We start from the raw sequence: 50,729 nt of genomic DNA on the forward strand, positions 1-50,729 counted from the left end.
AAAAAAAAAGAGGTGGAGTCTTCTGCCTCAGGATCGCAATCGGGGATTGTAAAACGGAGCACCAATGAGCAACAAGGACTACCTGGAGTCCCTGCACCCACACACTAGCACCCCACACACAGATACTGGTCACACATACACACACACTCACTGATCACGCACACAAAGGTAGGAGCATAACGAGGGCACTCGATCGTGTCGCAGTTCGAGTCAAACAGCTGTTTCGTGAATGAAATCCAGGTGGGTGTGAGTTTGTACCTTTAAGAAAGAGAAAGAGCCACAGCGAGTGGGGCGACCAGGGGGAGCAACAGAGAGCACACATCTCTCTACCTGGTAATATGAATGAAAGTACACTCTCTCTCGCTCTCCCCAGGCCGGGTAAGAGAAGTCGCAGGCTAAGAGCGGCGGAGCACCTGCCGTCTATCTTGCTCTTTTGCACTCGCAGCGACTGTCGAAGAGCAACTGAAAATCTGTGGAGCTGAGAGACACCAACAGACACCAATACACCATCAACTGAGACTGCTCGGGTAATGTCTGTGTGAAAAGCCGAAGCGACTTCGGCCCCCGGGGGCTACCTGGCCGTAGTATTTAATACTACCAACTCTACCAACCCAAATCATAAGATCGACAACGTTCGACGAGTTCAGATCATCAGATCATCAGCCAAAGCAAACAGAAGCGATCTCGCCAGCTCTATAATTCACAAGCAAACAAATTATAAAACAGTCGAAAAGTCCGCTGATTTTTCACGTGGAAAACCCTGAACGCGCCCGCTTCGGTTTCATAAGTTATTAAAAATCCAAATAATCAACAAACTGTTTAACAAAAAGCCTTTAATGGATTTTAAGTGTCAGTGACTCTTATATATAAAAACAACAAAAACCCAAAACACAGACAAACGTGGCCGTATAATCAGCCAAGAAACCCGACAACAACAACAGCAACTGGTGGTGATAATAAAAGAACTTACAACAACACCGCCGAGAACCAGTATAAAGTTCAATATAAAGTCGATTCCAAATTAAACAAAGGAGAATCGTCGGCAGAAGCAACAAAAACAAGACTTGGTTTTGTCATTCACGTATTTTTGGTAAATACACGGCATTCGAAATGGCAGCCTACTTGGATCCCACTGGCCAGTACTGAAGGAGTGACTGAAGCTCATCCACCAAGAACTCTTAGAAAATCTCTAAAGACAAGTAACTCATCAAGGACTTTCACAATGGCCGCCTACTTGGATCCCACTGGTCAATATTAAGGAAGAAAGAAACCGAGCTCACAAGTATACTCTTTCAAGAAGCAAGTTTAAAGTAAATCTCATCAGCATCATGTCTCTGGCTCTGGATCCCACTGGCACCTACTAAGCCAATCTCTGCGAAATACCAATTTGGCCACACCAAAGGGCTGAAAACAGAAACTCAATATTAAAATCAACCAAACCCCTCAAATCACACACCTCCACTGCAAAATGCTGGACCCCACAGGAACCTACAGGCGCCCCCGCGACTCGCAGGACACACGCCAGAAGCGGCGCCAGGACTGCCTGGACCCAACCGGGCAGTACTGAGCCAATTCAGTGACAACAACAGCCCCATTCAGCCTTTGCCTTATTCACAAATATTTTTTGGGCATGATTGGGGGAGCGCGCTGGTTGCGCGTTCGCGGCCGCGAGGAGACTTCCAGCTGCCGGCGAAGAAGAAAGCTGGGGGATTCCCCTCACCGATCGCTGCTAAATTTTGTATTTATGTAGTTTTTTTGTGTAGACCTTACCAGACCTATTATATTAATTATTTATTATTATCATATGATTTAAATTAAATATTTGTTCATTACTGTTCACAAAAAACCACAGAAGCACACACATATCCTATATTATCACACCATATATGTTATATATATTATATATTCATGTAATTGTTTCTCGAAGATGAAAGAAATTATGCAAAGAGTATTACATTTAGTGTCATATTTCCCGAGCAAATCTTCATTTGTTTAAATTATAATTTTTATTTATTTGCCAACTATTTGTGAAATGTTCATTTTAGCTACGTTTTCTCTTTGACTATTTTGTTGTATGTACATTTCGCCTGAGAAAATGCCGAGCTGAGAAAATCATTCGGAGCAAGAAGAAAATTTGTTTAGATTTTAAGCATATTAAGCTATTTATATGTCTACACACCTTCGACAAACATCCAGACACCCATACAAAAGCCAACTCACACCCATAAAAATATAATATTAAACGAAAACCATATTTAAAACTGAAAACTTTTGAGTGCATTTTTCCTTTTTCCACTGGACATCTTCTATTCGGACCAGCGCCCAAGCCACAGGCGCACAAAATTGTCGCATTAAATTACAAGATTTTCCAGATACACAGATACTCCGACACACACACTCCGGCACTTGGCGACAGATACAGATACAGGCATCTGATCTCTGGGGGCTCTGCCGCAGACAAATTGCTGCCGGGGGGAGCATAAAATATGATTTTCCAAACGGCCAGCGCATATTTGATGAATCTGTGGGCATTAATTAATGTCACTGGGCGGTCGCCGCCGGCCAAGCTGCTGGAAAATGATCAATAAAAATTGAAAAGCCCCCGGATGGGGTAGGAGCCAAAAAAACAAAAAAAAAACTTCAGATATCAAACGCCAAAGAGCGCAATATCGCAAACAATGCTAATGCGGAAGTAAAAGTTCAATGTTCGTTTGTGCTCCACAAGTGATTAGGTCAATAATAGCAAAACAACAACAACCTCTCAGAACGCCGATTGCAATTGCATTCTGAGAGCGGTTAGGCTAAGAGAGAGCTGAGCTTTTGGCCTCGTGTCGACTTTTCCGACCAGGTGGTGGTGCGGTAAGAGAGAAAAACTCGAAGAGCACGAGAAAAACAGAGAGGCAGAGATCGTGCAATCGATGCGGATATGCGGAGCGAAAAGCGTGCGCTATTAATAGATACTCGCATATTAGCTTTTCAGTATGAAGTTCAGGGAAATCCACTTGCGGCAACGCGGCAGCGCGACAGCTGATCGCCAAGGTCCGGTGACGTCGCCTAACGGAAAGCTTTCCCACGCCCCCACCCCCACCCACTGATCGGTCCCAGCCACCGTTCAGATCCACCTCCTCGTCCCAGACAGCCAGTGATTGCATTGAAAATGCAATTAAGCGATCATCCGTTCAGTTCCGAGTGCAATCAGATCTTCCCAGGCCCCAGCACACGCGCTGACCCAGTTAACTTGTTGTTGCCAGATATTCATTCATATCGCTTTCAGCCACAGACTCTCGGCCAACACATACTGCCCCGAAAATAAGGTAGAGGGCTAAGCGGAAAGAAAGTTAGACGAAGCCTTAAATACCCTTGAAATTGGCCTGTAATCGAAAAATATATCTTTATATTAAAATCCACTTTAGTAACATAAATTATACATTAAGTTTATAGTTTTTTTTAGGAAAACTCAGTTTTTAAAGAAAATATTTATACAAGAAAAAAGTAATGATACTGCAAAACTTCAAGTCTATTTAGGGATCTTACAATTATTACCCTTTTTGGATTGGATAAGACTTCCAGTTCTGAAAGGACCTACAATTTCTTTACCTTCCAGAAAAAACACCTCCACCTCATGGTATAGGGTATCCAAATAAAACCAAAAGCCAAAAACCGATTCCGCATAACCGCAAGCAGAACTTTCTAAGTGAAAGTTGGCCCGGGATGAAGCTACTAGAAAATACTGCCAGTGCCTTCGACTTTTAGTCAGTCATTCAGAGTGCGACGGGATGACAGCCCCTCCACTACCACTATCACTACCGATACCGCTACCTCCCCCATTTCCCTTTCGCTCCTGGTACGCAACCTCGTCCCACAAGCCCCACACATGATCACACACACACACACACATGGCGACCGTATAACTTGACCTACATTTCTGCAAGACAATAACAACGAAAAAAGGCAACAAAAACATATACAAAACAAATTTATACACCACACACACATACACACACCATCGCACACTCGAGAGCTGAGAAAAGAAAAGGCAAGAAATTTCCAACGGTACATGAGCTGATGCCTGGGACTGGGGCCTGGACTGGGTATGGGCCTGGGACTGGGCCTGGGACTGATTCAATGTTTATATGAATCGGCAGGGCTTCACAGGCCGCTCTGGTGCTTTCAAAAAATTATTATCGTAAAATTGATTTCATTGAAGTCGAGTCGTCGAGTCGCCGTCTTCGTCATCGGCTTGTCCGAAGCTTTGCACGCCTCTCGTGGCTCCCTTAGCTCCACACCTACATACATACATGCCCATACCCACTACTATATGGTATATCTTTTTGGTACACTTCGTTTATGTATTTTGATAATTAGGCGAAAGGTGAATAAACTCATTGGCTCGATGCCGCTGCCGCTGCCTCAGCCGTGTCTTTAATTTACACATTTTGGTAAAAGAAATCGAGTCAGCAGACTGCAGCCCGCGGATCGGTGGTTCCGCATTGGAAAACGCTAGAAGACACCACAAATAGAAAGCGACAGTAGATGTCAAATCAATCTGGGACAAAGATCTTACATTTTCTCGAAAAGTCTGTGGGGGAATCTAGGTTATAGTCAAAATAACAAGTTATTATTCAAATAATAAAATATTATATGAAGATGATGAAATTTAAAAACCATATTACAGAATTTAAGTTATAAAATTCATTGAATTATTTGCAAGGATATCATGGCTTTAAAACTGAAATTAAATGTAGCATATCTTTTAGGGGCTTGGATCTTCTTCAAAGAAAATCCTAAGAACAATAGAAAAAAAAACTTTATTTCTACAACAACACATGGAAGCTGTGTAAGCTTTATACATAAAATCTTTCCATTCAAAAACACAATAATTGCATTCGAGTAAAATCCATGGGCCGCCATATCAATAAAAAAAAGCTTCTCTTTCACCGGTGTTTTTCCCTGGGCCAAATAACAACTGAAACCGTAAGATAAACAACAAACAACACTCTCACTGCTTTTTGGGGCAACTCGAAAAAGCGGAAAAGGTCAATGACATGGTCCAATTTCCAGAAGACTGTCGCTGTGGAGCATCTGCGGATGAGTCTTCCTCCACTTTCCGTTCCGATCGTGCGTTGTTTTCAGTGTAAACAAACAAACGGCACCCCAATGAAGACGACAACGACAGCGTCAAGAGCAATGAAACGAACGGCTTGAAACGGCAGCGAAAACAAATTCAATTCACTTTCTATTCCAATGAAAAATCGCTCAAAGCTCTGGCGGCTCGAAAAAAAATAAAAGTAAAAATCAACAACAGTAACAACGAAAGTGGTAGACCAACGTTAGCAACTTTGGTCTTGGTCTTGGTCATACAATCCATTGATCTTCAGGCGCTTTCAAGTGGGGTAAACAACGGAGCACGCCTCATCAGCAGCAGAAACATCTACAAAAACAAGATCCACACTGGGAGAAATTATTTTAAGAACTGTTTGAACCAAAAATGTTTATAAAAAGCAAATAGATTTAAAAAGAGGTAATAAAATATGTTCTAAGAGAGTATAGAAAAAGGATATATAGAGCTAGTCTAGTTAGAAACTCCCCACCCATTATTTTTCTCTGTGTATAATTTGAAAGCGAGTCCAAAACGTCTGATGTTGTTGGTTTTTGGCTTTAACGGTTTCCGTTTTTTGTGTGTTGGTTGTTATTTGTTTCTTCGACCAGCAGCACCAACAGCAACACCAACAACCTTAGCAACATCCCCAGCAGCACCAACAGCCACAATTGTTGTTGTTGTTCATTTGAATATCTAGTGAAAATTTCACCCAGACAAGTGCCTTTTGTTATATATTCAGTTTCGGTTTCATCTCTCTGGGTACCTTCCAAAATATGAGAGTTTCTCCTAATTTGCAAATATTTTTTTCTTCGCGGGGTATTTTTTTTTTTGGCACAACCTATTAACAAAAAGGAAAAATATTTGGAATACTTTTTAGTGGTCGACGCATAGTTTTATGACTATTCACGTGCCAAATGTTACATTTCGGCTTAATCGGGCATTAGTCATAAGTGGATTGTCTTTGATTCACCACAGGGCGTATACGCAATATTCAGGCAAAATGGGTCGCTCGTCTTATAAAGCATAAAGCATTAGCGCAAATGGGGGTTTGGGCTTTTCCAGGTACTCGACACAGACTTTGGCCGATGGCCAAGGCAAGAACCCTTTGGGCCAGAAAGACTTAATAGGCCAACAGGCCAAAATATGCACCGCGGAGCACGTACTACGAAAAAAAAATGGTAAAATAAAACGAGGAAAAAAGGCACAGAATGGAAAAGATGGAAAAGCGCAGAATGAAAAGTGAAAAGTTAGCCAGCAAGCAGGCACTCCGTCCGCGTTTATTGTTGGCCGTCTTGGACTTGGTTTTGCCAATTGCAAATTACGTGCCATAAAAGTCAACTAACTGGCGTTGGTGTGGGCAGTTGTGCCCTCACCTTTCGCTGCCCCGACGCCGCTTCATTCACCCACTCACAGCCAGTCGCCTGTGCAAACTCGCACTTTCACGTCTAATGCCAAAACACGTTGCAATTTTCATGGCTTGGCACTGACTTTAGGCCTGTTGGCCAAGTCCAAGTTAACCAATTGCGCAGCCGCCATTCAGCCAGTCGCAAAATATTCAGCCAGAGTTGTTTGTATACTTAGTTGCTTGCTTAGTTTTTAGTTTGCTATTTGCTACCACTATCAGTGACGTCAGTCAGTCACTCAGCCAGTATCTGTAGTGTATCTTTACCTGTACCTGTGTACCTGTATCACCTGTGCAAACGCCGCCGCATTGCGTAAGCAGAGCTCTGCCGCCTCGGTTTCAGTCCCTGTTTTTAACTTTTAATTTTTAGCCTCGCCGCCAGCATCTCTCGACCCGCCCACCAGCGGTTAGATTGTGTAATAAGCACATGACAATTAATTAATAGCACCCAAACCAAACGCACGCGCCTACATCGGCAAAAAACAGTAACAGTGGCAGCTCATAAAAATATCAAACAAAAATAGCTTCGAAAACATTCGAGTACTTGCTTTTGCTACAATTCAATTAAAAACCTATTACATATTGTTTTTGGCAATGCGAAGCTCTTAAAAGAGGTCCATGGCATGGAAAGAAGAGGTTGGAACTTAAATAAAATGTATATAGTTTTTAAATAAATAAAGCTAAATCATTACGTTAAAATATTAACATTCCATAAGTTAAGGAACTTTTTCTTGTAAAGTTCCATAAAAAGAATATAATAAACCCCTCCAACAGCTCTATTACATTCAATTACAACTCACGAAGAGCATTAATGCTTCGAAGCGTCGAAACTGTTTAATTATTCATAATTGTTTATTTGTAAAAAATATTAAAGTATTTGGCCAAAACTGAAAAAGACCTCTCAAGTTTGGAGCTCCCCAGACGGCGGCCGAAACGTGAGCTGGCTGACACTCACACTTATGCCAACGCCTGGCTACCTGTGTGTTTGTACACCTGTCAGGTGAGGCTCTTGTATGCTTTTTGTTTTTCCTTTTAATTTCTTGTGTTTTTTTTTTTGGGCCTCAAGCTGAAACCAATCCATCTAGCGCCTCTATCAGCATAACAATTAAGCTTAAATACTTTTTGCTTACTGGCTGGACCCAAAATGGGATTATTCACACTTGATTAGAGGCATGTGAAAAATGTTTTTTTGATTTAATTTGGTTAGTGATTCGGAGAGGAAGGGGGGGGGAGAGAAGACAACCTGCATAAAGCTATCAAAATTCATTCAAAATTAAGAATGAACAAGAACCAGAAGAAGGGGCTACGTGACAATATTTCAAAAAATCCCAACCCAACCCGTATACTCACAATTAAATGCAGATCAAAGATCGAAACAAAGTCGAAAAGACTTCATTTGCCTTAACAGCTGGGAATCGGTGTAAATTTAAATTGGATTCGATCTTTAAATAAACGTATCTTAGAGATACAAAAATAGATGGGTGCGGGTTTATTTGTAGCAGGAGCTTTCAGTGCATTTTCGAGAGTCCAAAAGTATTTCCCACCTTGCGGATACATTAAAAAAAAAATACACAAAAAATGAATTCAAATAGACGAAACAAATAAAAATAAAACATAAATAAATACACACGAACTGACAATAGAAAGAGAGAGCGCGAGGCGGGCAGAACGAGAGGGAGGGAGAGCGACCAGCATAGCAACATACAACAAAAAAAAGTTCATTGAACTATTTGTGAGCTTTTTGGTGTGTAGCTGTGAGTGTGTGTTGGTGTATCTGTGTGTTGGTCGTTGGTTTCTTTAGTTTTATTCGTGGATTATGGTATCATAGCACATAGCTTCTTCTTCGAAAGGTTTTCGTCTGCTTCTTCTTCACCTTTTGGATTTTTTTTCCCCCCATTTTTTTTTTTGTTTAAGGTGTCATGTGCTTCTTTTGGGGTCTTGGATTTCTGTCTTTGTTGGCTGGAAGCCGATTGTAACGTAAACTTTTATAACGAAATTAAAATTGATAGCAACACACAATTGTGATTAATCATAACCGGCATGGGAAGTTAAACCCTTCTTGCAGAGCCCTCAGGAATTGGCTTCTTTTTTTTATAATTTTGGGGTCTTTTTTTAGCCGAGTCATTGTCCATCCCGGAATGCCCAAAAACCAAGCCCAGATTAACCCATTATTTGCACCTCGAGTTTTAGTCTCGACATTTAATTCTCAATAAAAAGCACGGGAGGCATGGGAGGCGACCTTGAGATTAGCAGGTGAGAAGGCCATTAAAACGCAAGTCCTCTGCCAGTATAAATTTTAATTAATTCCCGAAAAATACACCGGGCTGTGTATTACGATTGGGAGTATTCCTATCGGACATTAAACAGAGCAAAACCCGTCTGCTTGCTGGCAAACAGAATGCACCTAATTAATTTCTTAATTTTATTTGGTTTTTTTTTTTTGGTTTTTGTTCGGCGGGAGTATCTCAATAGTCTCGAGACTATTAGTCTTATTGTCATTATAATTTCTTTTTTTTTTTTGTGCACGTATTAGCACCAATTAATTACTGTATCGTATTTTAAGCGAAACAAGTAATTTTACTTTCTTTATTGTTATTGTTATTTTATGTAATGTTCTTTTTTTGAAGGTGTATTCTAAAAACTGGAATATGACGTTAGCAGGAGGATACAAAAATTACATTTGAATTTTGGGAAGCTACTTGATCTAGTTTTAAATTAAAAGCTTAAAAATGCTAAGAAAAAGCTTAGATATTAGAATAACTTCTCTTTGTTTTACACAAGTTCATGATCTTAATGATATAGAATGACATTCACCCCATTTATGGACGCATGTCTCGCATTAAAAGTTTGGCTTTTGCATAAATCAGATCAATAACCATACAAATGGCCCAAAGGCGTTTAATGCACAAAATGCGCCACAGACATGACCACCCCCGTCGGCCCCGGTACAGCCACCTACAGCGAGTATCGCCGCACCGATGACAACATAAATAAATAATTAATAAATTAGAATAAGACGAGGAACAACGAGATCTGGCACATGAGCCAGTTTACGCGACAGAACTCGTGCCACACTCGGCGCAAGCCTCAAAGCCAAGTTCAATATCAAATAACACGCGCGCTATGCTCGAGCTCGAACTGAGATCAGTCAGCTCAATGATCGGCTGTGAAAAAGACGCCTAGTCATAGTTACATACACACTAACCGAATAAACACATATTCACAGAATATTCACCGATCTGATGGAGAACAGGAAGCATTACGGAGATAAAAAAGCCCCATAAAAGGCGATTCGCAATAAATCAAAATTAGCAGCATACAACTTTGGGCCAGCACAACCACACACGCCCTTTGGCCGCGGTCAAGACTCCCACTCCCCCTCACAGTGCCCCTTGACCCGCTCCCTCCATCCGTCACCCTCTCACTGGCTCTAAGTGCAGGTTGCAATCAATGCCGTAATAGCAACAACAGCAATAACAACTTCCGTATTTCATGCGCTGTAATTTAGCTCAAGTAACAAAATGCAAAGCCAAACTAAATGTTGACGCCGGTGACGCGACACGACGCTGAAACTTTAAGCTCGAAGCTGCAAAGTGCACATGAAATAAAGTATTTTTTCAAAGGTTCCCATATCCTTTCAACTATTTTTATTCTCAAGGTTTTGCTATGATTTGTGCTGAAATTTGTTACTCGAAAGTGTGATATGTAAAATGATAGTTAAGTTTACTTCCCATACTCTTTTTTCAGTGCCCGATCTGAAAGCTGAATCAACTGAAAAGTGGCGGCTGGTAACTGCAATCCAATATTTGCAATCTGTGAGCTGGCCAGCCAAAAGGCGATCTTAGCACGTCTGCATTCGATGGCCAGCCAACCAGCCAGCCACTCGCTGCGATTTGATTCGATTTCGTGTTTACATACAAATTGACATAATTTGTTTATTAATGTTGAACGATCGGCGGGTGACCAGGCCCAGACGACAATTGTTTATTATGACCATTTGCAATTGTGCAAATAAACAAGAGAACAGACTTAAAGTCAATACAGATATCAAAGTAAGACTATTCCCACATAAGTACTCTGAATAAGTACTCTGAACAATAAATAAAGTACTTAAAATATTATCAATTAATTTAATTAATTTTTACAATTATAACTGGTTAGTAGCAGCCCTGAGTTAAGGAAAAAAAAATCAAATACAATTATCAGAAACAAAATTGCCGAAAACCAACGCGTCATATGAAAACTGGATATGCATATCCTTAACTTTTTTCAATGCAAATTTTTTATTGTTTTTGGGTAGAGAGATGTTGAAATTATCGACTTGATTGCATAACACCAAGATCATCAGCCAGAAGAAGAAGACACCAAATGCGCACCGGGAACAATTCACAAAAAAAAAAAGGAATATTTTGGGCAAAAAAAATAATTAACATATTTTTTTATATATTAGGTTGTATTGACGAAACCTATCCGATTGTTTTGCATATAATTAAGGGATTTATGTACACAGAAGAATTAAAATTCATGGATAATAATAGAAGCTGTTTATAAGAACTTTAGTTTTAAGTAGCAATTTAGACAGAAGTTCTTAGAACTCTTAGACTGAGACTTTATTTTTAGACTTTACATAAGATGTTTGGAGTTGAAAGATGGGAAATATATGTATAATATATACGAATTTTTAATTAAAAATCTGATAAGCTTAAATGTTACTTGTTCGGCACACTTTTTGAAATATCTGGATTAGCCGCATTATATTTTTATAATCATGCCAAAAAAAAACACCTCGAGCCTCTCGCTTCCCAGCTCTTCAAAAATCCAACCAAGCCCCGTCGGCTGACGCAAATGAAGGCACCATAAATTGTATATATATCACCGATATATCGAAATCGACCCCAGGCAGTACATATACATAAGTGCATTATTAGCACTTTCATGGAATTGGAAATGAAAATGTCAAATGGGCGCTGGACATGAGGAATCGGTTGACGAGAATCGCAACTCGGCGATATGGGAGTGCGTAGATATACTTGAGGTGTCGAGGGGGACGAGATAGACTTTTAACTGTTGACTGTTGACCAAAGTCGAGTAGATCGGTCTCTCTGACTTATTGGCATATAGCTGCTGGCCATTACAATTATTATTACATATTAACATTTGTAGCATTCTTACATACTTAATACATTATTATAGTAATTTAATAACATGTTCTCATGGTCAACCTGCTGCGTGGTTGTCGTTGTGGTGGTGGTGCTCTGGTGCTATTGGAGTGCCAAGTGGATTCCATCCGAGTGCTGGATGTAGTGGAGTGGAGTGGATATTGACAGTATCGCCGCTGCATATTTTAAAGAGCCGCCAGCGATTACATTGTAGCCAAGAACCATGCCAATAACAACATCGAACAACAGCACTAGGAGGTCATAATGAACGACACTTTACGGTCACTACGATCCATTGATGGCTCAATGGGGTTCCGTTCCTGGTCAAATCGCAGATACAACCATCAAATATCACGATTTTTAGCTGTCAACCTGCCTGGCAGTTGGCGAGTATTAGATGCCAATGTCGATGCAGATGCGGATACGGATGCGGATTCGGACGTTTCGGTTTTCGCCTGGTGGAAAGTGAAAATGCATCGGTCTAATTATAACACGTGATATCATCGGACGCGCATGATTTATGCGCAAGTGCACCAGATCCGGCAACAACAATCGCCCAGAACCTGATTGGATTGTCTTGGATTATGCACCGACGCCCGGAGAGATAGGGAGAGCTCAAGTTCAATGTGGAAGCGGCTAATCCGAGCTGCCAGACAAGGCAAACCCTTGAAAATGGAAGCGCCTCGTTTGCTATACACTACACTGTTAAAAAAAAAAAGTTATTCCTACGAAATGGTAGTAAGACAGCTTTGTAATATGACTTGTAGATGCATATTACGTATACGCAATGTCAGCCAAGATAATGTTTGAATTTTTTGGGATATTTCTCGTAGTGTAGGGGGCCTCCACTATCCACTCGATACGCCTCTGGACACCCAAAACCACAAACCTCGACGTGCAAATGTCTATGCAAATGTGGCACCCTCGAAGCTGGCATCCCGTCTCCAATGAATCGGCGGCTTTTGCACAAACAATTTCATTTCGCTTTTAATTTCTTTGCGCAAAATTTTTATCGTGTGTGTTTTTTGTGTGTTTGTCAACTAAATTGGGTCTAGTTTATGCGGTTTTTTATGAAAATGACCTTAGTCATGATCATGAAATGGGCTACAATTAGGGCATGAATGGGGGATACTCAGTGCCAGTTACCCACCAAAAAAAAACCATATAGGCTCAAAATTGAATAACAAGCACTAAAGATTAAGCCAATAAAATGAGTATAAATAGAACTTGTGTAAAAGGCTTTAGAAAAGATGATATAGAATCAGCTAATAAATATATTTTTTATTTTCTATATGATTAATATTATATTTTAGTACAAAGTATATTTATGGCAGAACGTAAAATGCTTCTGTGGGATTGTTTAGCTGTATAGTTTGGAAAACATGATAGAATTTCAAAGGCAGCAGTAAAATGACCCCGGCGACGTCTACAACAGAACCCGGGGAATCTAAATATTATTCGTCTGGGGCTGGGTAAAGTTCTCAAAACGATAGAATTCCATGCCTGACAACTGATAGGGGTCTTCGTTCTTTGCACCAGGCTCAAACAGACAACTATTGACACATTGGCCGTTTCGGCCTCAAACAAGCTCTAAATCAAGTTCAAAGTCAAACCAATTATCAACAATTTAGCTAATCAATAATAGTGGCCACATACACGCAACCATAGAGAAAAATCCCCAAAAGCAACAAACGCCCAAAAAATATGAAACATGTTTGGTTGGGGCTTGTGTTTATATTTAGTTTTAAAGTTGTTGCTGTTCTTTTAATTTTGGCTCAGTTTGGGCAGACAAAACGAAGCAACTGACCAAACTACTTACACTGACTAAAAATTAACACAAACCGAACACATAAATGCAAATAAATAATTAAAAGCAAATACAGCAGCACCGGCCGGAGCAACAACAAATCAGCTCAGACGGCTATATTTTGGCAGCGAACTTGTTTAATTTGCATAAAATCGCACAAATACAGGCAGCCCAGCTCGGTGGAGCAGGAGCAGGAGGAGGGTCAGGAGGAGACCCACGCAGATGCAATTAAAAAGGCGCGCGCGTAGATCAAGTCAGCTGACGATGGGTTCGGACTGGTGGGGATAGGGGACAGGTGGCTGGAGCCCGGCAGTCGGATAAATTTAAATACATTTTTTATATGCACTTTGTTGACTTTTTTCGCTCTGCTGTTGTTTAATATTGCTCGGAATTCAGGAATCGGAATCGGAATCTGCTGTCTGGAAACTAGTTCGACGCAAAGTTAGTGCAGTAAATAAACAAACAAAAAACAAAATAAAAATAAAAATTATATTGTATAAGAATATGCCCGGTAGTGTGTGAGCTAAACATGTATGTACATGGCTGCTAAAATAAGCTTTATTTAGCGTGTTCTATTGAAAGGACAATAAACTCTCTGCGGATCGTCAAGGTCAACCACATCACATTAGAAAACGACGATCGATTCTTATTCGGGTCGCTTTGGATATATCTGTTTCGATTCTAAATTCAGGCAAACTTGATTGTTTTGCTTATGCAAATGCCCAATGAATTGATAACAGATCATACAGAAGTGGTGTACACATACGTTTCTAATTTATATTACATCAAAATTAAGAGCTATTCCCAACAAGAATTAAAAAAACCAATCAAATACACTTTTTTTTTTATTGCTGATTTGCTTCAAACTATTTTGTATGGTTTATGGTGACATGATGGATCCACAGATAGGATGCCCTTTTAATGTAGTCGCAGGACCTTCTCTATTTTTACTTGAAGCCATCTCCCAAGTCATGTTAGCCCAAGTCAAGCTAACATCCTAACAAGGAAAGCAGCCTCCACAGGGTCCGCACGCAAAGCAAGGACCGCAGGTGTTAGGTCCAAAACAGGGTCCGCAACAAGGTCCACAAGGTCCGCAGCAAGGGCCGCAAGGTCCGCAAGGCCCACAAGGTAAGCAGCAAGGGCCACAAGATCCGCAGGGTCCACAAGGTCCGCAACACATGATTGATCCGTTCTAAAGAAAATAGACCAAATATGTTTTTTTTTTCAAATGTTAAAATATTATTTTTTCACTCACAAAAAACCGAACAAAAACTAATTTGAAACTGAACAACAAATTTAGATGTTTTTAGGCCGAAATGTGGGAAGAGAATGAAATGAATACGAAACCGAAAGGACTAGCTCGGTTTGATAGATTTGATTTGGTTTTCCACAGCCTACTTGTTTTCAAAAATGTATTTTTTACTGTCTGCATAATCAATTTATAACATAATCGACTATTCAAGTCTTGCATTTCAAGATATATCAATCCTAACTTTGACAAATGTTTCTATTCAAAATTCAGTAGAACTTCTGCTTGGACCAATTCCTAATGAATTGAAAACAGAACGAATAAAAGTGATGTACATATACAGTATGTATATTACATGAGAGCTACTCTTAACATGTCATCAAATCCGTGTTAATCTTAAGATATAACTCAAAATAAAAAAAAAAACCAATTCAATATTCGGCCAACTGTATCCAATTTTTAATACTTCGGCCAATTTTTCAATTTCGGCCGCGCCCGAAGTTAGCATTCCTTTCTTGTTAATTTATATTACATTAAAATTTGAGAGCTACTCCCAATATGTCTTCAAAACAGTGTTAATCTTAAAATGTATTTCAAAATAAAACAAGAAAGGAAAGCTAACTTCGGGCGGAGCCGAAGTTTATATACCCTTGCAGTTAAAACCGGATATATATCGCAAACATCGGATATAGTTGGCCGATCCCTATGATTACATCATAATAAAACTAATTAACTAAAATAAAAAATCTAAAAAAAGTCCCAAACTTCTATCTTCAAAAATACGAAAGTTGGTATTTCTACCAAAACCCATTTCCGATCGTTCAGTTATATGGCAGCTATAAGATATAGTCGGCCGATCGTTGTAAAATTTGGTAGGTCGGATGATCTGACCAAAAATATAATCAGTACTAAGTTCCAGCTTTCTATCTTCAAAAACACGAAAGTTAGGTCATTTCCGATCGTTCAGTTATATGGCAGCTATAGGATATAGTCGGCCGATCCTTACGAAATTTGGCATGTCGTATTATTTTGCCAAAAATAGCGCTCATGTAAAATTTGAACTCTCTAACTCTAAAAACACCAAAGTTATAGCATTTCCGATCAATCAGTTATATGGCAGCTATAGGATATAGTCGGCCGATCCCGGTCGTTCCGACTTATATACTGCGTGCAAAGGAAAGAAGGGTGTGTGCAAAGTTTCAAGTCGATAGCTTTAAAACTGAGAGACTAGTTTGCGTAGAAACAGACAGACGGACAGACAGACGGACAGACAGACGGACAGACAGACGGACAGACGGACAGACGGACAGACGGACATGCTCATATCAACTCAGGAAGTGATCCTGATCAAGAATATATATACTTTATAGGGTCGGAGATGTCTCCTTCACTGCGTTGCACACTTTTGACCAAAATTATAATACCCTCTGCAAGGGTATAAAAACCAATTAAATATTCTTTTTTTTTTTATTGTTGATTTGCTTCAAACTGTTTTGAACGGTTTAGGGTGACAATGGATTCAGATGGTGTCATTTAAGATGCATATAGGATGCATTTCTGATGTAGTCACAGGACCTTCTCTGTTTTATATTTGAAGCCATCTTCCAAGGCTAACATTGTAACCAGGTCAGCACCAAGGGCCGCAAGGTCCGCAGCAAGGGCCGCAGGGTCCGCAACAAGGCCCGCAGGGTCCGCAACAAGGGCCGCAGGGTCCGCAACAAGGTCCACAAGGCCCGCAGCAAGGACCACAAGGTCCGCAGGGTCCACAGCAAGGACCGCAGGGTCCACAGCAAGGTCCACAAGGTCCGCAACACATGATTGATCCGTTCTGCAAAAAAAAAGAAATAGACCAAATTAATTAGTTTTTTTTTCGAAATGTTAAAATATTTTTATCACTCACAAAAAAACCGAACAAAAAATAATTTGAAACTGAACAACAAATTTAGATGTTTGTAGGCCGAATTGTGGGGACAGAATGAAATGAATAGGAAACCGAAAAGACCAGCTCGGTTTGATAGATTTCATTTGGTTTTCCACAGCCTACTTTTTTTCAAAAATGTATTTTTTACTTTCCGCATAATAAGCATACATATAATATAATCGATTATTCAAGATATATCAATCAAAACGTTGACCAATGGTACAGAAAATTGCCTTTATACTGTGGATTGGGAAAAAACTATTAGTTATTATTAATGTGCAATTGAACAGATTTTTATAGCTCTGATATCTGATGTCAATATTTATATTACTTTTAAACAGAAGCCTTCGGTTTCCAATTTCCTTCTGCAAGACAACACAAAAAATTTGGACTTTTCTTATAAAACTATGAAGTGCAAATATCTGTCTAAAAACGCAGACACTATTTTTAGTGTTTTTTACAGTGAAAAATAATATAAGTAAGATGAGGGCTACTTCCAACATGTCTTCAAAAGAGTGGTAATCTTAAGATATAACTCAAAATAAAAAACCAATTAAATATTCTTTTTTTTTTTATTGCTGATTTGTTTCAAATTATTTTGTACGGCTTATGGTGGCATGATGGATCCACAGATAGCATTATAGGATGCCTTTCTTATGTAGTCGCAGGACCTTCTCTATTTTTTACTTGAAGCCATCTCCGAAGTCATGTTAGTCCGATTCAAGCTAACATCCTAACAAGGGAAGCAGCCTCCACAGGGTCCGCACGCAAAGCAAGGACCGCAGGTGTTAGGTCCAAAACAGGGTCCGCAACAAGGTCCACAAGGTCCGCAGCAAGGGCCGCAAGGTCCGCAAGGCCCACAAGGTAAGCAGCAAGGGCCACAAGATCCGCAGGGTCCACAAGGTCCGCAACACATGATTGATCCGTTCTAAACAAAATTTACCAAATTAGTTTTTTTTTTCTGAAATTTTAAAATATTTTTTTCACTTACAGAAAACCGCACAAAAAAATAATTTGAAACAACAACAAATTTAGATGTTTTTAGGCCGAAATGTGGGAACAGAATGAAATGAATAGGAAACCGAAAAGACTAGCTTGGGTTGACAGGCATGATTTAGTTTTCCACAGCCTACTTGTTTTCAAATATTTATTTTTTTACTGTCAGCAAAATGAGCATACATATAATATAATCTGTTATTAAAGATATATCAATCAAAACATTAAACAATGGTACAGAAAAATACAAATTCGATCTCAGATTCGAGATCACGTAAACTCGATTCTTCCGCTTATGCAAATTACTAATGAATTGAAAACAGATTGTATAAAAATGATTTTTACGTTTTTAATTTATATTAAATTAATAGATGAGAGCTACTCCTAGTATGTTTTCAAAACCGTGTTAATCTTAAGACATAACTCAAAATAACAAAACCAATTAAATATTCTTTGTTTTTTATTGCTGATTTGCTTTAAACTATTTTGTATGGTTTCAGGTGACATTATGGATTCAGATGATAATATAGGATGTTTTTTTTATGTAGTCACAGGACCTTCTCTGTTATGTATTTGAAGCCATCTCCCAAGTCATGTTCTTGTTGAAGCTAACATTCTAACAAGGTCGGCAGCAGGGGCCGCAAGGCCCACAAGGTCCGCAACAAGGTCCGCAAGGTCCGCAACAAGGTCCACAAGGTCCGCAGCAAGGGCCGCAAGGTCCACAGGGTCCGCAGCAAGGACCACAAGGTCCGCAGCAAGGACCACAAGGCCCGCAGGGTCCACAGCAAGGTCCACAAGGTCCGCAACACATGATTGATCCGTTCTAGAAAAAAAAATATACCAAATAAATTAGTTTTTTTTTGAAATATTTAAATATTTTTTTCACTCACAGAAAACCGAACAAAAACAATTTAAAACAGAACAACAAATTTAGATGTTTGTAGGCCGAAATGTGGGAATAGAATGAAATGAATAGGAGACCGAATGGAATAGCTCGGTTTGAGAGAAAAGATTGGGTTTTCCACAGCCTACTTGCTTTCAAAAATTTGTTTTTTACTCTCCGCCTAATATACATAAAATATAATCGAGTTTAGGGTAATACGTTTTTATACCCTTGCAGAGGATATTATAATTTTGTCAAAAATGCGTTGCGTTTTGTCACTGCGTTGAAGAAGGTTACGTCTCCGACCCTATAAAGTATATATATTCTTGATCAGGATCACCTTTAGAGTTAATATAAGCATGTCCGTCTGTCTGTTTTCACACGAAGAGAATTGGGGAAGATTCACATCACGGTTGACCATACGGTGGCAAACCCCATTTTCAAGGGAACCCATCACAAAAAATGGACAAAAAATCCAAAAAATATTTTGTCATAGGATTTTGATGCAGAATGGTGGCGAGTCGATCTAGAAATCGTTTGGTACTCCGCTTGAGAATCGGATGCGAGTTGTGGAAGATATAGCCATCACAGTAGACCTTATAGGGGAAAATCCCAATTTCAATGGATCCCATCACAAAAAATGGACGAAATATAAAAAAAAAATATTTTTTCTCAGGATTTTGATGCAGAATGGTGGCGAATCAATCTAGAAATCGTTTAAGATACTCCGCTTGAGAATCGGATGAGAATTGGGGCAGATATAGCCATCACTGTGGACCCTATAAGGAAAAACACCATTTTCAAGGGAACCCATCCGAAAATATCTAAAAAAATATTTTCTAGAATAGATCTAGAAATCATTTAAGGTACTCCGCCATTGTTTTGGGCCGCTCGCTGTTGATCAAAACCGATCCTTGAAATTTATATTAGATTAAAAGATGACAGCTTCTCACAGCATGTCTTCAAAATAGTGTTAGCCTTAAAATTTTTCTCAAAATAAAAAAACCAATTAAATATTTTTTTTTTTTATTGCTGATTTGTTTCAAATCATTTTGTACGGTTTCGGGTGACATTATGGATTCAGATGGCAATATAGGATGTGTTTTTTATGTAGTCACAGGACTTCCTCCATTTTTATATTTGAAGCCATCTCCCAGGTCATGTTCTTGTCGAAGCTAACATTCTAACAAGGTCGGCAGCAAGGGCCGCAAGGGCCACAAGGTCCGCAGGGCCCGCAACAAGGTCCGCAGGGTCCGCAACAAGGTCCACAAGGTCCACAGCAAGGTCCGCAAGGCCCACAGGGTCCGCAGCAAGGACCACAAGGCCCGCAGGGTCCACAGCAAGGACCACAAGGTCCACAGCAAGGTCCACAAGGTCCGCAACACATGATTGATCCGTTCTATGAAAAAAAAAGGTCCAAATTAATTAATATTTTTTTTCGAAATTTTAAAATATTTTTTTTTCACTCACAGAAAACCGAACAAAAATAATTTGAAACTGAACAACAAATTTAGATGTTTTTAGGCCGAAATGTGGGAAGAGAATGAAATGAATATGAAACCGAAAGGACTAGCTCAGTTTGATAGATATGGTTTGGTTTTCCAAAGCCTACTTTTTTCATACATTTTTAACATTTTTACATTTTTATACCATCTGCATAATAAGCATTTAATATAATCGATTTGTCAAGATATATCAATCAAAATGTTGACCAATGGTAGAAAAAATTATTGGCATAATACAGTGAACTGAACAAATGGCTAATAGTTATTATTAAAGCACGATTGAACGGCTCTGATAGCTCTGGTATCTGATACCAATATTTGTATTACTTTTAAACAGAATCCTTTAGTTTCCGATTTCTTTCAGCTAGACATTACAAAAGAATTGGATGATTATTCCCCTTCTTTATAAAACTGTGCAGTATAAGTTTCTGTCTGTAATCTCAGTCACTATTTTTACAGTGCTATATACAGTAAAACATAATACGAGTATATGAGATTTAAATTTTTGTTTTGCGGCCGGATCATGTGTTCAATGCACCCAGTTGAAGTTCGAGCCGCTGCCGGTTCTCAAGTCGAGTTCGAGTTCTGCCCTGCAGTTTTGTTTACTCTTGATTTTGTCGCACTTTTTGATTAAGTGCGTGGTGCCTGGTCGAGTCTGGGGCTATCGGGGCTAAACGGACATACAATATGCAAGTGTATATAAAGTTCATTATCTGCTTGAAGAGCTGCGTTGTTTTCCTGCCGAATCCGAGCCCCAAGAATGTCGCGATCTCGCATTGAAAGAGGTCAATCACCAGTGATCGCGATTGCGCCTTGGATGTCACTCGTGTAATTGAACACAATTTATTTTATTTGCTAACGATTTTACGATTTCACTTAATTAACTCCCGAAAAGCAGGAAGCCAACTAGTTGACAAAGTTACTAGTGGAACCGCACTACTACTATATGAACCATATAATATACCAACCATGCCCAGAGTATATGCTTATAAAATGATTCGTATTTTTGCATGACTGAGTCACGTCGAGCATTCGTCCAGAAAAGTATGGGTTGCAAATAAAAAGCGCATAATAGGCGTTTAAATGCAATTTTCTCAGCAAAATGGTCAGACGAAATATCAAAAATTCGAATTATATGTTTTGCAGCATGTTGATTAGAATGAAATATGTGTATGTGGAGGGTCAGCAAAAGTAGCAAAAACCACATCGACATCGACAAGCCGCCGCACAGAAGTCCTCTCCCTTCTAGCAGAAATATTTGGGTAGCATCCCGCATCCGATGAGACGGACAAGTCCAACTCAGGGTACAACTTCTTGGTCTTCTAAAGCACTGTGGAAAAATAATGTGTATAATTTAAAAAATATATGTTTGTCCATATATTCTATCGGTTTTTTGTGGTTGTATTAAAAAAAAAAACACAGAAGCTCTACAAAAAACTGGTATAGTTCTCAAAACTTTATTTTTTCAAGTGCATATTCTGTATTTTTTTTTGATTGGGATGGATGGAACGTTGGTCAATAATTTTGTGAGGGTGCCGCCAAAAGGGCAGCAGACACTGTTCTAACTTAGTTTTTTTTTCATATTGGCGCTGGTCTTTGTTTGAAATAGATTATTGGCAATACATATGTATACAAAAATATTTTTATTTCGTCTGGCGACGAGAGTTCAAGGATTTTTCTTGGGTTCAGTGAACCAAATGTCTTTCCTCCGGCCGGAAATATCGAATTCGCTTTAATTATGGCCCCTCGCGCAACTTATTAATATAAGTTTGATGAAAAGTGAAACACAATGGGCATACACAGATGTCATCATCTGCTAAAAAGCAATGAATAGTACCCGTCCAACCCAGAGAAATCAATATCCGCCTGGCGTAAGTGTGCGCCCTAATGACTCGAGGGCGTGGCCAGTAAAGGTGTAGAAAGGGTAAACGATGAAGACAGGTAACCCGAGTAGCAGTGGAAAGTGAAGAAAACACGTGCCACCCCCAAATAGAAGGCAGCTGCTTGAAGAAAATACCCCAATCAACAGTATTATTATAAGACTAAAATATATTATAAATATTCCTTAAGTATTAAACTTAAATGTAAAAACATATTTTTTATGAAAGCAAAAGCAGCTGTGAATCGTCATCATAATAGTTGTTTTCTTGATGAAGATGAAAGGGTAAGATTCTACATTCATGTAATTTGAGTCGTCGAAGAAAGTGAAGGACGAGGAAGTCCTAGGCACGTGCCGCCCAGTTTAATCCTTTCAGCTGCCTTAAAAAAGGAAAGTGAAATGGAAGTCAACACGATCAGATCTAGATCGAAATCCAAGAAGCTGATGGAAGCCTAAAATTCTGATTGATCGTGCGACAAGGGATGCGGATGGAGCTGATGGGAATTCCTAAGAAAATGGCACACACAAAAAACACGCAGCACGCAAAAAAAAGGGTGGAATACAACAATATAATAATAATAAGGAGCCCAAGGAAGAACACACACGCTTATACACATCTATACATATACTGATGTATGTGTTGGCAGAGAACTTGTATTATTTAATTTGGAACTGGGCCGTTTATGTTGTTTTTGTTGGTGTTGTTTTGTTTTGGCCCAGTATCAATGAATCGAAATGAAATAAAATTAAATGCGAATGTCTCGATCGCGTGCGGCAACATTTTCACAGATTTCAGATTTCGAGATTCAAGCTTTTTGCCCTGGATTCTGATTCTGCGTTTTGATTTGTGCCTCCTTTTGATCATGCCCCGATTTTTTTTTCTTGTCTCGTTGTTTGTGTGTAATCTTGGGGGTTGTGTCTTCTGTTTAAGCAATAAATGGCATATAAATACATACTTTGGTTTAACCCATGGCTGCCGGTGTATCTTTTAATCAAAAAGATTGGTCTTCATCATTTTGAATAATCGCAACATTTATACTATTTATAAAATTTTAATGATAACCTTTCTCTGTCTAGCAATGGGTAGCCATCTTTTAGCTTTAAGCACTTTCCAACACTAGTATTGCAATGGCGGATCTTAAAGAGCGCTGATTCCGGTTTACTTGAAAGAATGCTAAACTTATCCGATTCAAAGGGTTAAGTCCGCCATTTCGATGCTGAGAATCTCTAGATCCCATGAAACCATATTTTTTTCTCTATCTGTTGATGACGAATACGCATGCAAGTTCCAGGAAAACCGACGCCTCCGCTCCCCGCCGCATTCCACGAATAGTTGGCCAGTGCCTGCCAAATTGCAACTCAATTATAAATTGCAAAGACCAAAGTAAAAAACCCAAAGCGAAACCGAAACCAAAGCTGGTATCGAGAAGCAAAACAAAAAAAAACCTAAAAGAGTCGCAGTGTAAAATTGTAGCTTAGGCAGCGGCAAAAACTGCTAATTTAACTGCTAGTTTCGCATGCGAACTCACACATGCCAAGAAACACACACACAATGGAACACAGGCTGGAAAACATCAATGGAAATGCCATGAAAATGCAGGTTGAGCTATGGAAAATCCATGATACAAGCAAGTACGGTGAAAATCTTCCGCGTTTGTGTAATGCAGGAAGATTTTGCATGAGTTTTGCTTTTGTGTTTGGCATAGATTTGCCACAAATAAGTTTAGTACTCACATGGGCATAAAATTATACATACACCTAGAAATATACTTTATTAAATTTTAAACTATACAAAAACCTTTAAAGATTCAAGAATTGTATCAATTATTGTGATGAAAAACAAAATATGCATTAAAAACAAAACTGCTTTTAATGAATACGCAAATATATTAGATTTTTATCAGTGTATGTAAAGCTATACTGGCAGTTTCCCGTGAGGTCTGCATCTTGCATCCCAAAGATTGCGGATCCGAAAGAACCGACTGGACCGATCCTCTGGAAAAGCGCTGCCAAATCGATCAAATTTCTCTTCGGCGGAGAGAGGAGAGCCCAAGCATGCGAACTCTGTTTGAAAGAAAGCAGGTGAGAGCGGCAGTCGGTCGTAAAGCGCTCAAAACATGACACCCCAGATGCGCCTGCTCCCGCGCCATTGGGTGAAATGGGGGGCAAGTGGAGGCACCAGAGACGGGGACACCGTGCGAAAGTGAAATCGAACCTTCGCTGCCGGCGTTTGCGCTTTTAAAAAGCAACAACAACTACAACAAAGCCGGTCAGGTTTACGGCAAAGTTTACGAGGGGCGCGACTATGGCGCACAGTGCACCAACAACCATAAATTTTTTTGAAAATAATACCTGTTTTTGTAAACTTTTTTTCAAATTTTGGCAAAGGTATTTATGTTTTTTATAAAGTAAAACATAAGAATATGTTATGTTTCTCCTATATCTATACCTAATTATGATAATTAAAAATATTCATTAATAAGACACATTTTTTGGTACGATTAGAAAATTAATAATATATTTATTTTAATTTTAGCTTGGTACACTGTGCGAGATGTCCGATTGGGAGAAGTGCAAGAGAGTCGGGTCTGGTGACTTTAATTAATAATAACAAAAATACAAATTTGTAAAAGTTTCGCATTTATTTTTACCGACAGTGAATGAAAATCCGTTTCGATTTTAATTTTGGCAGGGCAGTTTTTAATTTTTGGCCCGGTCGGTCACTGAACTTTGTCCGACTGGACTTTCGTCACGAAAATTTTTGCATACGTGAGCCACCGGCGATGACGCGCTGGCCAGGCCCTAACCCGATAATTATATTTAAACGCCGCCTGATTTGGGTGGGTGGGCGATGATGAGTTGGCTGGATTTTTTCCGACTCGGACGTAATCGACATTTATGGCGAATTGTGGCCAGGATATTATGTCGGTCATCAGGCAGGTGAATTTTTATTTAAAGAATATACATATATTGTAATTTATTTATAAACTGAAGTTGATTATGTAGATCTACGCCCTACAACCAAGATTGTAACTAACCAATTCTAGAGGCAATTGGCAATGCAAATCAATTTCGCGATCTTAAGAAATATGCAGCTTTAATTAGTTAATAAGTGGCGCTGGATTGCAGCTGACACCGTCGCGACATGGCCATGGCTTTGGCTGTTATTGTAGCTTTGGCTACCCAGGATTCCTCAGACGACGCTGATAAAGTGGCGCTCCGACTGACTGGACCACAAATGGGCGTCGAGCGCAATTAGCGCCATATATCAATTACTCTGCGCTGGTCCACTCAACATTACGTATACGCAGACGACTCGCGGTTAAAGTGTTTTCATTATAAATCATTTATTCAAATTGCATATTAGAGCGACTGGTTGTGGTGGTCGGTAACTGTGCCTCTACCCCCGGCACTGCTCCGATTGGGTTCCGGTGCTTGGCGGCATCTTGAACAGCTGATCGATGGATCGGGTGAATATATGGTAGCGGTAACCGGCGATAATCATTTGACGCCTCTTGGCTGGACAGCTGTCTGCCGGCGATTGTCAAGCATAAACAATATTTAAATGACTGGGAATTCTCAAAGAATTTCTATTCCAGTTTCCAACGCAGAAATAACTAATTATTTAAATAAGTAATTACTTTAGTTGTTAATAAGTGAAACAAAATAATTTCCTTGTCTAGTAAATTCCATTTATTTGTAACTCTTTGAAAATTTCGTAGTAGCTGTAGAGCTAAGCAAGTTAATAAAAATACATTTTAATAAACACTACAATTAGGGGATCCTCGCCCCCTTAATACGTTCACAATAAATACACATATTCATAAATATATATTCAATTTTTTTTTTTAAAGCTTGGATCTCATTTTACCACCCAAGCCTAGACTTGAACCTTAGCTAGTTTTGAAACCTAAATTGATCAAGTGTCTGGATGTAAAATACATTGATTGATCAATCAAATCAGGAAAAAGGATATCAGTTTAATCAAATGAAAAAAATACTACTAAATTGTTATAATTTAATTTCTTCTAAAAAATGTAAACTAATCCTCTATCGTTGTTGTTTTAGTTAAGAAACAATATATTTGTGGGGTTCCAACCCATATTTTGGTCGGCATATTTGTGGTCTCAATCAACAAGTCCTTTATGTTTCATTATAAAATATATAAAAACTGGACACTGAACATTTATTTCGGTTTTGGCTCCTTCTCATTTTTAAATTTCCTTTTCTCTGGATAATTTATTTTCCAGAGATGATTCCTCGTAAAGAATACAATATGGTTATAAAACTTTACAAAATACACCGTTTTTGTATAAAATGTCTGTATAAATCTGTGCGTATAAATTTTACTATTTCAGAAATAAATATTTTGATCCAGTATCGCTACATGCGAGTTTTCAAAGTTCGATGGGTCGATAGAAGTTTGACTTAAAAACAAATAGGTAACATAATCGTATACCCCTCCATATTGGTCTTTAGCTATATGTTAGTTTGTGCTTTTTAATAGGAATAATCAGGCAGGAAATAATCGGTTTTTTGTTAAAACAAAGCTGAGCTGTTTAATCAGGAAAACCTGAGATAAATCATAATTTTTAGGTGTGATTTTTGACTAAAGCTTCTGAAAAATAAAAGACTAAAAGGGGTGGGTCGATTTGCTTGATTTAACATTAAAATATCATGAAAATAATTAGATGGAAAATATAGAGAAAAGAATAGAATATTCCAAAACTAATCAGAATTTTCGTTTTCACACAATAATTCAGTAAATCGACGATTTAATTTAAATTGTTTGAAAACGATAAGTTCCAAAAAATTAAAGAAAGTTAAAGAATAAAAAAAAATCTTTTATAAATAACATATTTTGTAAAAAACAACTCATGAAATTTAAATAAAATCTAGCAAATCGACCCACCCTTTGCTGATGGAATGTGGAAGCTTAAAAGGCGTCTGGGAGCTCCACGAGGGATAATCGTAGCTCGGCAAGGGGCGGTAGCTAGTGGGATCTGGCCACCAAGTCCAGACCACCCTCCTCCTCCATTTTGCTGAGAAACTTGATGACTCGCTGATGCGGCTCAGACTGACGGACCATGTCTATCAGGGCCAGTAGCTTCTTAATGCCGATCCATACTCGCTTGCCAGCCATTTTCTTGGCGACGGTTTGTAGTTCTTCGGGACTGAAAAGATCAGAATCATCCAGCACGGCGAGTACATGCTCTGGACTGGACAAATTGGACACATGCAGAACGGCGGTGAAAGCCGGAAGCATTTCCATCTCTTCGAGCACATCTCGCCGGCTGGATGTACACAGAATGAGCAGCTTACGACCTTTGGGCGGTTGCTTTTTCAGCAGCACCAGCAGGGCCTGCAACGTCAGATTGGAGTACCGTGGCCCAATCGGACCATAGTCGAGTAATCTCTCCACATTGTCGACAACAATGCAGCTGAGGGTGGAGCGGTAGGCGTCATCAAAGATCTTTCTGATGTGCAGACACTTCGCAGATTCTGTGAAGCCCACCATGTCCTCCGGTGAGCAAACCTTTACAAACGGGAAGTCGCTCATCTTGGCCAATCTGGCGGCCAGCGCCGATTTGCCCGAGTTTGGAGCGCCCTCGATAAGTACAGATACCAAACCGGAGCCCTCGACAGCCTTGGCTTGCTGCACGGAGAGCATACCGTCCTCCAGAAGTCCTGCGACTGGAGGACCCCAGTTGATTATACCGCGGGCCAGCATATTTTCTAGCATCTCTTGAGCTGCACCGAAAGCTGGCTTGATATCATTCTCTAGGGCGTGTAGGAAGTCCGCGCGGGTTACCTTTAGTTTTTCCATGGCCTCCGGATCCACATGAACCTTATGGAAGATCATTAATAAATATATTACAAATTCCAAGACAATTTTAAATCATACCTTGGAATCAGCCTTGATAAGTCGATTCATAGCCGTCGATTGGGCCGCTCGGACCAATCCTTCTAGCTCAGCTCCGCTGAAATTCTTCGTTATGGCTGCGATCTCTTGGTTGTCCACGTCACTAGCAATCTTGTTAAAGTCCCGCATACGCTTCGTGTGAATGCTTAGGATCTGGACGCGTCCCTGTTCATTGGGCAAGCTAATTTCCATTTGAACTTCCAGGCGACCGGGACGCAGAAGCGCCTCATCGATCATGTCTCTACGGTTGGTCATACCGATCACCAAAATGTTATTCAGCTGCTCCACGCCATCGATCTTGGCCAGTAGCTGATTGACTACTGTGTCATGGACTCCACTGTTACCGGCCACCGAACCACGAGCCTTGCAAATGGCATCGATTTCGTCAAAGATGATTATGTGGAGACCGCTGTTTGGTCCCAGGCGCTTCTCCTCCTCCTCGGCCTCTGCAAAAAGGCGACGGATATTCGCCTCCGACTCACCCACGTACTTGTCTAGAATCTGTGGTCCATTAACGATCTTTGGTTCGCGGGCATTCAGCATAGTTCCAATCTGTCGAGCCATCAAGGTTTTTCCAGTGCCGGGAGGACCGTACAGGAGGATTCCTTTTACGTGCTTGATGCCCAGTTGCTCAACCAACTCTGGCGGAAAAACGCGCGAAGCAAATGCGCGCCGGAAGATGGCATTGAACTCCTTGTCCAGACCGCCAATGCCCATTTTTCCAAAGTCCCAATCCGGATTAATTATCGACTGGCGAACGATCTTTCCCTTCGATCGTCCTTGCAGATTCAGAACAGAGTTTTCGGCCTTTTCGAACTGCACCACCGTGTTTCCTAGGATGCGCCCGAAACGGACATTGCGTGCTTTGGGAGCTCCATCCCCCACAGTTCGGGGGTCGACAGCCTCCAGGGTCTTCACAGCAAGTCCCAGGAACTTTTTGTCTTTGAACTGTAAGATTACAAAATGGAGATTATTGGAGATATTAAAAATGCCTGATTTCATCACTTTTGAAGACAACAATGACACATCATTGTATATTAGATATAAATTTGCATGAATTGTGTAATGAGTCATATGGTGAAATCAAATGAAACCTTTACGATATTAGTTGTAGATATAAAAACGACTTTTATAACCTGGAAGACAAGGGTTTGGCCCACTGTCAGTGGCATGCCAGCGAACTGCATGATGAACTCCTTGGCCATCTCATCCGAATCGTACGGATCCTGTGTCGTGATCTTTTTCTGCAGGAAGTCCGTTTCGAAGGATACTAAGGTGATCAAATCGGCACTGGCATCGAAGCGATACGGCCGGACGTCAATCTCCTGGTTAATGGAGAGCGTGGCCCATTTTCTCTGCACTAGCGAAAATCCAACGTGGCCGCTTGGAAGCTCTTGCCCACTAACTTTTTGCAGGGCAAATATGTAGTGCAGTCCAGGGCCGGGCGAAATGTCCACATATCTAAAAAGGATCCAGGGAATTCATTAACATAATGGGGAAAAGGAGGAAATCCATAAAGACGCCCACTCTGTTGTAGGTGGAAAAATTATACGTACTTGACCTCATCCGTAAAGTCGCCAGCATTTACAATCACCCTGTTGGTCAGGGACAGTTCGTCCGTGGGGCACTTGATAGCTCGCATTCGATGGGCCATTTCGTTGGACATTATTGATATTTGGTAATGTTTTCAACGACTTTTTTTTTTTGTCTATTTATCTTTTTAGTATTGAACTTTCCAAACTGCAATGGTCCCACTTTCAAGTCAGCTGTTCCCTACCAGCGCCATGTAGATATATTTGATTTTTACACGTCATGTCAAATTCAAAAAATACTAAAAGTCATGTCGAATATATATTCGATAACTAATCGGTACAAATCAATTCAAAATTATTACAAAAGTTGAAATAAAAATCATTATTAATTTTAAATATGATTTAGTTGAGAAAAAACTAACCATTTATTCTAAATTTTTATAATTTAAACATTCGTTTCAGTAAATGAATTTTAAAAAACAATTATATCTAAGTTTCAAATTTATCATGATATTGCACGATACAATTGTCTGTTTCTATATAAAACTATATTTTATAGCTATTTACGATTCTTACAATGATATGTATAAAGAATAGCTACGTATAAATATAGAAAATATGATAACATTAAAATTAAGGCGATTTAGTTTCCTCTCTGTCAACTGTTTAATTTTTTTGAGGTATCCCTCTTCGCTACCAGCACTACATTCTCCAGTGTTACATCTTTTGGCACATAGAACTTTAGACTCGCCTCGTATCCTTGCGATCGGATATACTCTAATCTTCCCCAGTCCAATAGACGCTTACATTGAAGTCCAAAACGTTCACGCTCCTCACGACTCAGCCGCTGGGTGTTCTCTTCCGGTTGCTCCTGCTTTTCCGCCTGTTCCATGGCACGCCGCCGCTCACGACTTAAGCCGGTACCACAAACTGCCCAACTGGCCATTTTGATTAATATTGCAAATTGGCGAGGTCCTATTCCGCGTTCTTGGAGAAACGGACGACCCACGTAGGACTGCCAAGAGCAACGATGATGGCAGCACAAGGCTATGAGTACGTAGTCTACAGGCGGAGATCCATCTACTATGAAAAAATGTTAACAATTGAAATATAAAAATGAATTTATCTTACCAGCATTACTCTGTATACATCGTAAAGTCAAATCTGTGGCTTCACCACAAAGATGCTTAGAAAAGGCCACCGTTCTCTGCGTTTTCTTCAGTTCCGGCAAAGCTGAAAGCTTCAGATCGCCTATGTCTGCCCGAATTCGCTTCACCAAATCCCTGTTGGTCACTTTGTTGTCTTTTTTGTGTCGCAGGGACATCCGATCGATGAGAATTACTTGGGAGCCAGTCATGTGCCGCTCATCCAACTCGGTGGCTAGGTGGTAAGATAATTGTCCTTTACCAGCACCAAATTCCACATAACTGGTGTCATTGGTGATTTGTTGATCACTCTCCAGAATGCCCAGCAGACTGGAAGATTGATGCAGCTGGCGTAGTGTGTTCTGACCGTAATCGTCACGACTGAGCTCCTCCTTAAGCGATTCGTGTGTCGAATGAGCTTCAGTGATTGTAGAATCAATGAGTTCAGCGTAGAGATTTTCGATTGTTTCTATAACAGCGTAGAACTCTTCATCGGGCACTTCATGCAGTTTTAATTCCCTAAGCTTGGCCGAGTCTGTGGAGTCAGGTAGGTTTTCGCCTGAATTAATATTCTTTATGATGTATGGGAGGGTGCTTTGCTGATCCCTTGCATTGCAAATGGTCAGGTGTTTGGCTAGTTTTCTTTTGAACACGGTGTGTTTGGGGTCCAGCGGGCAGGGAACACGTTCTTTGCACGAATCCTCGCCAGAAATTTCATCCAATGTTGAGGCTGGAGCATGTGCCCCGCAGAAAGGGCTGCCTTTGTTGGCTGTCATCTTGCAGCGCCGTTTCTTGCGCGGCACCCAATAGGAGCAGATTCCCTCTACAGATTCAGAACTATCATTCTCGGTAAGCTTATGCTTTTTGGCCTCCATCATGTGCTAATAAAAATAGTTACAAAACTCCAACTTGTCTGATGCCTGGTGTGACCAGAAAGGAGTAAAAAAATTACCAAAATAAGTCATAGCTATGAAATTCTGTAAAGACTTTGAAATGCAAAAGACTTTGAATGTTAAATTTAAATTAAGAATACTCTTACGTTATTAATTTCCTGAATTTTTTAAAATTATTAATGTTTTAAAGTTTAAAAACTGAATCCTCAAAATACTTATCGATAGTTCGATAGCAATAGTTTCATCTCTAGTGTGCCATCTTTACCAAAGCAACCAACGAAGAAGCCGCGCTGTGAAATTGTTTTCGTTGGATTACTCGAAAAATATCTTTAAAATCCACTTTTAAAGACTTGCAACTGCATTTTCCCATTTGTAAAAAGACATTACCATGTAAGTTTTATATAAAAGTCGAGGATAAACATTAAAATAGACACCAAATTGGAGGACATGTGCGCCGGCATTTTGGATGCACTACTATACCTAAAAAAATGGTAATACATTACTTTTTTTCCCAGGGCTCTGGTCAAACCCAAGTCGGAACTTACTCCAGAGGAGCTGGCTCGCCAGGAGGAGGAGGAGTTCAACACGGGCCCACTATCAGTACTTACACAGTCTGTGAAAAACAACACTCAGGTTCTGATCAACTGCCGCAATAACAAAAAATTGCTTGGAAGGGTTAAAGCCTTTGACCGCCACTGCAACATGGTCCTTGAGAACGTTAAGGAGATGTGGACGGAGCTTCCGCGCACCGGCAAGGGCAAGAAGAAGGTGAAGCCCGTCAATAAGGACCGCTTCATATCGAAGATGTTCCTTCGCGGCGATTCTGTCATCCTCGTTTTAAGAAATCCCCTGGCAACTGCTGCGGGTAAATAGTTTACCGTAGCGTACAGTAAAGATAGCCACCAATTACAATCAATAAAACTAAAAGCGATTCTCTATACATTAACAAAAACAACGTCTAATTTAGAGCCTTTTTATAACTTGTTTCAATAATAATCAGCTCTATCTTTATGATAAAAGAATAACTTGCTTACAGAAGTGTATTTGCGTTGAAATCAAAGTTGGATGTTTTCCTTAAAACATTAACATGATTCACATTTAATTTTGGATTTCTTAACATCTTACTCAGATGCCAGTTGTTGGTGGAGTATGGGCACATAGTCGTCGTATTGAGCTTGATAGAAAGTACCGGCAATGGGTTTACCTAGCTGATGCTTTTCAGCAAACTTGGCTGCGCTGAATTTTGGACGGTCCTTTCTCGACTTGTTGCTAACACGCTCTTCTTCAAACTCAAGCTTTCCAGACTGCTTGTACAACAGGAAAACGTAGCGATGGAGTCCAGTTCCCTTTGGAGGTCCGGAGCCCACATAGCCAGCAATCGCCTCTCCAGTGGCCAAGTCGTTGCCAGCGATGTTGACCAAAATCCAATGTTTGAATTCACGGAACTTCGGCTCCGCACGGCTAGGAGCATCGGGATCGGTCATGATAAGAGTATAGTAATCTCCAGGCTGTGCGTCCCACTCCACATTAGGCTGATCCTTTACTTGGGTGGGTGTGAGTTCCACTCCATCCTTGGCCACAAGTCCATTTTTGTAAGTTACCTAAAATAGAAATGGTGTTTAGAGGTTGACCTTTGAACGGAAAGTTTCTTAAGGTTGTATTTTAGTTTAAGTTAACTTAAAACAGGCAGCGATCTTACTTTAAGTAGCTGGGAAGGTGCTTCAGGAATAACGTCGGGCACTACTTCGTTAGAGGCGAAAACCTCCTCCACAGAACTGGCCTGAACGGCCAGAAGGCAGCTCAAAATTAAGATAAACAATTTCATTTTCCAGAGAAAATTAATTATGCTTGCGATAAGATTTTTGTATAAAGAAACTAGCAACGACCTGATCTCAAACGAGGCCTGTCACAAACTGAAACCAGTTTACCATGATGCCATACCTTAAAAACACAGGTGAGAGCTTTTTGCTTGGCTCACCTGCAGTTGAAGGAAAAGCGTTTTTTTTCAAACAGCAATTATCAAGTCGCGCTTCAATGATAATGACAGAACTCTGTGAACATTTAAGTCTTTTGTTTTAGCTGATAAACGTCTGATTAGTAAATAAATATTATATTTATAGTTAAAACTATTATATTCTTTCCTGCATTTACTGAAACTAAGTTTTTGTTTGTAATTTGTACTTTAAACATGTAAGATACTGTAGATTATTTTTATTCATAAGACTGATGAGAGGGAAATTGAATTTTAATATTTTTATGAATGACCAAAAAATTAACTTTTAAATTATTTCTATTTAACTATTTGCCCGAGAGCTGTTTGTACAGCTTTGGGACATAATCGTCCCACTGGGCCTGATAGAAGTTCCCGGCAATAGCATCTCCCAGATTGTACTTCTTTATAAACTTGGCGGTGCTGAAGTTGGCCCTCTTGTCACCGCTTGTTTTTGGAATTTTCGGTTCATTACAGGAGAGTTTTTGGGGCTGCTTGAAGACCAAAAAGACATAGCGATGCAGTCCGGTGCCCTGCGGTGGACCTGATCCCACGTAGGCGGTCAAAACCTGGCCGTTTTCGATTTGGTTGCCTGGAATGTTGACCACCAGCCAATGGTGCCACTCCCTGAACTTGGGATCCTTGCGGCTCGGGGCATCCGGATCGGTTAGAATTAAGGTATACAGGGCATTCGGATCGGCATCCCACACCACCTTCGGCTGGTCCTTTACCTGGGTGGGTGTCAGTTCGATTCCCATGTTCGCCTCTTGGCCACTGGGGTAAGTAACCTTCAAAAAAGGAGGAAATCGACAAATCTTCTTAAAAATAATAGAAATTCCTACCTTAAGTAGTTTATCGGGACATGTTTTAAGAACATCCGGTACGATTTTGTGTTTCGAAAAACAATCAGTGGCTTCAGACATTTTGGATAGAATAATATTGAAAATTATAGTTTTTTTCTACATTATATTACTATTACTTATATTTGAAGGATTTCTCGCAGTAGACTCAAATATCAAATCGGTGTTGATATATTCAGAAAAAAGAAAATATGTTTTATTTTAAAATAAAATATATTTAACTAGTAATTACTCAATGCCAATCGGAAACAGTATGAACTTTTAAGGTTTTAATTAATTGGGGAACATCAGTGCTCCAACTGGCGGTGAAAAAGTTTCCTGCCACTGGATAACCAAATTTATATTTCTTGGCAAAGGCAGTAGCGCCGAATCCAGTACGTCCGTCCAGGACATGCTTAGGCAACCTCTTAAAGTCGAACTTTGTGTATTCCTTCTGTTTGTAGAGCAAAGTTACGTATCGATGGGATCCGCTTCCCTGCAACGGAGTGGGTCCTACGTAGCCCACGCGAACATCACCCAAACTCACTAGATTCCCGGGAATGTTGACCACCATCCAGTGCAGAAATTCCCGGTCAACGGGATGAATAGCATTGGGCATATCGGGATCTATCATTATCAAGGTATAGTAGCCATCTGGTGAGGCGGGCCACGTCACTTCCGGTTCATCCCGCACTTGTATTGGTTCCAATTCCTTACCACGATCTACCTTTACATAGCCATGGTACGTAATCTTTGGATAGTAGTCATTTTTCAAACAATGATTTCGAATTAATATTCAAAATTTTACGTACATTAAGAAAATCCTGTGGTCCCACCTCTATAACATCTGGTATTACGTCCATGGACCTCATAAACTTTCCAACCTCAGTGTCCGATGAACGCTCAGTTTCAGCTATGCTCCGGCTGAGGCTTAAACCAATTCTCAAGGAGATTAACAGCCACTGGTGGATCATCATAGTGTTTGCTAGTTGGAAGATAGAGTTAAACAATGATTAAATACCTTAGCGTCGCTTCTTTTAAATACTTTTTCCAGGTAAGATGGCTCATCATGATTAAAACAGCTTTTGTAGCTGGCAAAATATTTAGGTTGGGTTAGCCAATGAACAAACTCCCCGGGCTGTTCCAATTTCAAAGAGTGTCAAGCACTTACTGTGCTTGCGTGCAAGCAAATTGTAAAAATAATGACATTAAATATCAGTTAGAACATCATTTTGCTGATAGCTATAGGCTATAAAAAAAAATATAGTCATTTTAACAAATGCATTCACGCACAAGATCAAAACACTTGCCTATTTATTAGGTTTACGCTACTTTATTATTTTTTCAAGCGGGTTATTGAATAGATTTTCAATTACCGGATTTCACTTACACGTAACAAGTGAAGCTTACTGCTGGTTAACCAAGAATCAAGGGACTTTTAACAAAGAGGAGAGGAGCCATTTTACCACTTTTGAAGGGGACCCTCCAGAAAATTGGAAAAAAAATAGAAAAAATATTTTGATCCTAGATTAAGATGCAGATTTGTGGAGAATCGCTTTACAAATCGTTTAAGGTATTCCACCGAAGAATCAGATGACCATTGGCGAAGGTACAGCGATCGCAGGAGCCCATATTGGCGTTTCATGCGTTTTTACCATTTTTGAAGGGGACCCTCCAGAAAATTTGACAAAAAATATAAAAAATATTTTGATCCTAGATTCTGATGCAGATTTGTGGAGCACCGACATACAAATCGTTTAAGGTATTCCGATGAAGAATCGGATGACTTTTGGCAAAGATACAGCGATCGCAGGAGCCCATATTGGCGTTTCATGCGTTTTTACCATTTTTGAAGGGGACCCTCCAGAAAATTTGACAAAAAATCTAAAAAATATTTTGATCCTAGATTCTGATGCAGATTTGTGGAGCACCGACATACAAATCGTTAAAGGTATTCCGCTGAAGAATCGGATGACTTTTGGCAAAGATACAGCGATCGCAGGAGCCCATATTGGCGTTTCATGCGTTTTTACAATTTTTGAAGGGGACCCTCCAGAAAATTTGACAAAACTAAAAAATATTTTGATCCTAGATTCTGATGCAGATTGATAGAGAATCGATATACAACTCGTTTAAGGTATTCCGCTGAAGAATCGGATGACTTTTGGCAAAGATACAGCGATCGCAGGAGCCCATATTGGCGTTTCATGCATTTTTACAATTTTTGAAGGGGACCCTCCAGAAAATTTGACAAAAAATCTAAAAAATATTTTGATCCTAGATCCTGATGCAGATTGATAGAGAATCGATATACAAATAGTTTAAGGTATTCCGCTGAAGAATCGGATGACTTTTGGCAAAGATACAGGGATCGCAGGAGCCCATATTGGCGTTTCATGCGTTTTTACAATTTTTGAAGGGGACCCTCCAGAAAATTTGACAAAAAATCTATAAAATATTTTGATCCTAGATTCTGATGCAGATTGATAGAGAATCGATATACAAATCGTTTAAGGTATTCCGCTGAAGAATCGGATGACTTTTGGCAAAGATACAGGAATCGCAGTGGCCCATATTGGCGTTTCATGCGTTTTTACCATTTTTGAAGGGGACCCTCCAGAAAATTTGACAAAAAATCTAAAAAATATTTTGATCCTAGATTCTGATGCAGATTGATAGAGAATCGATATACAAATCGTTTAAGGTATTCCGCTGAAGAATCGGATGACTTTTGGCAAAGATACAGGAATCGCAGTGGCCCATATTGGCGTTTCATGCGTTTTTACCATTTTTGAAGGGGACCCTCCAGAAAATTTGACAAAAAATCTAAAAAATATTTTCATCCTAGATTCTGATGCAGATTTGTGGAGAACCGACATACAAATCGTTTAAGGTATTCCGCTGAAGAATCGGATGACTTTTGGCAAAGATACAGGGATCGCAGGAGCCCATATTGGCGTTTCATGCATTTTTACAATTTTTGAAGGGGACCCTCCAGAAAATTTGACCAAAAATCTAAAAAATATTTTGATCGTAGATTCTGATGCAGATTGATAGAGAATCGATATACAAATCGTTTAAGGTATTCCGCTGAAGAATCGGATGACTTTTGGCAAAGATACAGCGATCGCAGGAGCCCATATTGGCGTTTCATGCGTTTTTACAATTTTTGAAGGGGACCCTCCAGAAAATTTGACAAAAAATCTAAAAAATATTTTGATCCTAGATTCTGATGCAGATTGATAGAGAATCGATATACAAATCGTTTAAGGTATTCCGCTGAAGAATCGGATGACTTTTGGCAAAGATACAGGGATCGCAGTGGCCCATATTGGCGTTTCATGGGTTTTTATCATTTTTATAGGGAACCCCCAGAAAATTGGACAAAAATCGGAAAAATATTTTGATCCTAGATTAAGATGCAGATTTGTGGAGAATCGCTTTACAAATCGTTTAAGGTATTCCACTGAAGAATCAGATGACCATTGGCGAAGATACAGGGATCGCAGTGGCCCATATTGGCGTTTCATGCGTTTTTACCATTTTTGAAGGGAACCAGAAAATTGGAAAAAAAAATTGAAAAATTATTTTGATCCTAGATTTAGATGCAGATTTGTGAAGAATCGCTTTACAAATCGTTTAAGGTATTCCACTGAAGAATAAGATGACTTTTGGCAAAGATACAGGAATCGCAGTGGCCCATATTGGTGTTTCATGGGTTTTATATCATTTTTGTAGGGAACCCCCAGAAAATTGGACAAAAAATTGAAAAAATATTTTGATCCTAGCTTTTGATGCAGATTTGTGGAGAATCAATTTACAAATCGCTTGAGCTATTCCGCTGAAGAATCGGATGGCCTGAGACGAAGATACAGCAATCGCTGTGCCATATTGGCCCTCCCCAGCAATTTTGTTAGCCATTATTAAATAAATTGAATAACGAAACATAAGCTGTTTATTTAGAAAATTTAACTACTACCCCAAAAATTTTAAACCGAAAAAGAAAATTGAGCGTTGTTATGCGTCTGAGCATTCAGACATTTCAGTGTTTTCGATGCCTTTGTTGAACTTCCACGGGCAACTTTTACGGATATTTTTCGAGGATTCCTTATAGCTTTCGCTGGTGTTTGATTGACTGTTCTTTTCTGGGCATGAAGAATGTGAATTGCTTTGTTGAGTGCCTTCCCGGTAGAAAGTGTTTCTTTCGATTTTCTCTGAAAAATCGTCTGACTGCGATGGGCTAATAGCAACTTCTTTGTATTTCCACTTCCGAATCTTTCGATCGCTGCTCCTCCCGACACTCTGCCTAAGCTCACCAGTCTCAACACTTATCCTGCCATTCGATAGGCTTAAGGATGGCATTGTGGACTGCGTCTGACGCAGAGATGGGTGGAGGCTCATACTGCCGGCACCAGAAATTCGGTTTATGGCCCTGCCAGATTGTTGGATAACTGAGTTGGTTAATCCTCGACTAGTTGCGTCACTGTACCTCAATGGAGATGTCAAAGAATTTTTAGATTTTGCAGAATTCGAATATTGCGAGTGGGACTGAGACCTGCGCAACGGGGAAAAAGTACGACTTCGATTCTTGCTGTGGCTTGTACCGGGTGTTATTCCCATTTTGGGGCTGCCATTAAAAGAATTGAAAATGTTTTTGGAAAGGCGATTGACCACATTAGATTGAAATTTTCTGGCTGCATTGGGCGGAGTAAAGTTGGACTGCTTTTTTCGGGGTGAAGTTATTTTTGGATCCTGGTTTGCTTGAGCTCTTGAAGGTTGTTGTTTTAGCTTTTCCGATTTACTTTTCGATTTACTTTGGATTTCATGGGAGATGTTAGAACCTCTTCTGGATGCACCCTTTGGACTTCCGTTCTTATATTTCGACCGACGTGGCTTCGAAATCGGCCACCGAAGTTCTTCGTTTCCATAGTCGGTATCCGACCACACTTCCTGTAAATACTGTCCCCCAGCTTCCTTCTTATCTTCGCATAGTTCGATCTGGTGAGCGGAGTCGAACTGGTCCACATATTCCGGTCCGTCACCGACGCCACCACAGTCCTGGTAATCCGCTTCGAAACAGGCTCCTGCCGCCTGAGCCAAGTCCTGGAGGCGTTCGCGCAACTCGCTGATTATCTTGTGCTGCTTGTATCGAACATTACCCAGGCTTAATGAGTCGCACTTCAAGCTGGGCAATTCCTCCTCCTGGTTTGTGGTACAGCTATCTAGTCCTTGAGTCGTCATTCGCTGCAGCTCCTCTAGCAAGAAATTCCTCTCGCAGTTCGACGCAGAGGCGATTTGACGCAACCGGAACTGGATCTTGGCGTAGTGAGAGGAGATCGTAAACAGGGCATCCTGCAGCTGCTCCACATCGTCCTCCAGCTTGCATTCGTAAGTAGTGAGAGGTCGACTCACTAGTTTGCCCTCCGAGTCCAGTTCTGTATAAACCCGTTCAGTTCCATTCGCCGAAAGGGAACCCACTGCCGACTTGGAGCTTGACTTTTGAGGCTCAACCGGCTCCTGCTTCTTTGATTTCAGTTTCATTTCTGCCTGGAGATTATTTTGAATTAATTTTGAAAGAAAAATTTTAAACTAACTAAGCAGTAGAGCTTGGCCTCCTTTTAAATATTACTTCTGCCATAATAAAAAAATATATAATTTTACAATTTGAATAGTCTTCCTCCAGACCAATCCCAAAATTTAAAAAAGCTTTTTAATTGTTTTCAATTTTTGCATTTTTAATAAATTAAATAAATAATAATTCAATTCAGTTTGATTTTTGGTCGATTGGTGACAAAAAGAACGAAAGTATAGTGCAGGGAAGAGTGAATGGGAAAAAGAATATTGGAATGCTGTGAAAATGAGGCTAAGAGGGGGAGTGGTAACAGCTGAAGAATGGCTAAAACTCTCGCATGCTTAACCCTTAACAACTAAATGTATGGCCTGGGCAGGTTCCGGTTCCATTTGGTCTGTGCGACTCGCAGTGATCTCGCCGGGGCAAGAGTCACTAATTATCCTTGATATGTACAATAGCTGTAGTCCTGCTGATTTAGGAGGACGAGCTGTAGCTGGAGGAGCTGGTGGATCCCGAGGAGGAGCCAGAGGAGTACGAGGACGAGCTGCTGGGGTGGTAGGAGCTGTAGGCCAGGTTCTGCGAGTCCCAACGGGCATAGGGACCTCCGCTCATGGGTTCCCAGCTGCTGGGGTCATAGGAGGAGGCAGTGGTGCTGGGCACACCGTATTCGCTGGCCGGAACCGGGGCTGGCATGGGCACCATGTTCATCTTCATGCCGCCGAGCTTCTGGATGAGGTTGTAGATGAGGAAGCCGAGCACCAGCTTGATGGCGATCTTGGACAGGATTAGAGCCTTGGTGGCCTTCAGACCGATCAGAGCCAGCAGGATGGGCATGACCACCTTCAGCTTCAGTTTCATCAACAGCAGCAGGGGCAGGAAGAGCTTGTCCTTGTTCTTTTTCTCGGCACGGCCTGAAAAAAATTTATATTGATTGGCTGCTTGGGAGGCTTCGATTCAAAATACTGACCCTCCTCCTTGGGGAGCTCCAGGTCGAAGCCACGGTCCGAGCGGTAGGTCATCACGGATCCGGCGAAGAAGGTCTGTGGCAGCTGCAGCCTCATCTCGTTGGTGTTCAGAATGCGGCCCACACGGTCCACAATCACCTTGTCGATGACGTCGTCGCTTAGGGCACGACCGCTAACCTCATCCTCCACATTAGCCACCGTGTCCAGGTAGCTGAGCACCTTCTCCTTGAGGCAATGCATGGCATTGGCATGGAAGCACTTATCCACAATGGTCGAGATCAGCTCGTCGGAGCTGTGGATCCGCGGGGTCACCGCATTGTCGATGGCAGCTCCCGAAACGGAGGCGGATGCCGCCAAAAGCAGCACACAACCGAACGCGAACAAGGACGTGAAACGGAAGGCCATTGTGGTTCCTATTTATTAATTAAAATATTAAATTTATATTACACTACCAGAGCGCGTAGTGTTCACTGCGGAGTCGATGCGACGACAATGTTGGATCATTTGTCGAATGGTTCCAATTTTATACTGCCGCTCCCCGAGAGCGCCAAAGAAGAGACCCATGGCCCGTGTTGGCTTTTTGGAGTGCACAATTTTTGGTTTTTCGGTTTTTGGACAGCCCAACTCGGCAAGTGACGAGCGACGAAAGTCAAGCCCTGGGCCAAGTCCACGGAAAGCAAGTGGCCAAAGTTTTTCACAAAAAAAAAATCGAATTCAAAAAACTTCGAAAAAAGAAAACTAGGGAGGTAGAATCGGTTCTCTCGACTATGAACTACCTGGTATTTCATAATGCAACTGATACTGTAATAATCTTGCCTCGATTTGAAAACCTTAGAGATAAAAATAACTTATGTTAAAGAATTCTAAACATTATTCAAAATCTAAAACACCACACCCTAATGCTTTTTGTTCACTTATAATATAAAGGCTAAATTTAAAGACCATGAATTGAGTATACCCTTGAATACAACGATTACTAAGTATAAAAACAGTAGCCTCTCCTCAGTTAACTGGGTTGCCCCTTAAGCTTTCTCGCTTTCCATATCGGCCCCCAGACACCTAACGCGTCCCTCCCACCGGCCAATGTTGCATTATTGACGCCTCGATGGAAATAACTTTTGTTTGCAATTAGTATGCAGGCCCTTAACTCTTACGCGACCGTCTGTAAGAAAGCCAAATCAAAGGCACGTACATACTTCGGCGTATTGTGTCAAATTTCGATACAAGAAATCAGTACGGAACTCACCTACGCATTGTTATTGACTCCACATTTGATTTGATATGTTTCGATACTGCTTTTTTTTGTAAACGCGGAACTGGGGACTCTATTTCGCAGCGGTTTCAATCCTACCTATTTTTTTTGAAGATTACGAAATGAATTTTCGTTTTTGTTTGTGCCATATATTTTCAGGTGACACACTTCCTTAATTAATGTATGCTGCTTTCAAGGGGCTTGCATAAATGCATGGGTTAAGTTACTTGAGAGAAACCCTTTACAAACCTGCGTTATGAAACAAATATGAGCAGCAATAAATTGATAATATAGAAAAAAGAATTCAGTAAAATAATTTGAAACATTTTTCATTAGTTATTCCATTTATTTTTGTAAATTTAAGGAATTAAGCCTTTAAGGCTTTTTATTAACTGGTTATACGGCTGGATAGGTTTGGCCTAGGATATGAATTAAACGTTCCATGATTTACGGTTTAAAAAGATATTTTCCAGTAAACTTAGGAAATTCCAGCTTATTGTTGGTAAAATCCAATCCTTTGGAAAACTTTGCATAGTTACACAATCGAATATATTTATTTGCTAGCCAAAATCAGTGCAATCATCATAGATTACCTAATGGTCCGCTTAAATAATGCAACATGTGTCGCTGTCGTGTTTTTTATTTGTATCACTTGTATCCCTCGCTAAAAGAAATTGAGGGGACAGCTTCATGTTTATTTCACAACTAGCACCGCACTTTTGCTTGGATCGTGCCAAATGAAAAAAAGAGCCGACAGTTTTATTTGTGGCTATAAATTTCCATAAGCTCGTGTCTTGGCTTTGGATCGATGCTGATGATGATGGGCGATGGTCTGGTGCTGTGATGGTGATGGTTTGTTGGCTGACCAAACATTGACCGAAAAAACAGTGTCCTCGTGTATGCCAAGCGATTATGAAAGCGCCGCCACCTGTCCAGGTTCATAGCCAAAAACATTTTTTTTCGTCCTGTAGCTTCCACGAAACTGTCCGGTCGTCTGATAAATTGCCTTGAATTCCATGGAAATTGCCCAGCTGGATGAGGCCAGTGGCCGAAAATGCTCAGATTAGGCCAATTTTCACACTTTATTGGCTTCTAGATTGGACCGAGTGCCTGTGTAGCACACATGGAAAATTGATGCTTGACCATTGGCCTGCACAGCTTTTCAAATTTAATTTGGGCCCAATGAAATGTATGCAGATTATTTTACCCATGGAATAAAGTGGCATATTGATTGGGTTTAGAAAAAAAATTATATTTTAGGCAACTTACATACATATTTTTTTATGAAAAGCTCTACTTGTTTAAGCTTAAAACTGATAACAATGATCCTTATGCTTAAAATTATATCACAAGCGGTATAAAAAGGTCGATATTTTGTAAAACATATTCCTTAAATTTCCTATGAAGACCTTCGTAGTGCATTTGAGCGCTGAGTTTGGTTTCATGACAGGGATTTATTTGTGAAATTTTCTTTTCTATCGGACCACCCATTGATTTGTATCTATCTCGGTGCCTGCCATGGAAAGCATCATTTAGTTTTCTCGAAAATGTCCCTGATCCCTGACGGTGGCCCTCAATCACCAACACGCCCCTTGAGCTAGAATTTTGAAAGACTTTCACTCTCCGACGGGTGACAACTTTCGCACAAGTGAAAAGAAGAAATTTAAATTTTTAAATTATATGCCGTTGATCAATTGAATTGGCTGTGCCGACCGGGCCTCAATGCAGGAGGCTTGAGCGGAATATCTAATTAGATTTTCTGCCGGGAGTCGGCGTTTACCGTGGATTAAATTTGGCTAATTAGGACACAATCGCTTTGCCGGCGATGGCTTATAAATATTGTATGCCAAGTGAAATTGGTCGAGGTTCTGGGAACAATGCCAAAGGGCGGAAACGTTAATTAGGCTTGCGGGGTTGAGCATTCAACCACTAAGGTATTAACCGAAAACGACTTCTGGCCAAAAGCTCTAGGCCAAATCTTAAAGAGGAAATACAATGATAGCCCGATGTCCCCCCTTGAAAAATGTAAATTTTAGCATGTTTAAGGCATTTATTTTGCTACTTTATTTTGGTGCTTTGCTTCTGGTTTTCTTAATCTCTTGTTTTCAATAAATAGTTAATAAATATTATAAATAAAGTCTAGCGAATAGAGGCAGCGCAGGAAAACCGCGGATAACTGGTCAGGGAGGGAAGTGCTCAAAAGTTACAGAACACATCTAACAATTAACAATTAATTTTGTGCTTTTGCCAACCACATATTTGGGCCAATTCAGAATCCAAGTCTTAGGACTGCTCTGCTCCAATTAGTTTCTCAATTTTAGCGCTGAATTATGGCTTAGGCGTAGGCCTGGTAGGCCAAGTTCTGGGCCAACTTCTGGGGCTGCTCCACCACGGGCACTGGAAGAGAACCAAAGGTGCGGCCGTCCCAAGGACCATGGGCGGTGATGTGGGCGGTGTGGTGATGATCATGGGCAATCTAAGTTGGTAAAAGAAATAAAATAACCAAGATTAACCAGAGATTCTTCACAGGTTTTTAACATAACTCTAATTGCTAGTTTTGGTTGGGTAGTCAGTTTTGTGGTTTGGTTGGGAAGCGGGAGATTGTGGGCGAGGATTCTGGCTAGACTTACCCTGCTGCTGCCGCCCTCTAGACTTCTTATACATACATACATGCATTACAAATGACCCTTAATTGCAATAACTCTGTCGCGACTTTCGCTCTCCACGCCCAACATCATCCCAACACACAAAACGCACTCTAATTACCACAGCCAGCGAATGCCTGGAAGACATTAGAGATGCGTTTTAATATCGTTGCCGGCTTACCTTTTTGCACAATTGGAAAATGGCCAAACCAACCGAGACAATGAAGGAGAAGAAGCCCAGAGCCAGGGCGTTGAAAGCCTTGATCTTCAGGATACCAATGGCCATGGGGATGACGGTGATGGCCTTCAGCAGGATCAGAACCAGGATGGGCATGGCCAGCTTGCGGAGACGGTGCTTCTTTCCTGGAAATCCAAATAAGTAATTGGTTAGATATTTTCCTGTTCGATAAGGTTTTTTTCGACAAAATAGGCATGCAGAACGTGAACCCACCCTTCTTGAAGATGTTGCCCTTCTTACCCCTGGCTTCGACATCGGTGGCATCGTCGCTCTCATCGCCATTGAGCTGGAGGTTCAGGCTCAATTGGTTGTTGGCCAGATTGCGGGCCGAGACGGTGACCTTGGCATCGGCCAAGGGCAAGTTCATGCTAACATCGTGTCCACGGATGTAGTTCTCAATGGCATCGATGAAGCCATCGGCGCTGCTGGCACGAGCCTCACTGACTGCTGGAGTCTTTTGGCCATTGGGGCGGACTTCCAAGTTCGAAACCTTTAAGGAAATTAGTGTAATTTTTAATATTTCAAAATATGCAAGTTCAGTTAATAATCCTCTAATGCAGTTGAGGATTAACTTTATTCAGATATCTATTATTTTCTATTTCGTACCTGATAGCTGTCTTTGCTCATCACATTGTCCACAAAACGCATGGCCCGCTCTTTGATGCAGGCCATTGAATCTTGACCACTGGCGCATTTGCTCTGCTCCTCGGCAATAAGACGCTGCATCTGGTCACCAGCAGCTGCCGCCTGTCCCACGGCCACAAAGGCCGCCACACCGACAATCACAAGGAGCAGTTTGGCCATTTTGGTTTGTCGTTTAGTTTTTAAGGTTCGTCACTCGCCGATGGTCAACACACAACTCGCCTCTGTGCTGGCACAATTGCGTTTAATAATCGTTTTTCTATTGTTCACGATTTTTATACTCACTGGATCTTTAAACTCGTTCGCTGGCGAATGGCGGCCCAAAAGAAATGGCCGAAGAAGACATGAATGAAGCAGACGTCGAAAGAGTTGCCCCAACTTTGTTATTTTTGTCTGTGTGCGTGCCTCTGTGCACCACGTGTCGTATACTTAATGTGGCTTTATTTCGGACGCGTGCCCGCCGCATCTGAGAGTGTGCTATGTGGGTGGATGGTAGCACTCGAAAATATTATGTTTAAAATATTAAATAAATAAATTTAAAAGAAAAAAATAACTAAAAGAATTTTACCAAGAATACCTCAGTCTCTAAGGTTTAGTGGGTTGGGTAAAAATGTATAGTAAGGACTATAAAAATGTGATGCCCAAAGTGCTTGCTCCATTTTTTCTCCAAGTGTAGTTAGGCCATTCAACAGTTTGCTCTTTGATTATGAGGCGCCGGAGGGGAGACAAGAATGGAGGAGTGGGGCTGCCATTAACTGATTAAATCTTGTCACAATAACATCTACCCTATTGGTAATGAGATACAAGAAAAAATAGATTTTTACCATTAATTTGTTGTGAAAATGCAGAAAAGTTCTCCCATCTACAATTTCTTGACAACAAAACATTACGGTCGCTAATTACTGTGCACCAACTTATTACGGAAACTCCGCTAAAAGCCAATGTTTTGTTTATGAAAAAGTTGAGTTGGCGGCATATTAACTTGTGTGCACAAAGTTTCCAGGCACAATTGTTATTCTTTTTCACTTTTATGTTCCTTTTAAGTATTTAGCAGGTAAACCCCCGAGCTCTAGAGGAAATTTACAAGTAACTTTTCTCGATTAATATAAGTTTTAATTGCCTATTACAATAACATATTTTTTGTTTTTAGAATACCATCAGCATAAACATCCTTATGGTCGCTAATCGAAGGGACCACTTGGAGCGCAAGTCATAAATCGTTTATTGCCCACAACAAACTAGTAATTAACATATCGCAACATATAATTTTATACGGCCGCGCCACGCCAAATTGCGCAAACTAATTACAGCACTCAAATCATAATTAATAATTGGGCTTGGAATATGCAAGCGATTCGCAATGGACTTTGGTTGGTCAGTGGCCAAAAAAAAAAGGCCTCCTACATGTCACTGAAAAAGAAAGTGATTTTCCTTAACGAAAGCGAAAGTGACACATTCTGGTCGTGTGCATTGAATTTCGAAACATTCAGAGTCCACGGTTAAATTATGAATCTCGTGAATGGATTACGCGCCATTCGCCATGAAAATTGATTTGATAGCGATTGCACTGGCACTGTGCTGTGTTGATTTTTTTCTTTTTTGATTTCGTCCACCCGAATAATTTGTTTGGGCAAAAGTTTCACCGTTTCATTGGCCGGCAATTTGCCATTCCGGTCGCATTTCTTTTTCGAGCCAATGAAATTGGAAAACTTTTTCATATTCGAAATTGTTGCGTAGAAACGATGGTCAAGCAATGGCGGCCAAGTGCATGTCGTTAAATATAAATGAACTGCCGTTCCACACGCTCTTCATATTGTTTTTCAATTTTAAGTTGATGCCGTTGAAGTTTTTTGTTGGCGCCATCGCCATTTTGCATTGTTTCACGACATCACCGTCGACATTTTGGCTGAGAGAGGTGTCCAAGTGTATGAGTGTGAGGGTGTGTGTGTGTCAATGGCAGCTTTCCAACCCACCTGCGTGGTTTTATTGGGTGGCTATTGGCAATTGATATGACCGCACCGCTGGTCATCGATTTTCTCTCCTGGGTGTACAGAAAACAAGCAATGAAGAAGGGAATGCAATAAATAAAATGCTTTAAGGTTCAGTGTACACGCGTACCCTGTGCACTCTCCATGGGATTCCCCCGAAAGTATGCTAAAAATATTAAATATTTTTCGCATAACGTAAATATGAAATGAAAATGGTCGCTTTTTTTTTTTTACTTTAAAGTCTTTATTTTATATACTTATTAAAGGAACTCTGTCTGTAATTGAAATGCATTGCTTTCCCCTGCATTTTTCTATTACCTGGTATTTTTCGAGCATAGAATTTGTTGCTCTGGAATAGAAAATGTATGCATTCCATACTGAAGCACTCCTCAACGGTTTTCACCTGCTTGAAATACAGTTGAATTTAACATGAAACCTTTTTACCATTTTTTCCAGACACTTTGGCACGAATTTGCACTCATTATGGGGGAAGTATTCAATTTGTTGGACGCCAAAATGGACTTTCACTCCGTGTACCCTACTAAACCGAGAACCCAGCCATTAGAAAAGTTTTCGGGTTAATTACTCATTTCGCTTAGGGGATGCTGCAGCTGAAGGAGACTTCAATTAGGTACACATTTTGTGCATGTTTTTATTGCAGAAATATTTACACAAAAAGAGCACCCTGGTTCTTTCCACTTAGTACATTTTAAACGCCTTTAAGGGTTTCTTCATTTCATGTTTTTTTTTTTTTGCTTTGCTTTCCTTTGTACACTTTTCAATAAATAAATAAATAAACAATACGCTGAAAGTATGAGCGGTTCAACTACTTAGACTAGGGCGAAATAAATAATCATCCAGATTGGCCGAGTTTCGAAAAATGGTTTGGCTCACGGTCCCAGCCTCACTTCTGGCCGGCGTAGGCCAAGTCCTGGGCATCCGCGGGCTCCTGCGAGGACCTGGCCCAGGCATGGGGATCCCATGCAGGCGAGGGGTGCTCCAGGTGCTCGATGTGCTCCACGGGCAGATCCACATGGTGGTCGAGGTGGTGCTCCAGGTGGTGGTCAATGTGGTGGGGCACGATGTGTTCAATGTGGTGGGGAACCACATGCTCGATGTGATGGGGCACCACATGCTCAATATGGTGGGGAACCACGTGGTCAACATGATGGGGATAGTGCACCACCTCGTAGTTGACAATCTTGGGCTTGGCAATCTTGAAGATAACCAAGGCTCCGGACAGGACGAGAGAGAGCAGGCCGAGAGTCATGGCCTTCCAGGTCTTGAGGGCGATCAGGCCCAAAGCCAGAGGCACCAGCACGGTTGTCTTGAGCTTCAGACCCAGAAGGAAGGGGAGAACTGCTTTGCGGATCATGCCACGTCCTGGAAAGAATAAAAGTATTTTGTCATATTGAATTTTATATTTTAAAGCGTTTAAATGAGAGAGAAAGGGGATAGTCCTTTTCAATGATGTATTTTAAAATAAAATATTAAATATTTTGTAAATATTTTTAATAAATTAAATTATTGTTTAATTTATTGGTATAGGCATTTCTTTTCCAAAAATGCCAAGAAATCAGAGCAAAAATATTAAAAAGTGTATCTTTAGTTTATAAAATCTATGACTGTCACAATTCTCTCTGATGTATAGCTACTGGCAATCACCAGGCATCATCACAAGGTAATAGTTTGCATAAATCATGTCACTTTGATTTATGGTATTTGGTTTGAAAATAAATTTTGAAATACGCACCTTCGTTGGCAGCTGCCAGGGGAATAACTCCACCCTGGGTCAGGGGATTCTCCATTAGGAAATCAGGCACCAGAGAACGGGCCTCCGAGCTGCGGAAATACTCTGGAGCCTGGATCCTCAGGGAGTGGCTGCCCAGGTAGCTGTCGATATCATCAAAGAGTCGCTCCTCCGGATTCAGGGAACGGGACTCCACTTTCTCCGAGGTGCGAACGATGGAGAGGCGCTCGGTAATGCGAACCTCAGGCTGCTGGAGGGCAGCGTTGAACCACTGAAGGGCCTTGGGGCGGACGCACGAGACGCTCAGATCCTTGAGGCAGCCATGGTACATGTCGAGGGCCAGCTGGGTGGCGGACTGGGGCGCCTGGTGACCTTCGGCGGGCGCCGAGTGGGCGGCCGTGGAAAGCGCCGCGAGGGCGACTATCAAAAAGGCGGCGGGGCTCTTCATCCTTTCGGTGGCTGGCTCTATTCTATCGGTCGGTGGTGCGCACGCGTTGGCCACTCAGCGGGTTATGCAAATGTCCCACTGGCACCGCTTGGTTTTTATACGGCGTGTACTTTGCTAATTGAATTGCGTATGCCAGGTACGCACGGCGCTCTCTTTCCGTCCCGCTTTGGTCAGCACTTTTAGCCACAATTTCGTTTCGATTCGCTTTGCTTTGACCACTCGAAGAGTCATGGAAAGCGCAAGTTAAGAGTTTCACCTTTGTGCGGGGTATGGCTAACAGCTAGCTGGCTTCTGGTTCTATCGGTCGTCTATTGGGTCAATTGGCCAACGGTTTATGGGCACGCTGTTCTCTTTGTCGGCGGCATAGGAATACATCAAGCTGACGACGATTTCCAGCATAATACCCCCAATAATATGCCGCACATAATTGAAAGTTATTTGATGGCTTCTTCGGGGGACTCCACTCCACTCGTAAAATCAAGTGCCCAGCAATCCGCTGTGCGTGCCTGGAAACCCAATTAGAATAAAACTCTCACAGCAGTCGTTTCTTCGGCATTTACCCGCCGAGAAGTGTGTACAAGGGGGAGCCAATCAATTGCACCTGCAGGCATTGACCACCGAAATGGAAAACACTTTTTTATACTCCACAGCAGGGCAGATGTTGTTTGATTTTACATTCAGAATAATTATATTTTTATTCCATTCATAATATCATTACAGGCTGAATTAATTCCTTTGAATTTGGTAAGGCCTATGCATAATAGGGCCCATAAGCAGGTATTACTATTTCATTTCAACATTTAACATATAAAGCCAGACAATTTCATTTGCTTTGAATTGATTTTATATTTTATTGCGAATGTAATGGTTATAATTTTAACAGGCTTATGTTTTTTAGTTTTCTGCCAGGTGTCTCTGAAAAAAAGTACTTGTCTAAAGACTCTAATATATATTAAATACAATATATCTCAAATAGATATATCTAATTTTATAATTTATAAAGAG

At 40.6% G+C, this 50,729-nt stretch overlaps 11 protein-coding genes and 2 long non-coding RNA genes across 17 annotated transcripts; 2 read left to right on the forward strand and 11 right to left on the reverse strand.

Annotated features, from left to right (window-relative positions):
• The first annotated feature begins 627 nt into the window (after window positions 1-627).
• On the forward strand, window positions 628-2,261 carry tal-AA (tarsal-less AA). Its single transcript, XM_017247245.3, has one exon. It carries the CDS (start codon window positions 1,469-1,471, stop codon window positions 1,565-1,567), a length of 99 nt encoding a protein of 32 aa, XP_017102734.1. The 5' UTR covers window positions 628-1,468; the 3' UTR covers window positions 1,568-2,261.
• A 12,040-nt stretch (window positions 2,262-14,301) lies between these two features.
• LOC138926749 (uncharacterized) lies at window positions 14,302-15,037 on the reverse strand. The gene is made up of 2 exons (XR_011443373.1): window positions 14,725-15,037; window positions 14,302-14,661 (listed from the first exon to the last, which is right to left on the reverse strand). It is a non-coding gene; the product is annotated as an uncharacterized lncRNA (long non-coding RNA).
• Window positions 15,038-16,166: 1,129 nt separating this feature from the next.
• LOC108129320 (uncharacterized) lies at window positions 16,167-20,149 on the reverse strand. 3 transcript variants are annotated; one of them, XR_011443201.1, is made up of 6 exons: window positions 19,989-20,149; window positions 18,526-19,917; window positions 17,631-18,458; window positions 16,971-17,567; window positions 16,619-16,879; window positions 16,167-16,546 (listed from the first exon to the last, which is right to left on the reverse strand). It is a non-coding gene; the product is annotated as an uncharacterized lncRNA (long non-coding RNA). The 3 variants fall into 3 exon arrangements; XR_011443200.1 differs by having other exon boundaries at window positions 16,619-16,897; XR_011443199.1 differs by having other exon boundaries at window positions 16,619-17,567.
• A 5,444-nt stretch (window positions 20,150-25,593) lies between these two features.
• Nsf2 (N-ethylmaleimide-sensitive factor 2) lies at window positions 25,594-29,584 on the reverse strand. Its single transcript, XM_017248231.3, has 4 exons — window positions 29,382-29,584; window positions 28,962-29,286; window positions 27,808-28,773; window positions 25,594-27,750 (listed from the first exon to the last, which is right to left on the reverse strand). Exons 1-4 carry the CDS (start codon window positions 29,489-29,491, stop codon window positions 26,896-26,898), a joined length of 2,256 nt encoding a protein of 751 aa, XP_017103720.2. The 5' UTR covers window positions 29,492-29,584; the 3' UTR covers window positions 25,594-26,895.
• Window positions 29,585-29,879: 295 nt separating this feature from the next.
• LOC108129327 (tRNA:m(4)X modification enzyme TRM13 homolog) lies at window positions 29,880-31,427 on the reverse strand. 2 transcript variants are annotated; one of them, XM_070280724.1, is made up of 2 exons: window positions 30,489-31,427; window positions 29,880-30,437 (listed from the first exon to the last, which is right to left on the reverse strand). In XM_070280724.1, the coding sequence occupies exons 1-2, from the start codon at window positions 31,378-31,380 to the stop codon at window positions 30,016-30,018; spliced, it is 1,314 nt and encodes a 437-aa protein (XP_070136825.1). In that variant the 5' UTR covers window positions 31,381-31,427; the 3' UTR covers window positions 29,880-30,015. The 2 variants fall into 2 exon arrangements, with proteins under 2 accessions (XP_070136825.1, XP_070136824.1); XM_070280723.1 differs by having other exon boundaries at window positions 29,883-30,440.
• A 204-nt stretch (window positions 31,428-31,631) lies between these two features.
• On the forward strand, window positions 31,632-32,350 carry SmD2 (small ribonucleoprotein particle protein SmD2). The gene is made up of 2 exons (XM_017247234.3): window positions 31,632-31,785; window positions 31,911-32,350. Coding segments are annotated over exons 1-2 (360 nt in total). The 5' UTR covers window positions 31,632-31,783; the 3' UTR covers window positions 32,269-32,350.
• A 7-nt stretch (window positions 32,351-32,357) lies between these two features.
• Window positions 32,358-33,322, reverse strand: LOC108129276 (protein D2). The gene is made up of 2 exons (XM_017247233.3): window positions 33,095-33,322; window positions 32,358-32,996 (listed from the first exon to the last, which is right to left on the reverse strand). Exons 1-2 carry the CDS (start codon window positions 33,218-33,220, stop codon window positions 32,517-32,519), a joined length of 606 nt encoding a protein of 201 aa, XP_017102722.2. The 5' UTR covers window positions 33,221-33,322; the 3' UTR covers window positions 32,358-32,516.
• A 269-nt stretch (window positions 33,323-33,591) lies between these two features.
• On the reverse strand, window positions 33,592-34,397 carry LOC108129355 (protein D2). The gene is made up of 2 exons (XM_017247325.3): window positions 34,228-34,397; window positions 33,592-34,173 (listed from the first exon to the last, which is right to left on the reverse strand). The coding sequence occupies exons 1-2, from the start codon at window positions 34,306-34,308 to the stop codon at window positions 33,694-33,696; spliced, it is 561 nt and encodes a 186-aa protein (XP_017102814.2). The 5' UTR covers window positions 34,309-34,397; the 3' UTR covers window positions 33,592-33,693.
• A 22-nt stretch (window positions 34,398-34,419) lies between these two features.
• Window positions 34,420-35,221, reverse strand: LOC108129354 (protein D3). The gene is made up of 2 exons (XM_017247324.3): window positions 35,037-35,221; window positions 34,420-34,975 (listed from the first exon to the last, which is right to left on the reverse strand). Exons 1-2 carry the CDS (start codon window positions 35,199-35,201, stop codon window positions 34,478-34,480), a joined length of 663 nt encoding a protein of 220 aa, XP_017102813.2. The 5' UTR covers window positions 35,202-35,221; the 3' UTR covers window positions 34,420-34,477.
• A 2,935-nt stretch (window positions 35,222-38,156) lies between these two features.
• LOC108129372 (serine/arginine-rich splicing factor 4) lies at window positions 38,157-39,844 on the reverse strand. The gene has a single exon (XM_017247342.3). The coding sequence runs from the start codon at window positions 39,763-39,765 to the stop codon at window positions 38,242-38,244; it is 1,524 nt and encodes a 507-aa protein (XP_017102831.2). The 5' UTR covers window positions 39,766-39,844; the 3' UTR covers window positions 38,157-38,241.
• Window positions 39,845-39,941: 97 nt separating this feature from the next.
• Osi20 (DUF1676 domain-containing protein Osi20) lies at window positions 39,942-41,270 on the reverse strand. Its single transcript, XM_017247326.3, has 2 exons — window positions 40,764-41,270; window positions 39,942-40,707 (listed from the first exon to the last, which is right to left on the reverse strand). The coding sequence occupies exons 1-2, from the start codon at window positions 41,164-41,166 to the stop codon at window positions 40,271-40,273; spliced, it is 840 nt and encodes a 279-aa protein (XP_017102815.2). The 5' UTR covers window positions 41,167-41,270; the 3' UTR covers window positions 39,942-40,270.
• A 2,773-nt stretch (window positions 41,271-44,043) lies between these two features.
• On the reverse strand, window positions 44,044-45,790 carry Osi19 (DUF1676 domain-containing protein Osi19). Of its 2 annotated transcripts, none has more exons than XM_017247319.3 (4): window positions 45,503-45,790; window positions 45,137-45,386; window positions 44,840-45,021; window positions 44,044-44,489 (listed from the first exon to the last, which is right to left on the reverse strand). In XM_017247319.3, the coding sequence occupies exons 1-4, from the start codon at window positions 45,698-45,700 to the stop codon at window positions 44,349-44,351; spliced, it is 771 nt and encodes a 256-aa protein (XP_017102808.2). In that variant the 5' UTR covers window positions 45,701-45,790; the 3' UTR covers window positions 44,044-44,348. The 2 variants fall into 2 exon arrangements, with proteins under 2 accessions (XP_017102808.2, XP_017102807.2); XM_017247318.3 differs by having other exon boundaries at window positions 45,110-45,386.
• Window positions 45,791-48,269: 2,479 nt separating this feature from the next.
• Window positions 48,270-49,800, reverse strand: Osi18 (DUF1676 domain-containing protein Osi18). The gene is made up of 2 exons (XM_017247337.3): window positions 49,280-49,800; window positions 48,270-48,909 (listed from the first exon to the last, which is right to left on the reverse strand). The coding sequence occupies exons 1-2, from the start codon at window positions 49,722-49,724 to the stop codon at window positions 48,431-48,433; spliced, it is 924 nt and encodes a 307-aa protein (XP_017102826.1). The 5' UTR covers window positions 49,725-49,800; the 3' UTR covers window positions 48,270-48,430.
• Between the last annotated feature and the right edge of the window lie 929 nt (window positions 49,801-50,729).

Source organism: Drosophila bipectinata, chromosome 3R, assembly GCF_030179905.1.
Source record: "Drosophila bipectinata strain 14024-0381.07 chromosome 3R, DbipHiC1v2, whole genome shotgun sequence".
In the NCBI taxonomy this organism is placed as follows: Eukaryota; Metazoa; Arthropoda; class Insecta; order Diptera; family Drosophilidae; genus Drosophila; species Drosophila bipectinata.

Excerpts from the sequence above, each read along its gene's own strand:
- LOC108129354 (XM_017247324.3), bottom strand. The coding sequence starts at position 35,201 with ATGATGATCCACCAGTGGCTGTTAATCTCCTTGAGAATTGGTTTAAGC. Across the intron at positions 34,976-35,036 it reads GACCACAGGATTTTCTTAAT|ATTACGTACCATGGCTATGT; the intron begins GTACGTAAAATT and ends TACTATCCAAAG.
- LOC108129276 (XM_017247233.3), bottom strand. The coding sequence starts at position 33,220 with ATGAAATTGTTTATCTTAATTTTGAGCTGCCTTCTGGCCGTTCAGGCC. Across the intron at positions 32,997-33,094 it reads CACCTTCCCAGCTACTTAAA|GTAACTTACAAAAATGGACT; the intron begins GTAAGATCGCTG and ends TTTCTATTTTAG.
- LOC108129372 (XM_017247342.3), bottom strand. The coding sequence starts at position 39,765 with ATGAAACTGAAATCAAAGAAGCAGGAGCCGGTTGAGCCTCAAAAGTCA.
- tal-AA (XM_017247245.3), top strand. The coding sequence starts at position 1,469 with ATGCTGGACCCCACAGGAACCTACAGGCGCCCCCGCGACTCGCAGGAC.
- Osi20 (XM_017247326.3), bottom strand. The coding sequence starts at position 41,166 with ATGGCCTTCCGTTTCACGTCCTTGTTCGCGTTCGGTTGTGTGCTGCTT. Across the intron at positions 40,708-40,763 it reads GGAGCTCCCCAAGGAGGAGG|GCCGTGCCGAGAAAAAGAAC; the intron begins GTCAGTATTTTG and ends AATTTTTTTCAG.
- Osi18 (XM_017247337.3), bottom strand. The coding sequence starts at position 49,724 with ATGAAGAGCCCCGCCGCCTTTTTGATAGTCGCCCTCGCGGCGCTTTCC. Across the intron at positions 48,910-49,279 it reads CCTGGCAGCTGCCAACGAAG|GACGTGGCATGATCCGCAAA; the intron begins GTGCGTATTTCA and ends TATTCTTTCCAG.
- LOC108129327 (XM_070280723.1), bottom strand. The coding sequence starts at position 31,380 with ATGATGGAGGCCAAAAAGCATAAGCTTACCGAGAATGATAGTTCTGAA. Across the intron at positions 30,441-30,488 it reads ATGTATACAGAGTAATGCTG|TAGATGGATCTCCGCCTGTA; the intron begins GTAAGATAAATT and ends ATTTTTTCATAG.
- Nsf2 (XM_017248231.3), bottom strand. The coding sequence starts at position 29,491 with ATGTCCAACGAAATGGCCCATCGAATGCGAGCTATCAAGTGCCCCACG. Across the intron at positions 29,287-29,381 it reads GACTTTACGGATGAGGTCAA|ATATGTGGACATTTCGCCCG; the intron begins GTACGTATAATT and ends GATCCTTTTTAG. Across the intron at positions 28,774-28,961 it reads GCCAAACCCTTGTCTTCCAG|TTCAAAGACAAAAAGTTCCT; the intron begins GTTATAAAAGTC and ends GTAATCTTACAG.
- LOC108129355 (XM_017247325.3), bottom strand. The coding sequence starts at position 34,308 with ATGTCTGAAGCCACTGATTGTTTTTCGAAACACAAAATCGTACCGGAT. Across the intron at positions 34,174-34,227 it reads GTCCCGATAAACTACTTAAG|GTTACTTACCCCAGTGGCCA; the intron begins GTAGGAATTTCT and ends CCTTTTTTGAAG.
- Osi19 (XM_017247318.3), bottom strand. The coding sequence starts at position 45,700 with ATGGCCAAACTGCTCCTTGTGATTGTCGGTGTGGCGGCCTTTGTGGCC. Across the intron at positions 45,387-45,502 it reads TGAGCAAAGACAGCTATCAG|GTTTCGAACTTGGAAGTCCG; the intron begins GTACGAAATAGA and ends ATTTCCTTAAAG. Across the intron at positions 44,490-44,839 it reads TTTTCCAATTGTGCAAAAAG|ATTGCCCATGATCATCACCA; the intron begins GTAAGCCGGCAA and ends TTACCAACTTAG.